Raw genomic sequence first — 65,132 nt, 5'->3', positions numbered from 1 at the left:
TCCCATTGGAGTCAATACACTCCAGGCTGCCTCCAGTCTCCTAAAAAGGTGTGGCCGTGCAGAAACCCACGTAACACTGTGCAAAAACTCTACATCTTTCCAAGAATATTTGTCTTATTTCTTGTCAAAATGTCTCATTTCTAGTCAAAACTAATCTCTTTCCACTTAAAATAAGATTCATCACCTAAAAATGAACTTGTTTTTAGATCATTTTCACTTGTTTCAAACTCATTTTCACTTGCTCCACTATCAGATTTTTCTACTTATTTCAAGTGAAAATCTGCTTGACAGAAGTAAAAAGTGTCTAAAAACAAGCTACTTTTTATGTGATGAGTCTTGTTTTTAGTATAATAAGATTTGTTTTGACTAGAAATAAGACAAATGTTCTTGGTAAGATTCTGAGTTTTTGCAGTGCATGTATACAGGAAGCTGACTCGTCATGGGGCGTCTTGGTTTATAAACCGTCTTTGGTCAAACACCTTCTTCTTCTTCTTTTTTTTTTTTTTGTCGTTTCACCGTCACTTCCTAAACCTCCTCCACAAACCTCCGTCTCTCTCTCGTGTCCATTCACTGGCTTCTCTCCGGCTGATTTTGGGTGACGTTCACAAACGCTACTCTGTCTTTATGTTACTGACGGTTTTAGAGATGTGAGGCGTCACTGCCAGTACTAAACATTTAAAGGGTCAGTCCACTCAATTTCCATTAACACATTTTCCCACTTAGCCAGGCAGACGCTTGAGTCTTTGACGAGGCATTTTATATTCTTTCACTGTAAAAAACATTGACGTTGATCGTGAGTTTAGGCGCCAAAACGTATTTTTTGCTTTTGTTTCTTTTTGTATTGGCTTATTACGTCGTGATGTTGTCGTTGCGTGGATGCATCCTTTCTTTTACCGATGCTGCGCGGTGGCGGGAGTTTTTGGAACAAAGGGAGTAAATTTAGTAGCTCAAATATTTTTTGTCGGACAGTCATCATCGTTATTTGATTTATCATTATTGAAGCACCCCTGGTATTGTTTTGATTTTTTGATTTTTTTTTTTCAATAATAACTTGTTGGCTCTTTTTTGTTTTTTGTTTTGTTACAATAAACACTTTACATATGGACTTTTGGGATAGATAAATGCCACACATATTGAAAATAAATTGTCTGCCTGGCTGAATACAACTAGACAGGAAACTCTCTTTTGCCATTTTTGGTGAAGTGACCCTTTAAAATAAAACCAGAGGTTGTTTTTTTTCCCCCCAACAACTGCTGTTACATTATAACCTCCACTATGTGTTTCGTGACCATTTCCATCACTTAACGAACCGACAGAGTTCTTGGCACAAGGACCGACTGTGTGACAGTAAAATGTATATTAATATTAACACTGTAAATGAGTCGATTATGTTAAAACTATAAACAGAAAGTGTCGTTGTAAAGAATCTGTGGTTTGTCGCAGATTTGACTTCATGTTTACACCTAAAATGTAATTTAAGGGTTTAGAGTCGGATGTTTAATTAAATAGTGACGGTGCATGATCATGATAATTATATGTTACATCACTTTGTTGTTTTTCTTTGTCAACAAGAAAAAAAAGCTACAAAGGAGTTTTTAATATATTTTCTTTTATATATATTTTCACTGTTGTAGTTTTGTTTTTATATATTATTTGTTTTCAGCTCTTATAACGTGTTTACATTGTACTATGGCTGAAAGGGGCCATTATTTGGATACTGTGGTTGTTTGAATGTACTGCCAGTAGCTTTTGACTATGAACTTAACAGTATGTGTTTTTTTTTTAATTCATCCTACATCCTACTGTGAACAGCAGAAACCGTCATTTGAACGTAGTATTTCACAAAACTTGTTCAGACAAACCCAATATTTTCATATTTATAAACTGTAAAGTAACAAAAATCCAAAAATTATCCGCTATAGTTTTTTTTTTTTTTTTTTTTTTTTTTTTTTTAAATCTGTTGAGTTATTTAAGACTTTCAGTTGTTTTCAGGATCAGAAGAGATAGATCAGAGTCTGAACCCAGTGAAATAAGCTGACAGGTAAATTAACCACCTGAAATGTCAAAGTTCACAGAATGAGCCAGTTCAACAGTAGCAGCCACGATGAGTTTGTGTTTGTCAGTTACAGCTCAGAAAACAGAGCAGAGGGTTTTTTTCTTTCTTTTTTTTTTTTTTTTTTTTACACCATCATAAGCAGCATCTTTGAAGTAAGATGTTGGTTTTCCACTTGAGCGAGACACCTAACCTCTAAATATTTCTGTGTATTTGCTCAATAGCCAACAAACCAGGTCTGTGGCTGTTCTGCAACAGTGCACGGCAGTGTGAGCGCTGAGCTGAGAAACACTTTAAATGGACGCTCGATTCCTCCACCCTGAGTAAATAAAGGTAAAATCAGATCAACGGCGACTCTGTCTTTTTTTTTTTTTAATGAATACTGGCTACTACATGCCACAACTCTCACTAACGAGACTATTAAAAGAAAAAGAAAAAGAGGAAACATACATATATTGCATTGAAAGGGTTTAGATTTTTATATATTTTTAAGTCTCTTACACACGAGACCATGTCCTTTCAGTGAAGGCCTAGTAATTAAATACATTTATAAGGATATGAAAGGCTTCACTGTCGCTGTTTGTCTTATATTGTATAGTTGGAGCAACTCACCAGCTAACATCTGAGACTTAAAGGGTTTTGAATCCTCATTTTATGATTTAAATCTTAAGGGTGAAATCTGCTCTACTTTATTGTGGGATTCATATTTCAAATGATTGTTCATAATATTTAAAGTTGCTAAACATACAGAACATAAAACAGGGCTCATTCTGCATGTACAAAAAAGTTAAGGATGATTTTACTATCAGTCCAAATGCTCTCTAGTAACTTACATGATAGATGTTGTTCACAGGATAAAACTATTATAAAAGTGTTAAAGTTCTTTTATTTACTGTATGTGACCACTAAGTGGAGCCAGAGATCAACCATCGCTGCAAGTCAGTTCAGTCTCCTGAGCTTCTTCTCACACACACACACACACACACACACACACACACACACACACACACACACACACACACACACACACACACACACACACATACACACACACACACACACACACAGGCCACAATTGGATTCTCCACGCTTGCCGTTGCCTTCCTACTTCACACTGTTTCCACAGAGGAATAATTGAATTTGGGCCTCTTCTTTTATCCCTGAACACACGTGGGATTATGTAATCCTCTGGGATTAAAACTTCATGATTCAGGAAGCTGCGGATTCTGCTGCTTGTTAGATACTCGCACCAAAACCAGACCAGGCTGCTGCTGCTGCTGCTGCTGCTGCTGAGCATCTAAACTAACATAATGAATATGTAAAGGAGGGATCAGCAACTATATTTAACCATAGTTTTTTCCTGATGTAGGTCATTTTCAGTAAAAAAAAACATGTTTATAATTATAAACTTCATCTAGATATGTATCTCAGGTCAGATCTAATCCGCTCCATTTGCTGGTGATTGCTAAAAGAGGTTTATTTAGATGAATTTACCAAAATACGAACGTTCTGTGTTGCATTATGAAAATTGAAAAGAAATTGACAGACTCTGCCCTTTGTGATATGTTTCATTCATGATTCAACAAAAACAAAACTGTGTTCGTTGCCCGTGCTTTTCAAACTTTTTTTATTATTTTTTTTTTTTACATCAAGGACCCGTAATCTGACACAAATTAGACCACAGACCCCCCAATGGACAACATTTTGAAACAAACACCCGGCAGAAACACACAAATATTTGTTCTGATATTGAATAATGTTACTTTTTTGGGCCAATGGCATGCATTTTTGGAAGGATTTGTAGAAGTAGAAATAGAAATAGAAGAAGGACCCCATTTTGAGAACCACTGCCTTAGAAAACTGCACCCTGGCTGTTAAGAGTCATAAATTACTCATCATATTTGAAGATAACAAGGTCAAAGTAGCTACTGAGATTTACAAGAGTCTGTTATTTATATTGTCGTCTACCAAAAAAAAGAGAAAGAAAAACATTTTATACAAACTATGAAAGAGAAAACTTTTCAGCTTTTGTTCAATTTAAAATACATTTTTAAATGGAGAGCTGGATTCGACCTCCACTGGAGTTCCAACACAGAAATCAATTCACTTCAATATTCGACTGCAGATGTGATGCACGTTAGACATTTTGATAGAAGCATTTACATTTTTTTTTGTACTTCGCTTGGAAAAGCTGCATTTTAACTGAAAAACAAAAAACAAAACAAAAAACCTTTCAGCTCAGGGTTTTTACAACATATTGCAGCAGTAACACAGTGAAGTTTGGTGCTGTGGAACAAATGTGAGTTTGACAAACGACACCTGATGAATACAAGAGTCTTATTTTCACCATGTTGTTATCCAGCTCTGCAGGTGGTTTATTGGGGTTTTATTTGCTGAGGTTTTTGTCTCCAGTATTGTTCTGCTGACATGCTGATACAAGGTTAATGGAATTTAATTTCAGTGTTCAAAGCAGTGAAACAAGATCTCTGCCCAGTAACTGTGTTCCCATTACTGTGAATAATCTAGCGAACACTTGGGGGACAGATTTAACAGGGGAGAAATAAACCTGTTCAGACTGAGTTCAGCCGATGTCTGAGGAAACTCCACATGGTTTCTACCACCAGGAGCTACAGATAAAAGTCGTCACAAAGCAATTTACAGGACTTAAGTGATGAGTAATATCATTGGGAATGAAACATCAGCAAAGAGCAATCATCACTGTAACATCACAAATTAGCATCGCTTCCAAACATTTTTTGGAAGCTTTCAGAGGCCCAAAATGTCAGCTATAGTTTCTGAATGTACAGTTGTTAATCACTTTGTTTATGTAGGAATCCATAAATAAAATGATAACTATTAAGTTTACAGGGCTCTCAGGTTTTGAAGTGAGTTCAGAGTGAGATTTTACCAGCGGCAGCGGGGATTTGGTTGAAGTGGGGATGGATGTCTGACAAATGACTCATAAATTAATTCAAACAATATGATTTATGATTTATGACTGGAATAAGTTAACCAGGGGCGACATGCAACCCAAAAATTGAAGGGGGCACAGTGAATGTGGATGTGCTATCGCGTGCGGAGGATGCCCTCAAATCACTTATTATGGGCACTTATACAGGATTCTACACTAGTATTTGTTAGTTTATTTTTAGAGCACAGCACAATGAAAAATGTTTAAGTAACACGTTATTTAACCTTTAAATAATGTTGAGGGTCCAATGTGACCCATGAACAGTAAAAACACCCTTATTTTCCTCTGACTTTAAGTTGAACTTGTTCCTGACCAACACAATATTTGATAGGCTACATACAGATTAAATGGTCTTTCCTGCCAGGTTATAGCTACAACTTTTTCATCAAAAGGATTAATTAAAAAAAAAATAATGCAATCAGTTTGTTTCATTTATGTATCCAGACATGGAGATATGTTAAGAGAGAAATTATAATTATGATAAATGAGTTAGCTACTGTTATATCATAGCTTGTAAATTGGTTAAAGCAGAAGTAAGCGATCCGGTCGTTTTGGCTAATGCTGCGTTCCAGGCAGGCTTTTGAAACCGTAAATTACAGCTTCAAGTCACGACTTACGACTTTGTAGCGTTCCAGGCAACCCACTCGTGTTTTTCCGACCTGTTTTACCTGTGAAAGTCACTATAACGGCCACTCGTAACTTCCGACCCGTGAACTCGTACCAGATCGAACTGGTACAACTTCACAGGTCGGAAAAACACAAGTTACGAGTTTCCTTGAACGCACCATAACTTCTTGTCAGCCGATGGAGTTAGCAGCCCCCGCCCTCGTCATGGATCTATTGGTCCTCGTCCCTACGTCACCACATTCAGGCGCGTCCCTTGGCTGCACACACAGCCCTTCATGCCGTTCTCTCTCCTCATTGGATAAAACTTGTAGGATACAAGAAAAGTTTTCTCCTCGGCTCAGAGCAGAGCAGAGTGACTGACAGAGCCGTGTTTCGGTCCAAACACTCTATGTAAGTGATTGCTGTCGGAAGATATAACTATTTAAGACTTAGATTAACACAAAAATATCGCTTACTTCTGCTTTAAATGAGAAACACAGATATTAGTGGGCAGTAGTTTTTTTTTGGGGGGGGGGGGGTTCATAAAAGCAGAAAAGAAAGAAACAGATGAAGTGAAAACAAGACCAAACACAATCCCTTTGTAGCAAAACACACACACACACACACACACACACACACACACACACACACACACACACACACACACACACACACACACACACACACACACACACACACACACACACACACACACACACACACACACACACACACACACGCCTCACAGCTTGAATGAACAAGCTCATACATAAATAATGCATTAATTTCTCTCTCACACAGTCGCGCGTTCTTTCATCCCTCACACCTTGAATTAACAAGTTATACCAAAGTATCTCCCTTCTCGCCTTCGCTGTCACACCCTCTCTCTCACTTTCACACACACACTAACAGAAACATAATACAATAGTGTAACCAACAGTGGCGTCTTCACTCTGCTCCCCTCAGGGGTCTGTGGTGGTGGTGGTGGGGGGGGGGTATGAGATGTATGGAGGCGAAGCTGTGAAATTAGGATTCCCTCCCCACCTCCCTGCAGAGCTGCTTTCTGCTGACACCGTCAAAAAACTATAACCATAATTGAGTTTTGTTCTGTGGTCGCACTGACACGAGCCGCAGTTTGCAACTCTTTTACTAGATTAGAAAAAAAACCAACAACACACATACACAGTTTACACAATAGAAAAAAGGCACAGTGTTCCCTGTGTGTGTGTGTGTGTGTGTGTGTGTGTGTGTGTGTGTGTGTGTGTGTGTGTGTGTGTGTGTGAGGTTATATCACCACACAGTGACTTTTTTATTTATTTATTTTTTTCTTCTTTCAGCCAAATCCCAGAGTGTAATTCTGGAGAAAAGAAGCATGACATGTTTTGCAGCGTGTTCAGCTATGTCCCAGTCAGACCAGTCTGACACCAGCTGCATTGAAATAACCACTGACTCATCCACACCTCCCTCCCTCCATCCCTCCATCCTTCACATCCTTCAGGCTGAACTAGGTTTTCTTTAAAGAACACAAAGCCCCCCTCTCTCTCTCTCTCTCTCTCTCTCTCTCTCTCTCTCTCTGTCTTCTTTCCCCCTTTTCACCCTCGGTTCATATTCTCACTATAAGAGCATTAATATTTCACCGCTGTCTGGGTTGCATCACGTCTTTGACTCTCTTTGTCTTCAGAGTTACGGCTAACATCAACGCCGCCTTAAAGGACAATTCCAGGCAAATTCACTATACCCGGGGCTGTATGTTCCTAACATTTTAGGTCTAAAAGAAGCAATCTGAAGGTTTTCAGTTTAATGTCTCCTGTTTTGCGGTAGTTGTGTCTGTCCCCGCATCGCCACGGCAACGATGAATGGGAGCGGAAGTTCTGCTTTTTCTTTCTTTCTTTTCTTTCTTTCTTTATTTCTCACGACCACGCAAGTGGTATGGAGCACAAACAATAAAACAGTACAAATAATCAGACATAGCAAGAGGCAGCGGAGGCTGTACATGCTTTGTACATACATCTCTGACCAGGACAGAGCAAAATCACTTAAACAGAGGAAGAACACATTTCAGAAAAGCACCTAGTTTATAAATAACTTCTCTTTTATCAGACTGTAATAGCAAAATTAGTTTAAAGGGACAACGAGGAGTTTCTATTCGGTTATAAAAAAGTCTCACGTTAATGTGGATGAATCTCCGCTACCCACACTTGTTAATGGGCCCATTTTCGATAAATATATCGTTCTGTCTCTATCGTTATTTTGTTATTATTAGTGGTGGCGGAGATGCTGGTCGAGCCGACCAGCGTTTTTTACTTTCGGTTTCGCAACGAGTCATGAGAATAACGCAGCTGAATCGTCGTTTATGGTCAGAACTACGACTGTATGTGAACCTCTTTGAACCACTGACTTTAATTCTTGATGAATGAAAACATGAGTCTGTCTTGCACCGGGCAAAAGAATTTCACGGTGCGCGGAGGCTCATAAATGTAGTGTGAAAACGCTTCGCTTTTCCAAAACTCCTCGTTGTCCCTTTAAACATAGATGGGCGACAAACATAGTATTTAGGGAGGTATTTTTCTCTTAAGTATACAATACATGTGTTCTTGCATTCAAACAAAACATGGAACTCATCACCAATCTGGCCGTCTTTGCATAGATCACATAACCTCCGACTTCTTTCGAGTCCTTTGTACCTTCCAATAACTTTTGGTATTCTGGTTTTGTTTACTCTAAAGTGGCAGATGGCCTGTCTGTACTTTTGATTTGAACACAATAAATACTTTTCTAACTTAAACTCTTGTTTAAACTCAATATAGATGTCACACGATGTCATACTGCCAAGTTCACTTCTCCATGTCTGCTGCTTAGGCTGTTTCCATCCCTCAAAGCCACAGACAGCGTCAGGTGGAGACTCAAACATGCGCCCAGAAGTTTATTTACTTCAAGCAAGTCAAGAGTTGATATTCCTGTGTTTATGACACAAACGGGAGCTTCTGACTGCACATGAACACACCGAGCGTCAACTTGGGTCTCGCGCGAGACTTTGAATTAGATCTAGTTTTACAAACATGTCGACTTGCTTGATAAACTTCCCGGTGCATGTTTGAGTCGCCATCTGACGCTGTCTGTGGAAAAAAATGTGGCTTTGAGGGATGGAAACAGCCTAAGCAGCAGAACTTCAATCCGCTCCCATTCATCGCTGCCGTGGCGATGCGGGGACAGACACAACTACCGCAAAACAGGAGCGATTAAACTGAAAATCTTCAGATTCCTTCTTTTAGACCTAAACTGTTAGGAAAATACAGCCCCGAGTAAGTTGAATTTGCCTGGAATTGTCCTTTAAGGAGTGTTGTTAGGGGAGAGGAGCTGCTTTCTATACTCCACACAACCAGTTGTAAAGTTTTTAAATTATAACACAAGTGATGCGATGTTTGTTTGATCTATTATCATTTAAATTACTTTGTTTTTTTCTTTCTTTTTTGAGAACGTTGTGTGTATTTGTGTGTGTGTGTGTGTGTGTGTGTGTGTGTGTGTGTGTGTGTGTGTGTGTGTGTGTGTGTGTGTGTGTGTGTGTGTGTGAGGTTATATCACCACACAGTGACTTTTTTATTTATTTATTTTTTTCTTCTTTCAGCCAAATCCCAGAGTGTAATTCTGGAGAAAAGAAGCATGACATGTTTTGCAGCGTGTTCAGCTATGTCCCAGTCAGACCAGTCTGACACCAGCTGCATTGAAATAACCACTGACTCATCCACACCTCCCTCCCTCCATCCTTCCCTTCCTTCAGGCTGAACTAGGTTTTCTTTAAAGAACACAAAGCCCCCCTCTCTCTCTCTCTCTCTCTCTCTCTCTCTCTCTCTCTGTCTTCTTTCCCCCTTTTCACCCTCGGTTCATATTCTCACTATAAGAGCATTAATATTTCACCGCTGTCTGGGTTGCATCACGTCTTTGACTCTCTTTGTCTTCAGAGTTACGGCTAACATCAACGCCGCCTTAAAGGACAATTCCAGGCAAATTCACTATACCCGGGGCTGTATGTTCCTAACATTTTAGGTCTAAAAGAAGCAATCTGAAGGTTTTCAGTTTAATGTCTCCTGTTTTGCGGTAGTTGTGTCTGTCCCCGCATCGCCACGGCAACGATGAATGGGAGCGGAAGTTCTGCTTTTTCTTTCTTTCTTTTCTTTCTTTCTTTATTTCTCACGACCACGCAAGTGGTATGGAGCACAAACAATAAAACAGTACAAATAATCAGACATAGCAAGAGGCAGCGGAGGCTGTACATGCTTTGTACATACATCTCTGACCAGGACAGAGCAAAATCACTTAAACAGAGGAAGAACACATTTCAGAAAAGCACCTAGTTTATAAATAACTTCTCTTTTATCAGACTGTAATAGCAAAATTAGTTTAAAGGGACAACGAGGAGTTTCTATTCGGTTATAAAAAAGTCTCACGTTAATGTGGATGAATCTCCGCTACCCACACTTGTTAATGGGCCCATTTTCGATAAATATATCGTTCTGTCTCTATCGTTATTTTGTTATTATTAGTGGTGGCGGAGATGCTGGTCGAGCCGACCAGCGTTTTTTACTTTCGGTTTCGCAACGAGTCATGAGAATAACGCAGCTGAATCGTCGTTTATGGTCAGAACTACGACGGTATGTGAACCTCTTTGAACCTCTGACTTTAATTCTTGATGAATGAAAACATGAGTCTGTCTTGCACCGGGCAAAAGAATTTCACGGTGCGCGGAGGCTCATAAATGTAGTGTGAAAACGCTTCGCTTTTCCAAAACTCCTCGTTGTCCCTTTAAACATAGATGGGCGACAAACATAGTATTTAGGGAGGTATTTTTCTCTTAAGTATACAATACATGTGTTCTTGCATTCAAACAAAACATGGAACTCATCACCAATCTGGCCGTCTTTGCATAGATCACATAACCTCCGACTTCTTTCGAGTCCTTTGTACCTTCCAATAACTTTTGGTATTCTGGTTTTGTTTACTCTAAAGTGGCAGATGGCCTGTCTGTACTTTTGATTTGAACACAATAAATACTTTTCTAACTTAAACTCTTGTTTAAACTCAATATAGATGTCACACGATGTCATACTGCCAAGTTCACTTCTCCATGTCTGCTGCTTAGGCTGTTTCCATCCCTCAAAGCCACAGACAGCGTCAGGTGGAGACTCAAACATGCGCCCAGAAGTTTATTTACTTCAAGCAAGTCAAGAGTTGATATTCCTGTGTTTATGACACAAACGGGAGCTTCTGACTGCACATGAACACACCGAGCGTCAACTTGGGTCTCGCGCGAGACTTTGAATTAGATCTAGTTTTACAAACATGTCGACTTGCTTGATAAACTTCCCGGTGCATGTTTGAGTCGCCATCTGACGCTGTCTGTGGAAAAAAATGTGGCTTTGAGGGATGGAAACAGCCTAAGCAGCAGAACTTCAATCCGCTCCCATTCATCGCTGCCGTGGCGATGCGGGGACAGACACAACTACCGCAAAACAGGAGCGATTAAACTGAAAATCTTCAGATTCCTTCTTTTAGACCTAAACTGTTAGGAAAATACAGCCCCGAGTAAGTTGAATTTGCCTGGAATTGTCCTTTAAGGAGTGTTGTTAGGGGAGAGGAGCTGCTTTCTATACTCCACACAACCAGTTGTAAAGTTTTTAAATTATAACACAAGTGATGCGATGTTTGTTTGATCTATTATCATTTAAATTACTTTGTTTTTTTCTTTCTTTTTTGAGAACGTTGGGTTCGTATCACTTCATTTCCTGCAGCAGAGGCTCAGATTGCCCCCATGAGTTTTTTTTTTGTCTCATTATCTGACTGAAAGGTTTCATTGTTCTTTGACAGAACAGAACAGAACAGGACAGAACAGAACAGAGTGAGCCGACACGATAGTCGACAATACGCCAGAGCCAGAGCTGGACTTCCTGCCACCTGAGAGACTGGTAGCTACACTTCATTACAAAGTGCTTGTCGGACGGTCGATGCGCCTCAGAAAGATCCAAATTGTACCGCTGGAGTTCACACCAGATGGGATGCATTTCTTTCTGCCAACTTCTGACGATGCGTTCAAAGCATATTGAGATGAATCACGACGTAGCAGCTGATAAGATTACTGATTTAATATACATTTAATTTACATTATGCACTGTCCAGAAGATGCAGGTCGTCATTGTGCTGCAGCAGATGGATGGATACTTCACTGTCACATGAAAAAAACAAAACAAAGAGACACTCTAGGCTACACTCAAAAAAGCAGACTTGCTCTTGAGCCAAAGTGATGAGGCGTTTGCAGACAACCTTGATCGTCCTTATTTTGCCCTCTGAGTCATCAAGGCCTTAGTGCGTCTGCCAGTCAGTCCAACAACATCATCTCCACCGAGCGCGTATCTGCTGTTCATTAGGGCCTCTGCCCGGTAATTGAAAGCAGCGACTACAGACGGAGATATAAAGGTGGCCGGGAGAGATAAAGTCAGTTTACATGCAGGAGCCAAGAGCACAGATAATGAGGCTGCGAGTTTGGAGAGAGAGCATCTTTTGTTGCCCCGGCTCTTTTCAGCTTTTGATTGTGCTCTGTAGAAAATAACTTTGCTCAAAGCAGCAGCAGCAGCAGCAGCAGCGACCGGCATCAATAAAGCTTTCATTTACTACACCGGCAGCAGCAGCAGAGCTTACACAGCAACAATCGACGGTGATGTCAGCGAACGCAACTTTTTCAAAGTCATAGAGGATTTTTTTTTCCTTTGGTAGTTTGGATGTCGACGATGATTTGTTACATCAACTGTTTTTTTCCATTTACTAAACCACATCTGAAGCACCACTTCCACTTTGCATGTGACTCATTCACTGCACCACTCCGCAGGGCTTTTCATGTTCATTTAAGGATTCAGACCTGCTCGTTTTATTCTAATGAGGAATAGTTTTCAGGAAAAATAACTGGAAAATACAAAATATACAAAACACATCGTTATGAAATCCCATGAAAACATGCAATTAATTGTTTGAGGACCTGGTCAAATTCAAAACAGGTCAGATTTTGTTTAAAGCCTGGAATAGGTTGCTACCAATAAACATCCAGAAAATGTTTATGGTCAGAGAAAGCATATATGATTTAAGAGGGAACTGTAACTTTAAACAATCTACCATCCATTCTACCCTGAAAAGTTTTAGCATCTATTTTTGTGGTGTTAAAATGTGGAATAGACTAGATGAGGATATAAAAATGTGCAATAACTTAAAACAATTTAAAAGTAAGTACAAACATACACTCTTGGACAGTTATAAAGAACTGGACTGCTAATTTTACTCTTTTTATTTATAATCATGATCTTATTTCATATTAAAGCAATATGTTTTTAATCTTCTGAATTGTATGGAACTACAGATGACATGAATCACAATGTAAGGGGGGGCTGAACTTGATAAGCTTTGCTTCTTTCAGCCCCTTCTCAAACTTGCACAGTATCATTGTTGTTTTGTTTCTTGTTACATAGATTGTTTGTCTTTTGATGTGCTTGTTTGAGACAAATAAAAATCAAATCAAATCAAATCAAAATCAAACTGATCAGACTGTTTATCTAAATGTGCAGTTGTTCCTACTAAAGACTTAAAAACTGCTTATAATGTTCATGTTTCCCTTTCGTTTGTTTCCTTTACCTTTCCTCAGGAGCACATTGAATGTAGCCGAGTAGTAGCCGATACTGAGACATAACAAAACACCAGTGTTAAGCTTTTATATGTGTACAGCTCCTGTCTTTGCTGCAGGACAAAGAAAGAAGATCCTTATACCTTCAACCTTAAGGCTTTTTTTATTCTTCTGCAAATGCAAACTATTAAAATATTGAAAAGAAGAGCAAACAGCTCAACAAAAAAACAGGAACATCTGGAAGTGACGCATGATGTAGATTTCAATGATAAAAGTGGAAGTTTCAGTTTATTCTGCTTCAGCTGTAGATTCACAATAATTAAGAGCTTTATAGATAAATAAAAACCTAATAAAGTTGTTTTTTCACATCACAAGTGCTGCTGGAGCTCCTTTGAACATTTTCCACTGTAGATAAATAAAAACCCACAGTGCCTGTATATTTATATAAGACGAGATGTTCGGTGTCTGTCAGTGAATGTAAACACTCTTCTCTTTTTCGCTTTTCTTTTGGATGTAAACTTCTCCGGCTTCTCTCACCTCGCTAAAAACATTTTACACTTTTTCTTCTCTTTCTCCTTTTTTTTTTTTTTTGCAGGAACAAGCAATTATACAGACAAAGATCCAAATGTGATCCACTCCCTCTCTCTGTCTCTCTGTGGGAGTCAGACTCGTTTATTTTCCTGCTCTTATCGACTTTCCTCTTTTCCGCCTCTAAAACGCACAATTTACATTTAGATGTCGTCTCTTATCCGACCCAGCCGCTGTTTACCTCGGTGAAGAAGAGCCACAGGTAAACAGGTAAACAGCCTCTGTGTTTGATTCCTGAACGTCTGTTTAATGGAGTTTCATAAAGTTTCCTGTTTTAACCAGGGCCGTTGCTAGGAATTCTGGGCCCCCTTAAAAAATACTAAAGTGGGCCCCTCCCCCTAACTTTTCCTTTTTTTTTCTTAGACTACGTATGTATTATCGTTTTTTATTTAGCCTTCTTTGTTTTGATGCTAATGCAGCATTACACTGCAAAAACTCAAGTATCTTAGCAAGAATATTTGTCTTATTTCTAGTCAAAATGTAATTTCTAGTCAAAACAAATCTCATTATGCTTAAAATAAGACACATCATATTAAAAGCAGCTTGTTTTTAGACACTTTTTACTTCTTTCAAGCAGATTTTCACTTGGAATAAGTAGAAAAAATCTGATAGTGGAGCAAGTTTTTCTTCCTTATTACAAGCACAAAAAACTTACTTTCACTGGCAGATTTTTCTATCTATTGTGAATTTAAGTGAAAATTATCTAAAAACAAGTTAATTTTTAGGTAATGAGTCTTATTTTAAGTGAAAAGAGATTAGTTTTGACTAGAAATGAGACATTTGGACAAGAAATAAGACAAATATTCTTGGAAAGATGTTGAGTTTTTACAGTGTACTATGAGTATTAGTCAGGGTCTTACGCAGAACAATTCAGTCATACAAAGATTAGACTACTGGGGTTTTTTATGGGCCCCACTGGGCGCTGGGCCCCTGGAATTATCACCACCTTTCTCCCCTATACAACGGCCCTGGTTTTAACCTGAATTATCTTGATGTCAGCCACGTCTGCATTTCAAAGGAAACTGAAAGATGTTTGATTACTGAACTTGGAGGTCGTTGGTCATCGACAGAAAGGTCACATGACCTCCGTTTGTCCAGACCAGAAGAGTCAAACTCATTTCAGTTCAGTTCAGTCCAGTAAAACAACCTATAAATAAAGAGAACTCCAAATTCTTCCCTTTGTTTTGGTGCAAAGAAGCACAAGGACATTAATAAGATGTTTACTACAGTTAACAAACGGATTGGACCCGCTGATGTGTCGGTTTTGGCCTGTGGAAGCTTCATATTTTGTAGACAGAAGCATCGATGTGCGTGTAAATATATTTTAATACGACTTCTCCCTGCTGCTTCCCCCCAACTGTGAAAAATATTTGATATTTCTTCTGATACAGTCTCTCCTTTTTACGCTTTTACCTCTCGACTCCTCTCACAGACGGACGACAGAGTGTGAAGAACAAACAAAAAAAATGCACCGACACTACTCGCACAAAAAAAAGTAATGGATATTTGGGCTTTGGGATGAAATTGGTGGAATTTAAAAGTCAAATCTAAATTACAAACTAATGCATTCAGGGAGGAGATAGGCTATAAGGTTCCCTAAACCGGTACAAACACTCATTCGTCCCTCATGAACAAGCAAACTTTGCACAGCTCAGGATAAACCAAGGTTTCTTTGCACATTGTTTTTCCTGTATGTTTTTATTGTGTTTGCACTGATTTTTTTTACACCGTTTCTCATGTTTCATGTGTATTTATTGTCTTGTGGCTGTGTTTCTTTTTGTGTCGTCTATGCAGCAGTAGCTACTCTGCATCCAAATCAAATCTCTCCCAAGGAAGACGAATAAAGAATCTTGACTAGATTTGACTTGACACCTGTAAATAGGTGATGCCACAGAGTGATATTACATCATGAAAGTAGGGCATTTAAAGGGACATTGTGTAACTTCTCCTGTTATTTATACATGAAAATCGATTATTTCATTCAAAAGTCTGTTTTTCATTAAAGCAGAAGTAAGTGATCCGGTCGTTTTGGCTAATGCTGCGTTCCAGGCAGGCTTTTGAAACCGTAAATTACAGCTTCAAGTCACAACTTACGACTTTGTAGCGTTCCAGGCAACCCACTCGTGTTTTTCCGACCTGTTTTACCTGTGAAAGTCACTATAACGGCCACTCGTAACTTCCGACCCGTGAACTCCTACCAGATCGAACTGGTATGACTTCACAGGTCGGAAAAACACGAGTTACGAGTTGCCTTGAACGCACCATAACAGTCCTCGTCCCTACGTCACCACATTCACACGCATCCCTTGGCTGCACACACAGCCCTTCATGCCGTTCTCTCTCCTCATTAGATAAAACTTGTAGGATACGATAAATGTTTTCTCCTCGGCTCAGAGCAGAGCAGAGTGACTGACAGACCCGTGTTTCAGACCAAACACTCTATGTAAGTGATTGCTGTCGGAAGATATAACTATTTAAGACTTATATTAACACAAATATATCACTTACTTCTGCTTTAATCAGTAATCCCCCCATCAACAAAGTGAAGTGTTCCTTTCAGCTCTGAATTAGCCGTTCATATCATTCATATCTACATGGAGCGGGTAAGCTCGGTGCTGGCTGCCATGTGGTGTCTCCATGTTTTTTGTTGAGTTGCTTGCGATATACAACCACAACGCTAGATGGGAGGAATTCCTACACAATGTACCTTTAAGTCTAAAGTATGGGATGGTCATTTCTTCATCTCAAACATTTTATTGAAACAAAATCTAACAACAGTGGTGGGTATACCGCAACAAAACTTGTCAAGAAGTTGTCGTGTCTCTGTCTCGGACTCTCTGAGCTCAGTGGACACTTCCCACTGACAACATCCCATCGTCTGAAGCCTCCACATGGTCCAGGTAACTGCTGATGGGTTGTTAAACAGCAGGATGAAGACGACTGATTCAATACAAACTGACACTGAACCAGAACATTTTATGGTGGATTCATGGATCAGACACTTTGTTAGAGAACAGCATGTTGTGTTATAACTAAGGACTGAAACATTGAACAGTTCGACATAGGTGCTTTCTGAAATAATATCCCTAAACTTTTTGTTTTACTCCTTGGCTTTTAATACAGCATAAAGAGTTGTGTGGTCTCTGTTGGTCTTTTATTGTATTTTTTATATATTTCTCAGTGATTTATCTGATCGTATGTTTTTCTTATAGCTTTTATTTTACTGTATTTTAACTTTCTTTATTTTACAGTTTTGTATCTGTTGTGCAGCACTTTGGTAACCTTGTTGTTTTTAAGATGTGCTATACATATAAAGTGGATTGGATTGGATTGGAGTAGTGTACTGTACGTCCATCTGACCGGAGCTTCGACATGGCGGCCACAGGTTCGCCACTCCTATTGAAAGTAGATAACACTCCCTCTCGTCACTCATTTTATTCTTAAACTGACTTTAAAAAGACAGAAGTTTGTATAATATTCTCCATGAGGTGAACACATGAACTCTTCTAGCAGGTGTAGATCAAAGATAATCAGCTCTCCAATACGTTTTCCACAGGACGAGACTCATGACGATGCCTTAGTCGTTAAATATCAAAATGAGAGCGTTGATTTGCAGCTGTTTTTTTTTTCTTTCTTCCCCCCAGGATTCATGTGATTGTTAAATGATGAAGTTCAGTTTGTGGAGTCGAAGCTGCAGCTGAACCTACGACAGACAAACTGAACCCCACACACACACACACACACGACTGTGCTGCATTCAAGGTCATACACAAAAAAGACGACAAAGAACGAGACGTGCTGGTCAAAAACACATAATGCCCTGGATTTTTATTTCATTTTGTGACAGTTTCAAGAGGATTCTTAGTCTTTCCCATGAGAGTGTGTGTGTGTGTGGATATATATATATGTGTGTATGTGTGTGCATATGTTTTTGAATGTGTGTGTGTGTGGTGGAAGAGACTACAAAAAGAAAACAAAACAAAAACTCATGAATCAACTGGGCCACTGGAATGGGCATTGGGATTGTGGTACAGACAAAGAAAAACTACAAGTAGCCTTGTTCAGTACCAAACTCTTCACAGAAGAGACCGATTTTTTTTTCTTAAACTTGTTTTTTTGTTGTTGTTTTTTTTTAAGGTTTTTTAAATATTTTTTCCCAAATGAAGGCACCCGATAACTTTGTGGTTCATGGCCTTTCAGCCTTCTGGAGAGTTTTTAAAAGTAGAGAAAATGATCTTTATTTCATTGTTTTTTTCTTCTTCTTCTTTTTCTTCAATTAATACATGTTTTCTTCTTATTATGTAGAAGCTGGAATGATAATAAATGTCAGTTACTGCATTTTTTTTTTTTTTGTAAAACTCCCTTATATTTTCTGTGTTTTCTTTTTTTATCTTTAGATCAACAAGTAACAAAAGAATGAAGTCTTTTGTGAGGAAATTTAAAATTAAAAAAGTGGGCGATACAAAAATATTTATTTAAAAAAAAAACAATGATAAGGGGAGGAGGAGGTGGTGGTGGTGGTGGTGTGTTCGGAGGGGGGGGATTATTTATCTTTTTTAGAGAAAACAAAACAAAAAATAAAGGAAATGAAGCCCTCTGGTGTGAAAAACCAGATGGCGAAATCATACAAAAAGCAGCATCAATCAATAAAAAAAACAAAATTATTTAGTGCTTAGATAAGTCAGAAGCAGCAAAGTCTTCTGGGAAAGAGTCGTCATCCCCATTGTTTTGTTACTTGTCTCAGGAATAATAATAATAATAATATACGTATGGAAGAGCTCTGTGGAAACTGATTCACCCACTGACAAACTGATGCTTCCAGAAAACTAATTCACACCTGTCGTCATCATCATCATCATTTGCTTCGTCTTCTACTATTACTGCCCTGCTGCGCCTCAATCTGTATAAAAAAGCATGTCGCCACGGGAACATCCTCCACCGCACGGCCATGTTCACAACCCCCCCCCCCCCGAAAGAAAAGAAATTGAAAATAAAAAAAAATACAGAGTTGTGTTTTTTTTCTTTCTTTTCAATCTAGCTAAACACCGACTACAGCACAGGGAACCGGTGAGGGGTACAGTGTATAAAAAAATAATCATAAATTTTTTTTAAAAATAAAATAATCAGGAACGGGAATAAAAAAAAAAAAAAAAAAAAAAAAAGGAAAAACAAACCCCTTTTGTAAACACGGCACAATAAATAGATCAAACAGCAGGTTCCGCACCATGCATGTGATGACATACATTTTTTTTCTTCTCACACCTCACACTCGCACCAGTTGCAGTTTGTCGTTTTCTCTTTTTAATTTTGATTTTTTTTTTCTCTCGTTTTTTTTTTTTTTCTTCTTCAATATCTCGAGTGCAAAACATCACAAATGAACAATTCTGTATTCAAGTAATGTTATATACAAGAACAGGGAGGGGGGGAAGGGTGGGTGGGGTGGGGTTGGTGTGTAGAGGGGGAGGGGGGGGGAGGGGAGGGGAGGGAGGGAGGGGGAGGTATTACAAATATGCAGTACTGTACATATAATTGCCATATTAAGAATTTACAGACGATCTCTTATTAACAGTAACAAATAGGGGGGAGAAATAGGAAATAGGTGTTTGTGTGTGTGTGTGTCTGTCTGTGTGTGTGTAAGGGTGGGGGGAGGGAAAGGGAGAAAGAGAAAAAAAAAAAGAAAAAGAAAAAAAAAAATTGTACGAGACGAGCATTGCAATTAAGTCCCAAAACAGTTGCCATGGAAACCCAGCCTTGCCATGCTCATTCTGCTGCCACCACTTTGCATTCATGACTAACAAATGATGCATAGCACCTAAAAAAAAAATTATAATTATAAAATAACAACAACAATAACAGTAACAACAACAACAACAACGACAATAGCAACAACAACGGAAACAAAAAACAAAAAACAACCCCCCGACAACAGAAGGAGTCACGTTTCCTGTCCCTCCGCGCTGCGTTCAAGGGGGCTACGTAACCTCCATGGCCACTGTGTTCTCTGATAGACTGTTCAGTGCTGGCTTGTCTTGTTCGTGATTCTCCCTGAGGACGAAGACACAAGAGTCAGACAGAAAGAAAATACAACACAACATACACACAACATAACAACCAGGTTCGTTACCTTTAATTGTCGGTGCAAGATGTTTTTTAGAACGGCGGAGCAGAGCCGTGAGCTGCTCAGAGCTACGCTATACGGAGGCTCATTATGGGATTTCTTGGTTTCCCTCATCATCAAACTCATCAAATACACAATCCAACAACTCCACAACGCTCTGGTGGACAAGTTGTGACCTGCACATTCACCACGCTATGAGATAATAACACAACGTTACCACACAGAGTTGTTTTAGAGGGAAATATAGAGACTGTTGATGAAAAACTGTCCCTGAAGGCAACGTGCATCAGCGGTTTTGCATGAATTTCCCTCTAAAACAACTCTGTGTGGTAACGTTGTGTTATTATCTCATAGCGTGGTGAATGTGCAGGTCACAACTTGTCCACCAGAGCGTTGTGGAGTTGTTGGATTGTGTATTTGATGAGTTTGATGAGGGAAACCAAGAAATCCCACAATGAGCCTCCGTAGCGTAGCTCTGAGCAGCTCACGGCTCTGCTCCGCCGTTCTAAAAACAGCTTGCACCGACAATTAAAGGTAACGAACCTACTGCTATGACTATAGGGGTTATGGCAATGGTCAAATCTGCCAAAATGTTGAACTATCCCTTTAAACTTAAAAAGGGTGTTTGATTTTACGCATGTTTTTGATCGGTCAGTGAAGTCAACAGAAAAAGACTGAGGCTGTGGATGTTTATACAGAGACTGAGGATCTCTACATGATGACTCAAATATAACTTTCTGTTATTTTATACTTTTATTCCACTTTGACTGGTGTCATAAAAAGATTTTACAAAACAAATCAAATCTTATCAGTGCAAACAGGGATGTTTGTGTTACTACGGCATGTCGCACATTTCTTATTTCACTGGTTAAACTTCCCTAGTTTCTTCATTTTCCTCTATTTTGTCATCTTCTCTTCACTGTTTTACTTTATACTGTCTTCTGTTATTTTATAATAACTACAAAAAAAAAAAACCCAAACGTGTATTGAACAAAAAGTCCCCGTCTCTCTGCTCTCTCTCATGTTTCACCTCTTCTTCCTTCCTCTGCACCGTCTGGGGTTGTTTTGCTCAATCCTCCTTTTTTTTTTTTTTTGCCAGATGTTTGTCCTTGTGGTGATGTCATGACACATCTGCTCGACCAGTTGTGATCAGCAACGCAGCCAAAAAAAACCCCAACAGTACAATTTAATTTCATCACGGGACGACGATCAATCGTTAACATCTATTAGAGTGACACCTGTTCTGTTGTTTTAGGTTTTATCAGCCCGTTTCTAACAAACACTCGTGATATTAACTAGTTAAGTGAATGTTTATATAAAACTTTCCTGCGTGTCATTCCCCCTCTCCTGTCTCTCTCGACTGTACTGTCAAATAAAGGCATGAAAAAGCCCAAAAAATAAAAAACTTCTGATAAATCTAAAATATTTATTCATTTTTACATGTAGACTTTTTCTATTTTAGTGTGTTAGTTATTCTTTTTTAGTTTGGTTTTTTTTATTGTACAACTATAGATTTTATACTTGACACTTTTTCATATGGCTGCTATTGTGACTGATTTATTTAGTGAACTTTTTATGTTAATTATTTAATGGGTTGCTGCTGATGAAATGTTTTCTTTCTTTTATATACAAATGCGTTTTTATGTAAACCAAAGACAAATTTCTGCTCGTGCATGCAAAGGTAGACAAAAAAGTATTTCTATTCTAGTACTGAGACCTGAGCACTGCATCTTGTTCCTCATGTTACATGGTGTGAATGACACTTAAAAATCTATCGATTGTTATAAAACGGAAAGGTGAAATCCGGCGATCTGATTGGTTGTCTTGGTTGGCGACAGTTGATGTCTTTACGATGTTAAAAAATGGACTAAAGTAGTTGAATTCACATGTTTAAGGTGAACGTTCACCTCCAGAGGGTTAACAATGGTAGAGGGGACTGAGCAGTGACAGAGGAAAAGACGAGATGCAGAGCTACTTGGAGCTAACGTCTGGAGAGGTGGGACTATTTTCTTCACAGCAGGCTATTTTATTGAGAGGGACCCGTGTGCAGGGCCATTAGCTCAGCTCATCCATACCGGAAGTCACGACCGGAAGTTGCTTTTCTTTGTGTATATTATTTATATGTTATTCTAAGAACCCCCTCTCTCTCTCTGGCCTGTCTAGCCTCTACCTGCTCTTTTTACTTAACTTAACCAACTCCTTTCTTCATTGCCTAAACCCAACCAAAGCACCCACCAAAGACATTTCATTTCTTTTTTCTCTCTCTCTCTCCTGGTCTGCCGTCAGCAGGAGCGGCGTTAGCCATTAGCAGCGTTTTTTAATAACTCAATAACTTAATAAACGATCCATGCAAAAAAATATTTAGTTAGCTCAATCATGTTGTAACTAAGATATCCGCTGGGAAAAAAATATTTTATCATGGACCATTTGAGTTAATGAGTTGTTTTTTTTTATCTGAGAAATGATACACACGAAGAAGAGCAACGTCCGGTCGTGACTTCTGGTATGGATCAGCTGAGCTAATGGCGGCGCTCTTGTCCCTGCATACGGGTACTCTTGATTTTATTGGATAATATGTATTTCTGGTTGACTAAAACTACATGAAATTGATGCGTATCCCTCTTTCATATTGTCATTATTGGTAACCGTTTTATAAAAGCAACATATCACTCCAGGCCGTGGTCTATGCTCATTCTACCACTCTAAGGGGGAAGAACAACGCCCCTTAGCCGTGGTAGAATGAGCATAGACCACGGCCTGTCGTGATATGTTGCTTAAATATATAATACACAGATTTATCTTTATTGATGAGTTTGTTGGAGCTTGGAGCTTATCATCATCGTTATAAATAATAAAATCATCAATATGTCAATAACTGCTGTAACACACACACTCATGTCTCCTCACCTGGGCACGATGTCCAGCGGCGAGGCCGACGCTGCCGTGACCTTGGGCTTCTGACAGTTGGCGGTTGCGTGCGCGAACTTTAAGGCGGATGTGGACATGGTGGCGCTCAGCGTCCGGGGGGCGTGGACGCGCTTGTTGCCGGCGGTAACACCCAGACGGAGGCTGTTGTTGTTGTTGTTGTTTCCCAGCAGGACCTGAGTGGTGGCGGTGTTGTTGGCGTTGGCGTTGGCGGGGTGGGCGGTGCCGTTGTTGTTACTGGTGGAGCCGGGGTGGAGCGAGGCCGGGGGCGGGGCCGGGGCGGCGGGGGAGGGGGACGCTGTGCTCGAGAGGTGCAAGCCCTTATAAACACCTGGGGGGTGAGGAGGGGTGAGGGGGGTCGAGATACGTACTCATTAATGATCTGATGTTTGAATAAAAACTTTTAAAGGGATAGTTCAACATGTTGGCAAATTGGCCCATTGCCATAATCCCTATAGTCATAGCAGTAGGTCCGTTATCTTTAATTGTCGGTGCAGGCTATTTTTAGAACGGTGGAGCAGAGCTGTGAGCTGCTCAGAGCTACGCTACGGAGGCTCATTATGGGATTTCTTGGTTTCCCTCATCAAACTCATCAAATACACAATCCAACAACTCCACAACGCTCTGGTGGACAAGTTGTGACCTGCACATTCACCACGCTATGAGATAATAACACAACGTTACCACACAGAGTTGTTTTAGAGGGAAATGCAGAGACTGCTTGATGAAAAACTGTCCCTGAAGGCAACACGCATCAGCTGTTTTGCATGAATTTCCCTCTAAAACAACTCTGTCTGGTAACGTTGTGTTATTATCTCATAGCGTGGTGAATGTGCAGGTCACAACTTGTCCACCAGAGCGTTGTGGAGTTGTTGGATTGTGTATTTGATGAGTTTGATGAGGGAAACCAAGAAATCCCATAATGAGCCTCCGTAGCGTAGCTCCGCCATTCTAAAAATAGCTTGCACCGACAATTAAAGGTAACGAACCTACTGCTATGGCTATAGGGATTATGGCAATGGGCCAATTTGCCAACATGTTGAACTATTCCTTTAAAAATACTGTTCAATTCAGTTTGATCTTTGATTCTTTTATAAACCAAAACAAACAAACAAACTTTTTCTTCAGCTTTAAAACTGGTGTTGAACCAACTCTCTGCAGGAGGTCGTTTAACCCAGAGAACAAAAACACTCTTTTAGCTTTCTGCACTTTCATCTGTTTGCATCTGCAGAATAATCTCAAATTAAATCCCATCCAGTCACTTTTCCCTCTCAGTTTATCTCCTGCCTCCCTGCAGTGACATCAGCCGTTGGTGCTGCTGCAGGTTTTTGTTCTTTCTCTTTCTCTTTCTGCTTTTGTGCTGTTATCTGCTCTCTTGGGTGCACTGCATTATGGGTAATTACCTTACCGTCATCGTTCGTTCGCTTTGTCTGTTTTTTTTTTAAGTGTCAGCGTGTTGTGTTGCTAACACTTATGGGGTGAAGTGCACTCCAAAATTGCCGAGAGCTTTTGGTTTTTCTATCACTTTCACTCTGCTGCTGGATTCGTTTTAGTTTTCACAACTATAACTGACTAACAATCAGAGGGGGAAAATAAAAAAGTATAAATATAAACTAAATAATTAATAGTGTGTTGTGTGTGTGTGTGTGTGTGTCGTACCTGAGGGGGAGAGGACGCCATTGACTCCGCCTCCCAGGGCTTGCTCCTCCTTGGTTTTCAGACACAGCAGTTGGTCGGCGGTGACGAGGGCCGAGGCGGCGAACTGAGCGCTGGCCTGATCCAACGTGTTCGCCAGGCTCTGGAGGCGGAGAGGAGGAGAGAGAGGAGAGGAGTGAGTGATGAAGTAGGAGAGAGGAGAGTAGGGCTGGGAATCTTTTACTATCTCACGATTCGATTCAGATTTTTGGGGCTACGATTCGATTCAAAATCGATTTTCGATTCAAAGCGATTTGATTCATAATGATTTCTGCTTCAGTCTATCGGTGGATAAAGGATCCTCATGATCTACTCCAGTCTGCTCTGCAAGACAGAACGACTAAAGTGTCTTTTTCACATGTATTGAGTTTTAAACATTTATCCATGCTTAGATGGAAATGTTGAAACTGTTGCATAAAAGCAATATCACATATTGCTTAAGTAACAAAATTAAAAATGCCTCTTTATTAAAAAAAAAACAGTGCAGTTAAACATGCTGCCTTTTAAATTCTAAGGAAATGGAGGCCGACAGCCAGCAGATTTGTTTCATATTTTTAAATCAATTTCGGGACATTTTATATCGATTCTGAATCGTATTAAATGAGAACTGCGACTCTTTATGTGAATGGATTTTTTGGCACAGCCCTAGAGGAGAGCGGACAGATGCAGCTGCAGGATACTGACCACTGTGCTGTTGGCAGTGGTGGTGCTGTTGGCTTGCTGTTGCAGCTGGATCTGCTCCAGCTGCTGTTTCTGCATCAGGGCCAGCTGCTCCTGATGCTGCTGGTACTGTTCGGCTGTGAGAGCTGACAGGGACAGAGAGAGAGAGACAGAGAGACAGAAAGGTGTGTTACAAAATCTGGAAACTGATTCACACGCACACACACACACACACACACACACACATTCAAAAACATGAGGAAGACACACGTGCAGAAACATCTTCATCTACAGCAGAGATATGAAGATTAAGTTCGCAAACACAAATCTCATCACTGTGATGCACAGAGCTCAAACCCACTCAGCCATTCATCAACCAACACATCATGTAATTATATGAATCATATGAAATTAGGGATGCATGATAACTATCGTGCAGAGAATTATCGGCCACAAATTATGAGCAAAAACACAGATTTGACTTGATTTCGCTCATTTTCAGTCCGTTTGCTCAACTAAGTTGATTTGAAACAACAATAAATGTGGATTTTTGAAGAGTGATAACTGTTTTTGTTATGTTATATTTTTGTATTTTTGTTTTTTTAATCTTTACTCGCTACGTCTTAGACTTTCTTAACCCCAGGTGTGGATATAAACTATTAAAACATGTTATTGGTTTGACATCATTGGTTTATATGATTGTGTATTTTTTGTTAACTTACACAACAACTTTAGAGGAAATTTATTTGTATTGTATAGAAGAGGGTTACAGAGTTTGCCTGTAGTTACCTTTTCTCCTTGATAAACCACTTGTACGCAGTTGGATGTGCTGAGAAGTTTTGTTTAAACAGTAATTGAGGGGTGGGAGGTTCTGCAAGCACAATTTCCGTTTAATCTAGGCAACGTGTGTATTGTTGTCAGTCAAGTATGAATATGGGTTGGTCAAATAACTTTATTTGAACTAGAAATGACAGGGCCAGCTGTATGAATGTTTACCCTGCTATGAGAAGCAGGAAGTGATCAGTTATTGTAATTAATTAAGTAATTGAATTGCCCGTTTGAACTATTGTAATTGTGCAGGTAAACATCCTGCAGAAGGCTGAATGAAGCTGGTAGTTGACTGACGACGAGGAGAAGTACCGATTACTTCACTTGGATTTCCTCCTGCACTTCAACTGAGCTGTAACTTGGTTTAAAGGACCAATTTGATTTCTCCACATTGCGTTTATGTGTCTTTAACCTCTTCTCACTGTGCCTTCATTTGCATCCCGACCGTTAAAACAGTGAATAACGAGCTCTTCCTACGTCTTCTATTGACCAGTGTAACGCTGCCTCAGTGTCATATTGATCTGTTTATTCCCTGTGGGTCACACTGTGGTTTTTTTTTTCCCTCTTCATTATGAACAGTCGCAGCTCGTCCTCTGGCTCCGCCTCCACCCGGACGTCACTCGACGACCACGACTCATTTAATCTAAACACTGAATCTATTCATTAGAAAACCTCCATCGCTGCTGCTCTTCTCTTCTCTCCTCTCTGCTCCTCCTCCTCCTCTTTCATGCAGGCTAATCCATTTTTACAAGAGCAAATCAATACACACTCATGCACATCAATACACACACACACACACACACAGCTCTTGTAAAGGGCTTGTTGTGACATCAAGACATCCTCACACACACACCGACACCACAGGGACCTGTAGCATTCATTTTATATTCAACGCTCTATACACACACACTTTGATTAACTCTGTGCATCTCATGAATTAATTTATCAAACATTGTTTTAATTGACACCTTGTGGACTGGGAGGGGGGGGGGGGGGAGATGCTGTGTGAATGCTGTGTGAATGCTGTGTGAATGCTAACATGGAAAAAGGAAAAATAAAGTAAGGATGCAGCCGTAGGACGGAGCAGAGACCAGTTAATGAAATCCCAATGAACAAGTGGAAATGATCACAACAGACTGGGTGTAACCCTTTATAATAAGTAAACACTATTAAACATTAATAAATACTGAATTCTTCATTTATAACACATGAATACTCATTAGTATGTCGTTTATAAACACAGTTAGTGCTTATCAATGATGAGTAAAACATTTTTAACTGTGTTTATAAACTACATACACATTGTAATAACTCATTCTAAGGTATCAGAAAGCTTTCATTTGTATGCGGGTGTGATTCACCTTCAGGGAAATACGGATTTATGAAAGACAGATTTGACTTTTGCTAATAAAAAGCCAAATAAGTTACATACTTGGGCTTTAAATACTGAATTCATCATTTGTAACACATGAATACTCATTAGTATGTAGTTTATAAACACATTTAAAAATGTTTTACTCATCATTGATAAGCACTAACTGTGTTTATAAATGACATACTAATGAGTATTCATGCGTTACAAATGATGAATTCAGTATTTAAAGCCCCAGTGTGTAACTTATTTGGCTTTTTATTAGCAAAAGTCAAATATTCTTTCATGAATACGTATTTCACTGAAGGTGAATCACAGCTGCATACAAATGAAAGCTTTCTCGTACCGAGTTACAAGTCGTTACAAATACATAAGTGGGCGACGCACCGAACCGAGGCGGCCATGTTGCATCGTGACCGTAGGTAACGATGAGCGGAAACTCAGCGGAGCTGTGGGCTCGGCCTGTTAAAACTGTCACCACTGTGTAGTGTGAGGAAGGACGGAGGCACTGGTGTTGCATTCAGGTGCAGTCAGGCAGACAGCCGTCGGCAAACCAACAGGATGTCATTTTACTCCACCAGAGAAAGACGGTAAAACAATACCACATCACCATGACAACATATTGTCATGGTGATGTGGTATTGTTTTGCCTCGTGCTGGCGGACCACTTGTTTACATAGACGCTTGTTTATCCTGTTACATGCAGCGTCTGTTGTCTGTCTGACATCTGCCTGATTTCACCTGAATGCAACATCAAGAATACGTTCAGATATGCAACCGCACCGCTAGATGGGGGGAATTCCTACGTACTATACCTTTAACAATATTGTTTAAATAGCTCGTAATCGAAGCAGAGAGTCTGATGAACCAGTGAAACCAGCCGAGTCTGAGAGCATCGTCAGTGTGACATGGCGACGCAAGACCCTTGGTATATGAAAGAATAATTATAAGGCTACAAAAACTAAACAGATTTTATTTTATAGTGATTATACACTTATACAAATATATTCATTGGTAGTATATTCAGATTTTGCCACTAAACCTTGACAAATATTACACACTGGACCTTTAAACTACTGGAAATGGACTTTCCCATGATATTCTAGTTGATCGAGAAGTCTGTTTTTTTCGTATACGTGTGTTTTTCTAATCCGTCCAGTGGTGGTGTGAGGGTGATAACAAAATTATAAAACAGGAAGTAAACAGGAAGTGGACCGACCTGCCGCCTCGTCAATTTCACGTGAATTCAACATCAAGAATATGTTCCGATATGCAACCGCACCGCTAGATGGGCGGAATACCTACATATTATAGACCGAATCTCCTTGTTGTTTACATTCTACTTCTGGGTAGAAAACCAGCACATAATTTGAATGAGATCAATAGTAACGAACGACAGTTTAACTATACATCATATTTTTCACGCCCTATCACCGTTTAGACAAATCTGAAATGATTGAAGAAACATTACTATTTCTGTGTGTGTGTTTTGTGTTGCTACGTGTTGTATTTATTCAGTTTGGGGGAATCACGGTGTCTAGAAAGCATCAGTGGCTGCAGCTAACAGGGACAGCTAACGGTAGCTAAGCTAACGGCAGCTAAGCTAACGGCGGTAGCTAAACTAACAGCAGGACGTCAGCTGTTTAAACCCTCCCGTTGTCGGACACGACATGAAACTACTCCAGTTAGCTCAGTCATGTTGTAACTCAGATATCCGCTGGAGAAAATATTTTTTCATGGACTGTTTATTGAGTCACTGAGTTATTGAAGTTAAACAGGTAGCTAACCGTTAGCCCGGCTAATCTCTGATAACCATGACTAATTACAAAAATGTGCACACGTAAATAGTAATGTTTGTCCAATCATTGGTTTTATAGACTTTACAAACATCAGATTAGTCTAAACGGTGATATAGTGACTAATGAAAAATTTGATATAGCGAAACTCTCGTCCGTCACTATTGTTCTGATGCTGGTTTTCTACCAGGAAGTAGTTGTAAACAACAAGGAGATTCGTCCTATACCTTCAACAGTACTGTTTAAATAGCTCGTAATCGAAGCAGAGAGTCTGATGAACCAGTGAAACCAGCCGAGTCTGAGAGCATCGTCAGTGTGTGGCGGCGGCGGCGGCGTCTTACCAGCGATGGGCGAGGGCGCCGGGACGACCCTCCCCGGGCGTTGATGCTGCCCCGCGGCCGCCGAGGCCGAGGCCGGGCGCTTCAGGCAGCGACTCAACCTCCTGAATAGCGGGTGGGCGTTATCCAGCTCGTGTAGTGGTAGTGTCCGTGGTCTAAAGTGCCTCCACCGGCACGACTTTATATTCAACAGTATCTGACTGAGGTCCGTGGAAGAGGGAGATGACGACGAGGAGGAAAGAGAGGAGGAGGAGAAGGAGGAACTTCTGTCCGAGGTATTTGTTTCTGAGGTACTGGCAAACTTGTCGATGGCCGGCGAGCGTGAAGTAGCTGTGGGTGGAGGAGCGGGAAGCGGCGGAGGAGCAGGCGGAGGAGGAGGAGGAGAGGAGGGAAGAGGCAGGTCGAGCGTCTCTGCATCCAGTCGGTGGAAAACGTTGTCATAGTCCGTGTGAGCCCGGTCCAGCAGCACCCTGACGACGGAGAGAGAAACAGAGAGGAGGGGGTCAGAAAATAGTTTCTATCTGAGGCTGACTTACAGCTAATAAACCAGATTATCATGGAAAAGTTTATTTTTGTCAGTAATTCAATTCAGAAAGTGAAACTATTACTATTACATTATTAATCTATTACACACAGAATGAAACGTTTCATGTCTTTATTTATTTACTTTCTTTTATTATAATGATTATGACCTACATTTAATGAAAACTTTAAAAATTCAGTTTCTCAAAAAATTAGCATATTACAAAAGACCAATTTTTTGTATGTAAATGTTGGCCTTCTGAACAGCATGTCCATCTATATTATGCACGCAATACCTGGTTCGGGCTGTTTGACTTAAAGGTCCAGTGTGTAAAATGAGGGGAAAACAGTGACATCTAGCTTTCTGATTCTATTATTTATCTATTAAATAATTCTATTGTTTATATATAAATAAATAAATGTGAAACTCTTGAAACGCGCTCTCTGGTTGGCTGGATTTTCCACTCCGTACAAACATGGCGGCGCAAGATGGCGACACTCTATAAACCAAGACCCTTGCTATAGGTGTATATAAAAGAAGAATTATAAGGCTGCAAAAACCAAACAGATTTTATTTTATAGTGATTATACACTTGTACAAATATATTCATTGGTAGTAGATTAAGATTTTGCCACTAAACATTGACAAATATTACACACTGGACCTTTAAAATACTGGATATTGGACTTTCCCATGACATTCTAGTTTATCGAGAAGTCTGTTTTTTCGTGTTTTTCTAATACATCCAGCGGTGTGTGTGAGGGTGATAACAAAATTATAAAACAGGAAGTAAACAGGAAGTGGACCGACCTGCCGCCTCGTCCCACGCGTCGTCGGGCCATGCCCAGGCAGCGCCGCGGCAACGTGAGCGTGGTGAGACTGTAGCGAAAGCGAGCTTCTGCCAAACCGCCGTCCCAGGGACCGCACCAGGGCCAGCTGCACACACGGTCCTGATGAGCCTGCAGCAAGAAACACAGAGAGGTGGAGGATGTCAATCATTTCATTCATTCCTACATTTAGTCTAGTTTTTATTTGATTATACTGTTTTCTCTCTTTTTCCAGTACTTTATTTTATTTCTTGCTTTTAATTGTATGTTTAACGTTTCCAATTTTTACTATTTTGCGTTTTCTTTTTTCTCCCGTTTCCAGTTCTTACAAGTCAGGTTTCCATCCAAATCTATCGAAACTTTTGAGTGAATTTTGTGAAAATGCACAAAAAGAAAATGCAAATTTATGCCCGTTTTCATTCGCAGACAGTTACTTTCTCGCATGAAAAATATTAAAACTTAATGAAGTGACGTAATAACAACAACAGCAGCGCTACAGCGGGAAATAAAACAGCTTTTCGCCTGTTTTACAGCTGTAGCCTATATGCCACTGCATTCTGGGAAACTTGTTTACTGTATACTGCGGTGTGAATGGCGTCGGTCGCTGTTTATTCGCAAAACCTGTTTCCATAGCAAAAAGTCGCATTTTCCCTGACAAATTCACCCCCTCCAAGAGTAAAAACTTTGAATTTCTTGCGTTTTCATTCAAGTTTTTTTTTCCTGCAAATTTTGAAAATACGAATAAGAATAATTAATATGTAATTTTTATGTAAAGCACATTGAGCTGCCCCTTGGTATGAAATGTGCTGTATAAATTAAGCTGCCTTGCCTTTCCTTCCTGTGATACCTGCAGCAGGTGATTGGCTGCTTCTGATCCAGGTAAAAACATATTTGTTTTAGTTTGTTAAAAGATGGTAACTATTATCGATCATTCCTCCCATAACTCCGCCCCTGATTTACATAATTAACCTCTGACCACTTACAGCGTAGTACTGGCAGCCGGCCTTCCTGCGAAAGGCGTAGGCACCGTCCGGGTCGTTCTCCTCCTCTGCTTCTGATGAGCCTGAGTGCAGCTGTGGACACGACAAGGAAGAGGAGGAGCACAATGAAAAACACAGGACTGGGTGGGAAACGTTGTTGTTTTAAAACTGTAACCTCTGGTTTCTGAGTGGATTTATTATAAAAGCTGAAGGTTAAAGGACGATGTGGAGAAGGTTTGGTGAAGTTGCAGAAATGTAAAAGAAATATAATCCGACTTTCTATCCAACATGTTGCTGTGCACCGTCGCTGTTCTGTAAAAACTGGACATTTTCTACCTGAAGCTTCACAATTTAAGACAAAAACACCTTTCACAGCTCCATCACATTCTTGTCCCTGAGTGATCTTAAGATGTAAGAGCCAACGACATGGTTGCTTTTATCAGTTTCTCTGCAATTACATCTGTCTGTTCACAATCTCAGTGATCAATTAATTAGTTTTTCTCAAATTCTTTGAGCTTAAAAATCAGTGAATCTGTTAAAAACATTGTTTACTAGAGTTAATGGAAAAGATAAAGCACAAAAAAAATGCTAATATATTATAATAGCAGCAAAATCAATTAATAATAACAATAAACCGTCTCTGTCTCTGCAGTAGCGTGTGTGTGTGTGTGTGTGTGTGTGTGTGTGTGTGTGTGTGTGTGTGTGTGTACCTGGGAGAAGGGCTCGTCGTCCGAGCTGGGGAAGTCGTACTGGTTCAGGTCCTTGGGGTTGAAGACGACGGGACCCGGGTGGTGCGGAGCGCCCGACGACAGAGGCAGCACCTTCTGCTTCTTCTCGTACTTCCTCTTCGTCCGGGGAACTTCCATCTTCTCGGGCTGCAGCAGGAGGAGGAGGAGGAGGAGGAGGAGGAGGAGGAGGAGGAGGAGGAGGAGGAGGAGGAGGAGGAGGAGGAGGTAAGTAAGGAGACTTGAGAGCAGGTTGGAAACACACCTGTAGATACGACTCCAGTTTGATGTTTCAGAGTCTCCTACGACTCCTGTGACCTGATCAGTGACCTGCTGTTGATCAGAGTCGAGCATCGTTTGAAAATTAACGATTCCGGTTTCTAACGATTTTCAATTCTGATTCTTTTAAGGACGAGGGTTAAAGAAGTCCCTTTAAAGGCCCCATGGCATGAAAAATGTGATTTTGGTTATTTTTTGGTGCTTGGGGAGGTCTCTGGGCCGCGTATATACTGTCCCATGCATCAAACTGGTCATAAACGGAGAAACACATACCGCCCATTTGTAGGAACTGTCTCTTTAAGACGAGCAGATAGCACTTCCTCCTTTCTGTGATGTCACACACAAGGTAACTCCGCCCACCGTGATCAGTTGTTTTTTTTTCAATTTTTATGAATGCAGATTAGGTTTCAGTTGCTTGCCTGTGATTGGCCCGACCACACGCCACTCAAAAACAGTCAGCCAATCAGAGGAGAGGTTCTCATTCTCTTCTGATTGGCCAAATGACCTGTGCCTGCTAGAGCTCCAGAAAGAGGCAACAGAAAGGGGCAGTAGAAACGATATTAAGCAAATCACAGGTACTCAAACCCAATGATACATCTTGTTGGGGATATCAGCAGGTAAATAAACCCAGAGAAAAGTGCACAGCATGGGGCCTTTAAAAAGGGTTAGTTCAGTTGTATGAGGTACAAATGGCCACTTAGGACTGTATAATATCTGCGCTGCACCGAGACACAGGCAGTACGTTGTTGTGAATGAGGGAGGATTAATCAGCATATTGTCGCCGCCTACGAGAAGTCCCGTCTCAAAATAACACACCAGTTGAAGTGTAGCTATGGTCTAAAGTAAAAAATGTACAAAGCATCAGCTGGTCGGAAAAAGTTAGTTTATCTGGAACTAACCAGCTCACTCAGTACTCCTACGCGCTGGATCAATTCACCTAGACCCAAACAGCTAATAGGCAAATTTATCCAGAGCGTTGCGAACCGGGAGAATAAATAGGATGCAAGGCAAGATTTTCTAAGATTAGTTAATAAAATATCATAAATAAATAAATAAATAAATAAATAAATAAATAAATAAATAAATAAATAAATAAATATGCTGAGAATCTATGCTTTTAAAGTGCAAGTAAAAATAGCAGTAAAAAGGCCAAAGTGCTTCACAGAGTCATTTCAGTGGTCGTCTATTTCCCAGAGTTCAGGAGCCTGACCTGAAAATAAGTTTGTATTTGTGGCGTTGGCAGACGGGGGTTGGGGAGGTTTGTGTCTTAAATGTATTAGGCTATATATATATATATATATATATATTATATTATATTATATTATATTAAGTAAATATTCCATTTACTTCAAAGACTTCACAATAACAACATTTACAGGCTACACTTTCAGCCTGGTCGACTTGTAGCAACGTTTTTCCATTCATCTTTCATGTGTGAATCGTTGAAGAATCTTTTAGGGAAACGAAATTTAAAACTTCCTGACGACTCAGTTTGCTGCTCTATTCCTGGTGTTGATGGGAGCCGTGTCCTCCCGTCCTCACCTTGACCTTGTAGTCCTTGAGGTCCATGTGGTCCTGGTGTCGGTACTGGTTGGTGAGGGGAACCAGAGGGATGATCTGCGGCCTCACCAGCGCTCGCTCAGCCAGAACCTCCGCCATCACCTCGCCACCGAAGTCGGACATGACGTTTCTGCAGAACAAAGAAACAACAACAACAATTTAGATTTTAGCCAATCGGAGCCTCCGGTTTGATCCCGAGACACAACGTCATGTTTCCACATCAAAACTACAGCAACAAAGGAGCTTTTTTTTCTCTTTTCTTTTCTTTTGGAAGCTGAGCCAAGAAAAAAAAACATATCAAGACGATAGAAATAGAAAAAAGAAGCTTCAACTGCTCTTTTATCTCGGTTTCACACTCTGAGCAGAGGTCTGACCTCGCTGTCAAACTGTGTTTTGTTGTTTTTCCTGCACTGATGTGTGTATGTGTGTGTGTGAAGCCCCCGCAGGCGGCTCACCTCTTCTCAAAGATCTCCAGCGTGAGGTGCAGCAGCTCTCTCTTGCTCTTCTCCCTCCTCTTGATCATCTCCAGGATGGTGACGGCTCGGCTCAGATCCCGGCGCAGCTTCAGCATCTTCTCGTAGGACGCCTCGTCATTCTTACGGTTCTGTGGGAAAATGTGGAAAACAAAGAAGAAGAAAAAAACACAAGCGTGAGAAAAAGCAACACAGACAACTAAGTCAATAGATAAAATATATAAATAAACCTTATGTTGGTTTTACACCGAGACAATAAAGTTTCAGAATTAAAACAGTAATTACAGGTTGATTTCTGTTGCTCCAGTTCAGAAACATGATTCATTACTGCACTTTGAATATTTACAACAGCGAACAGGTTGTCAAGATGGTTTTAAGTGCATGAGGTTAAGTTCTTTTGACGACCACTTGGTGGCAGGTTCATCCTTCACAAGACGCTTCAGAGGAAACTACACTCACATTGTGTGTTTGGTTGCTTTCATCAGTTTGATCAAGTTTTCACATCAGTGGATTTGTGTTTCATGTGTTTTCTGAGGTTTATGCATAGAAAAATCTTTTATTTAGATCAGATCGGGAACTGCTGTCTCTTTCTACATGAACAATAATGATTAAAAACAAACACAGCAGCTCGGCTCATGTTTATCTTTGGGTCAAACACAGCATTAATAAAGTTTGTGCTGTGTTTTCGGAGCCTCACACACTCTCCTGTCAGTCAGAATCCATCACAACTACGACACAGGATCAATACTTTACAATAAAACAAACCAGATCCGGTTAATCAGGTCCGGCTTCGTCTTAAATTCTGTTTGTCTAACGTGATGAAATATTTCCTCTAAGAGATAACGATGCACTGAAGTCATACTTCCACAGAATCAGCTAATGATTGTTTGTGTTACTATTAAAAGGAAATGCATCGTCATCTGTGGCAAAGGGCAAAACATTGGCTTAAAAAAAAAGAAAAAAAAGAAGGTAGTTTTAGTTTTGAACAAGAGGAATCGATCAGGAGCAGATGAGGAGGAAACATTTCTTTAAGATAATCTCAAGCAACTTAAAGGTACATTGTGTAGGAATTACTCCCATCTAGCGTTGTGGTTGTAGACCGCAAGCAACTCGATCGTATTTTTCATGCTGCATTCACGTGAAATTGGGCAGACGGCAACCGCAAACAAGCCTCTATGTAAACAAGTGGTCCGTCAGCACGAGGCAAAACAATACACGTGACAATATGTTGTCATGGCGATGTGGTATTGTTTTACCGGCTTTCTCTGGACTTCTGTGACTAAAATGACATCTGGTTTGTTAGCGACGACTTTTGAATGAAATAATCGATTTTCGTTACACAATGTCCCTTTACAGGGTTCCTACAGCTTAAGCCAAGTTAAATTTAAGACTTTTTAAGACTTTTTTAAAGCCACTTGAAATAAAATTTAAGACCGACTTCATAATAAACACAAATGCAGAAAAAAAAAGAAAAACACCACATCAATTACATAAGGTTAGGGACAATTTACCCACTTTCCTATGTGATCCAAGGTAAAGTGACTGCTACATGAACATTGGATTGTGTCTCTTTCCAGCTGTCCTTTCAAAATAATTTTGATTCCATAATGGTCCAGTGTTGCCTCAAGGCAACATTGCAATTTTCTATAATGGTACGTTGTTGCTTTCGGGCAACAGGTGCATTTTAACAAGTTTCCATTATTTAATAAGTAAATACATTGCATGGAACTATTAAAAATTAAACTTTACTAATCTATTAGTTTATATATTTTTTTTTTCCAGATGAAAAAGGGCCAGGAAGTTATGTTTTCAGACCGTTTTAGTGGAGCAAAATGGCAAACCTGTTTCCTTTGAAAAAGTCTGCAAAAAAGGGTTTCAGTATGGCTTCTTGAAAGTCATGTGATAAATTAAAGCATTGTTATTGGTTCTCTAAGGTCTCTTCTCTTTTTTAAAGTATTACAGCATTAAATGGGATGAATTGTGGAGATGTGACAGGCCAAAAAGTGGTATGTTGCCTGAGGGCAACATGGTACCATAGAGGGTTAAGACATTTTAATGCCAATTAAGGCCTTGTTTTTAGATTAATGAATTCAATTTTTTCAACTTTTAAGACTTTTTAAGGATCCGTAAGAACCCTGCTTTAAAACAAGTGAGGCTTCCACAGAAAAAAAAAAAAAAAACGAAAGTCCGACCGACCTTCCTGGTTTGCATCTTCTCTGTGCGCCGTCGAAAGGCCACGTAGGGGTCACTGGTGCTGGAGCCGTCGCGCTTCTCCTGCTTCACGTTGGGGATGAGCGAGTTGGCCTTGCTGTTTTTCCTCTTCCGGCTCCAGTAGTCGAAAACCTCCTTGATGAGCTCGTCGTCCTCCTTCAGCAGCAGTTTGGCCTCGGGGAGACTCACCAGCTGAGAGACACACAGGAAGAGGAGGAGGAAGAGGAGGATCAATGACATGTTTGGTAGCTGTGAGGTTAAATAAAAAGGGACTTCCTGCAGACGAAGACGCCGACCTGCTGCCCGCTGCCTTTCTCCAGCCTGTCGATCATCTCCTCGAACTGCAGGAAGCTGATCTCCATCTTCTTTTTCAGCTTGATGACGAACGCCTCGTCGTCCGCGTCCAGGTCGTAGTCGGGCTGCTCCGTGTCCAAGCTGAAAGCTGCACACAGGAAACACACACCAAACACACACTTTATTAGACACACAGTGGCTTCAGAGTTTCTATAAATATCCTTCAACATTTTAGTTTAATTTTAGGGAGGTTTTATTTTATCTCTTGCACATATTTAATGCATGGTTTGTCTGTTTCCAATCCTCATCCCTTTTACAAACAGTGCTTGTTTCTCTTCTTCATTAGCACTTTTTGTCTCTGTTTTCTTCTGATATCCATAGATATACCTGTCACATTACCATAGTTGGTATTACATCTGCCACTGTTGCCACTTTCATGTTTTACTTATTACCACTTTATTTATTACTATCAATACTGTGAATAACAATGCTGCTATGAGCACTTTTGCACTTCGTCAACTACACAGCTACTGTACTGATATGTCCACCACACATAGTGTATGACGGTCAACATCCTGCTGCTATGGGCACCTTGCACTTTGCCTACTATTTCTTTTTTGGTGTTCTGTGTTCCTCTATTCTGAATGAGGAGATGTATGTCTGTGTTTTCAATGTTGTCCCCCTGTTGTCCATGTGGCTACTGGGCGGCGGTGTGTGTGTTGCCTCTGTGCGTCCATGTGTCGTTCTATGTCTTGGGTTTCTCCTGTATTTTACTGTGATCTGTATTTTTCTGTAAACTGTATTTTATTGTGATTGTATTGTGTATTTTGAGTTTTATGTTGGGACTACAGATGGAAATTAGCCCTAGTGGCTAAATCTGGTACAACCATCTCTTCTCTGTTCTGGATTAATGGTATTGTACATTGTCCCGTAATAATAAACTTAACTAAACTAAACTAAACTTCCTCCATGTCAGATTGCACCTTTATCCAAATAAGTGAGTTAAAAAGAGGAGAAAATCAGTGAATTATTCCTAATGGCAACAGTGGGAAGCACCAGGACTGTTCATGTCTGGGCTTCACTGGTCAGACCTTTTCCAATTTTATAAAAATCTCCTTTTTTGAAAGTTGTTTTAAGTGCGTAAATGGGCCGGCCCCACAAGCGATGTCTGTCTCAGATCTTTAATAAGACAGACAACTGTAAGACAATGGCACGGAGCATAACCAAGCAAAACTGTAAAGCTCGAAGATGCAGGACAACATTTGGCCAATCATCCCAAACAGAACTAAAGCGGATTAATGTAAAAATGAAACATTGGCTCAAGCAGCAGCAGAAATGTGAAGTGAACATTAACTTCTCTTAAGTCATTGTCAACACAGAACTTTACTAATGTTTAATGTTAAATTTAACTTGTGTTTTAATCTGCAGCTGTGTTTATTTATTCATGGTATTATCCACTGTATTTGTATCATTGCATTTATTGTATTCAGTATAGTTTATCCTATTCTAAAGCCTGACCAGGGACAGAGACTGCAAATTAGCTGAAGCTAGACGTCTTATATGCATCACAATTTCCCATTTTTTGTGGCAATGTTGTATGTATCGTCCCTGTTAAATAAACATTAAAATAAAATAAATACATTTTGGAGTTTATTTGAGACAAAACTTCAAACTGATCAGGTGAGATCGAGCCTCGCTGCAGACTCACTGCTGAAAAAGTTAAAAAACTAAAACTAAAAATCAGATTTATTGATCTGTGACTATCAGACAGCAGCTCTGCACGCAGCGTTGCAACGCTTTATCGAGTCGTTTACCTGCTGAGATCGTTCAACCTCGCCGCTGCTGTGGCAGCAAGTTGGATTAAAAATAAAAAACCCAGGTTCCTCTTTGTGCCAGTGGTGTTTTATGTTTTAATTCTGCTGCTTAGCAACGCGTCGGTCCAAGTCTGTCGGCCTGTTGCAGCTCAGGTGCAAAGTTTAATTAAGTCATATAATCATTAAATTAAACACTTTCTGTTTCACTGTCCATGTGCACACTACACGTGACACATTCACACTGTACAGAGTTGTGTTTCTACAGCAGAGTCTCACAGACCGACAACTACACAACACTAGACTTATAAAACACATGGTTTAACCAGCAGGTGTTTTAATAACCTGGTTTCAGCAGCTCAGTCGACTGAGATCAAAATCCACTCAGATGCATGAAGAGGAAACTACACATTATAGAAAAACATGAAATACACATTAATGTCTTTACACATCACCTTGATTCCAGCTTTAATTGTAAACACTGACTGAACCATTTTTAATATGACCACAAGGTTTACACTGGGTACAGGCTGGTCAGCTTACAATGTGATGAAAAGGTTAAAAAAAACAAAAAGAAACCAGAAGCAGCTACTCTGTATTCACCACTGAGAGTCATTCACACATTCAGACACACACATCCTGAGGACGGTGCAGAGGTACGAAGGGACGACTGTAGACAAACCACCTAAATTAAAGTCGATGTCCTCAAGTGACGATGAAGTGATGAGTCTTTATAATAAATGTATCTGTTCTGCATTTGGACCGAACCTCAATTAAATCCAATTCAACTTTATTTATCCCAAAGGGAAAGTCAGTTTGCAGCTACAAGTCCATTAACACATCTAATCAGTTTTTATAAATTATTAATTACTTAAATTCAGGGAACTGTATCAAGATAGTATAGATTAAAAAATCAAACAACTTAAAGTGACCACTGTCCAGGTTTAATAACCTAAGGAGACAGAGGATAAAAGACTTGGAGAGTCGTCATCATCATCCACCTCCTGATATTCAACAGTTTCCCTGCAGATCTCAAGAACAACGGAGCAAATAACAACACGTACACACACACACACTTTTTACTGCATGACAACACAATCATAAAAGATTTAAGAAAGAAAGATAAAAGAAAGTAAACAGCAGCGGGGGGTTTGGACGGGACGAGCACCGAGTTCGGTACGTTTATGGTACCGACTGAATTCCCACAGAGTTTCCCATTCACGTAAAATCAAACGGTGCCACATTTTGGTTCCTCAACGCACCCTCGAGTCATGAGATAGAAGAGGAGAGTCTGTTCATCTGTCAAATATACACATGACTCGGGCTTCCAACCGAGAGGATTAAAGCTCTTGAGTTGGTCCACGTCGTGTCTGGGCTTCGTGGGTTTGGGTTTTCATTTTCAGGCCTATTGAGAACTCTACTGTCTGAACAGCTGCTGCTCTTCCTGCACACTGAAGTTTTACACAGAGATCCTGCTATTGTCGTTAAGAAAGACCCCTAATTTTGCCGGCTTTGCTTGTTCACATTGAACCGTAACAATAGATATATTAAAAATGAAGAAGTTTTGACTGATTCTTTTATAAACAAAATAACTCTGATTGCCACATACACACAAAAAAGTACCAAAAACAGGTTCCAGGTTCCAGACTGGTACCTGTTCCCAGGAGTGAATGTGAAAGGTATTCATGCCTAGCGGGGCGGTTCACAATGGCAGAGCAGCAACAGAAGAAGAAATCACTGCTCTTCAAAGAAGCACACAAAGTCTGAGTTTTTACCAAACCACTGTGGAGGCAGCTCCATTAAAGGGCAACTTCGGTTTTTTTCAACCTGGGCCCTGTTTTCATATGTTTTTCTGTATATGTGAGTGATGTAGGGGTGGGTATTGCCAAGGACCGCACGATACGATACGCATCACGATACTTGCGTCACGATATGATACAATATTGCGATATATTGCAATATTCTACGATATTCTACATAGTTCACTGAAAAATGTAAAAGGCATTATGCATCTTAAAATCCGAGTTGTATGTACATCAGACCATAGTGATAATTCATGGGACAAACTGAGTCAAAACAATGTAATTCAAATTTTCCATGCCATTTTATACAAGTGCAAGTTACAACAACATATTTGCATGTACAATACACTGTCTGAGGCACTAAAGGTAGAGACATACGTTCATTTCTCCTTTCTAGTATGTTGTGGGACACTCATTGTAACTATCTGAGCCCGTCAGTGTGTGAACTTTGAAGGGAGCCACTTGCCCGGTTGAAGAGCGTTAGCTGGGCTGCAGGCTGCCTGCCCGGCTCAATACTGCAGCCACCTCAATAAAAGTATCATCCATCACTCACATATACAGAAAAACATATGAAAACAGGGCCCAGGTTGAAAAAAACCGAAGTTGCCCTTTAAAAGTCGGAGTAAAATGTACAAACTTCTTTAACCTCTTAATGCACGCCCCTATTTTTCATGTTTTTTGCCATAATGCCATGCCCAAGTTGTGAGCAGCACAGATCCCACATAGATTAAGATTCAGAGATGTGCCTGGTATCATTGTAAAGGTAACACTCTCAGGATTACTGTTAAGGTGTTTTTTTGATTCTGTGACTTTACTGACAAAAAATGGCAAAGGTTAGAATGATTAAATTGTTTCCCCGCCCATAGGTTTGCCTATAGAATGACATGGGTACAGACATTCAGGGACCTCTCAGCAGGCTATAGACACAATTAGGCCACAGCCACAGGTCTTGGCTTCCTGCAGTCCAAATTTCAAGTCAAAAGACCAAAAGAAACAAAAAAAATACAACCGCTAAACTCCTGGCGCGCAGTAGAGGGCGCACCCCTAAAAGCAGTGGATTATAGAACTATACGCCTATCTGCATTGTGTATTTCTCTGCGGCGGAGCGGGTGGCGCGCACGTCGGATACACGGGGGTTTGTTTATCAGCAACCAAACGTGATGGCGTAGTGTCATACACCGTTGGAAACCTCAGACTATTGGCTAAAAGGTTATCGGCTTCATTTCAGGGACAATTTCTATTGGCTCAAGCAGCTGTCAATCAAAGTCACGTTGTCAGTCTCATCGTCACGTGTCCTCATTGGCTTTCGAGACATGTCCCGGCTCATCCTCGCCACCGATTGGCTACTGAGTGGTGTCGTTTGAAGCAGGAAGACCTCAAGGATGTAAACATTCAGTCACATGTAGTCACAGATCGCCGTGCAACTCGTAAAATGCGATAACGGGGCCGGTTTTTGTTTTGATCCGCGTGTATTACGTTACGCATTGGACTATTGAGGAAAATACTTCGGTTAGAAGGAAACGGATTTCATATTTCACAAGCATGGGTACTTGGCAAGCTGTACAAACGGTCTTGTGTCATAAGATGGTCGCTGTAGATCAGCTGTGGATTAAGGGAAGACTTGAAAGGTATGTACGCATCATACGTTAGCTTAGCGGCTAGCCGACCTAACTGCTAATCCTGTTAGGGCTGTGAGCAACCAAAAAAACCGTGGGTGGTCTTGAATTGATCGGGGCGATCTAAGCTTTCTAACAATGTATAACATGAATATATTTGCTTAAGGGCTGCTGTTAAAAATGTTCGGGAGTAATTGATGCTAGCGCCACCTTCTGGAGCCGTACCGTGGGCGGTACGGGCGTGCGTTAACTTAACACATCATCAAACTGTTTTTTTTTAATGTTTTCTTATAAAAATGCAGAAGAGGCCTTATGTGTTGTGCAACTCTTAAAATGAGAAGCTGTGGCTTTGTGAGTCCAGTTACAGTGAATTCTTGGTTGTGTTCATTTGAAAAACTTCTAGTAATTTAAATACGGTTGGAAATACAGTCTGGGTCTGTTTCTCTTTTCTACCTCGACACTCAGTCCGGTTGGTTGGTGACTGGGCAGCAGCTACAGCGTCCAGACAAAAAAAAAACACACACATTGTTTGGAAACCATAAAAATCAATAAAATTCAAACACCTGCATGAGACGAGGCGACATCGGAGAGTTTTGGAAACGGTTTGCGTTTCTAAAGCTGCATCAACAACACAGAGATAAAATATTCAGACAACAGAGCTCTGCCACTTTTAGAGCAGGAGCTGCTTCATGTGTTTATGTCCAACATGTTGAGATTTCATGCTTCATTTATTTAAAAAAGAATCGTAACCTCTGGCTGTTAAGACAAAAATAGTTTAATATGTTGGTTGCACAGAGAATCAATTTATTGATTTAAAGGGATAGTTCAATATTTTGGCAAATTGGCCCATTGCCATAATCCCTATAGTCATAGCAGTAGGTTCGTTAATTGTCGGTGCAAGCTATTTTTAGAACGGCGGAGCAGAGCCGTGAGCTGCTCAGAGCTACGCTACGGAGGCTCATGGGATTTCTTGGTTTCCCTCATCAAACTCATCAAATACACAATCCAACAACTCCACAACGCTCTGGTGGACAAGTTGTGAGCTGCACATTCACCACACTATGAGATAATAACACAACGTTATAATACGAAATACAGAGACTGCTTGATGAAAAACTGAAAAACTAAGCCTAACCCCAACCGAGAGGGAAAAGAGAAAAGAAAAAAAGGGGCAGAGAGGAAAATAAAAGCTCATCATCATCATCAAACTTTTTCCAGACTTGAACTCTCAGTGACCAGTGAGACTCAGAGTCGAACCACAGACGGTTCACACACCAACACACTCCACAACACTGCAGCAACACCAGCAGCACACACACAGACACACACAAATAAAGCTTGTATCGTCAACCCTGAAATGCACTGGATTAACAACAATAAATCAAAACTTTTGTTTGCCTGACGTATCTGCTGAGACCAAATTAACCCTGAACTAGAAGTAAACAAAGCTCAGGCTGCAGCGTCACAGCAACAAAAACCCTCAATTCACATTTAATTACAGCAAAACCTGGGACGTGATTCATGGTTTTCATCTTCTGCTTTTCTTATTCTTCTGATATTTCCTCAGACACAACAAACTGTACATGAGCAGAAAGGGGGGGGGGGGGGGGGGGGGGCACTGTGGTGTGAGCCACTGGTGACACAGACACAGTGACTGAACGTACCAATGTTGGAAAAACTCATTTTCTTTTGATGCCATTAGCGACGGACTGGCCGATCTCTCGCTTTGACAAACAGACGACAACTCAGCAGGAAGCTCGTTAAAAACTCGCCTGCTGCCGTTAAAAACACTAAACTAGACCCACGACCATCAACGCTTTATACGTCTTAAACGCAGCCAACTTTGCCAAGAAACTCTTCATGTTCCACTTTAAGGTTACAGGTTACATCTACAGAAACACAGGTCTGAAACTGCTTCACCAAAAGTTGAACATTGCTGTTACTGAATCACTTTGGTCAACAACAACCAGGCGACATGAAACATCCACCATAGATCGAGGAAAAACAACATCACAGCCAAATTAAAACTAAACTTGTTAAATAGCAGCCTGGGCTTTTATTTTGCTTTGCTATGGGACAGGCTTTTATTTCATTTTGAACAAATCTGATGCTCAGAACAAACGATGAAAATCCTCTCAGATGGTTCTGTTGTTACTGTTCACTGAGTCAGAATAAAAGGAAGGAGTCTGATCCAGATCAGCTTCATTTACAACTTTAATCAGCACTGATTTAACTTCCTCTAAATAAGACCGTATACAGGCTTGGGTCAGTTGGAGTTCCTTAACGGACCGGGTCGGCCCAAATAACACAACTAGATGTGCCGGGTTCGGGTTGAAAACATATAAATAACTCAGTCCGAGCAGAGAACTAATTCTCGTGAGTTGCACAACCTGCAGATTGACCCGAGTTGCGTTTTTAAATTTTCAGGCCCGTTGAGAACTTTATCATGAATTAAACAGCAAGACGCTGAGTCGACCAGGCGATCGTGGGCTTTGAGAGGTTTTGTACGTTCACAAGAACTAGCAGAAAATAGAAACAGACTCCCTTTTCCTGTTTCACTCTCAACTATGCTTTTGATTAAAAAGGCGAAAAAGCCCCAAAATATACTTTATAAATAAATAAATAAAAAGAAATAGAAACAGACCCGGCTGCTAAATGAAACTCTGCGTGTATTTTACACAGTATTAGAGAGTTCCCACTCACGCTGTATGTGAATTAGCTGCTTTGGCATCTTGTAGTCCCCAGGGTAGAGGGAGTCGTAGTAGGTGATGTTGCTCTCCGCCTCGGGGACCGGGATGACCATGTTGTCCCGCTTCTCGCCATAAACCTGCTGCGCCGAGATGGCCCGCTGGAGATGGTGTTCCTGCACAGACACACACAGCGAGGTTACACACATGATGGGAACCAATGAGGATGAGAGTTTCCTCTCTCTTCAGGTAATACAGATCATACAAACTCTCACATTTCTTGCAACAGTCGAAAAACCTAAATTTAAAAACTCGTATTAAAGCAAAAAAGACTTAAAAACACAGTTGTTATAACCGGCACCGTTATAAAACTCATAAAAGACGTTCACAAATAGACAAAAAATCCAAGCAGCTGCAGCACAAATCAATTTGGTAAAAAAAATAAACAAAACTATCCCGTGTGAAAATTTAGGGTCGGCTAATTTCAAAAATATTCAACTTTTTCAACAATTTGTCAGTAAGAAAACACCAGCAAAGTTTATTTCCCGACTGTAAAATGTTTATTTTTCCACATAATATAAAATTAGCATTGAGACAGTTGGTTTATATGGAGGAAAACATCCAGTGTTGGTCGAGCTACGGGGTGAAAAAGCATAAAGATGAGGTTACTCATCCACCACACAGCTGTGAATGAGACGGACTCATTTTTCAATCATTCATTTAATCAAACAGAGAAACAGTGACTGAACGAGCACCGTCATCCTCACACACACACACACACACAAAGTTAAGGTTTGCCAGAAACTTTCTTTGCTCGTCCGGAAACAAACAGAACTAAAGAACTTTCTAACACAAAATAAAGAGAAAGAAAACTCTAAATCGACCTCTGCAGATTTCATTTTGCTGCCACAAACTAAACAAACTCCCAGTGTGAAGGCCAAAATCTGGGAAAAAAAACAAAACATCAACATCTGAGACGGTGTTATTATTATTATTATTATTATTCTGAGGCGGAAACGACTCAGTGACTCATGTCGATACCAGGTGAGTGTGTGTGTGTGTGTCTGTGTACACCTGCAGAGAGAGCTGCAGGAGGAAACTGATGATTACCCAGTTAAACAATGAGTAACATTTGGCCTCCAGACATAAAAAAATAAAACACACATACACAGCACAGGAACAAACAACAGAGTCATATTAAAACATCTGTTGCTCGGCCGCCGTAACGTCTGAATCCTCACAGAGGAAACAAAGAAACGACTCGATTTAATTTAAGAAGAGAACAGAGACGAGTCCAAAACACAGAGGGGGAAACTTGACACTGGTTTTCTTATCTGCCCCGACACGAGAGCTGCCGCCGCCGCCGCCGCTGCAGGGCCGACTGACTGGTTTGCTGGCAGCGCTGCTCAACTGTCTGCACGGCCCCAGTCAGTCGTAGTAGTAGTAGTAAAAAAGCCTTTTGGCCCCCGAGCTGGGCATCGAGCCACCGATCGACGGGGCCGACGGGCAGTCTGTCAACACGACGGCGTGCTGCTGGGCTCGTTCAACAGAGAGGAAGAGGGTGTGTTCACTGCTCACCGACGGTGTGTTTACCTGAGGGAAGGCGAGTCGGACGGAAAAAACAAAACAAGTTGGTGTGAAACCTGAACGAGGAGGAAGCGCGACGCGTCCGTTAGCGCACGTTTGCATGATGAGGAGCAACTGAAGTTACCTGCAGCCATCACTACCGGTTCTCCTTTCTTTTCTTTTATCCGATTATCTGTGAGTTGAATCAGCTCATGATAACAATCATTTTTTTGATTGAACACATTACAGACGGTGAACGTTGGAAAAGCGCCACACACTTGCATTAAACAGGAACTATACAAGTCTGGTCTGGTCTCTTCCTCTTAGGGCTGGGACGATATGTTTTTCTCCCGATTCGATTCTTCTACGATTTTTTGGATGGCGATTCGATTTAAATTGCGATTCTACGATATTGCCGATTCTCTCGATTTTTTGTCGCATTTTTAACATTTATCTGCACACAAATACTGTAGGAGCCTAGAAATTAACATACTCCATTATAAAGTGAACTTAAACCCTTTTCAAAGCCTGTACTCTCTGTATGTAAAAGAGGCTAACAAATACACATTGCACAATATTAAAAAAATTTCAAAAGAAGAAAAAAAAAAAAAAAATTTCAAAAAAAAAAAAATCGATTTTTGAAAAAAAATTCGATTTAAAAATCGTCAAAAAAGATATCGCGATATCTATGTGAATCGATTTTTTCTCCCACCCCTACTTCCTCTGTGTCTCTAACCCTCCTCTCCTCCACGTGCATTTGTTTACAACGAAGCCGGTGAGAAATCAATCAATAGAGCGGTGGATAACGTTATTATAAAAGGCCCATGTGTAATTAAACAGTCAAAAGCAGCAAAATCTTCAGCAAAAATATATCAGCAAAATTAAAAATTAACTGTTTGCTCATTTGGTGAATCTTTAAATAATTTCATCTAAATGTAGACGTTTTTATCTTCTATAGATTAAAATTGGCTGCTCGTTTTTTTTTTTTTAATGGTCTTAAAACTTGAGATGGACAGTTTTTCATAGACTTAAAGAGGAACTATGAAAGTCTGGTTTCTCTAACCCTCCTCTCCTCTGTGTGCATTTGTTTACAACGAAGCCAGTGAGAAATCAATCAATAGAGCGCTTGTTAACGTTATTGATCATATATCATGTTACCATGTGTATATCTGTGTAGTCTTATCTGTCATAAACAAGAGATTACGGGTTACGGGGCGTTTGTGTGGCGGTGCTGCAGAGACGAGAGCTGGGACACCGGGTCGGAGGCTCTGATCTTACAAGGTTGGTTTTCAGCCAAGAGACGCTAGGTGGAAGGCAGAGAGCCTCCATTCTCCCTCCAACTAGTTACAAGTCATTGATTTAACCAGCACTAGGACTCTGGAGCTGCTTCATTAAGGTAAAAAATGTTGCATAGTTCCTCTTTAATACTTCATGATCCTTTAATTACACCTTCTGTTGATATTTGTAGCCGATGTAGCAGGTGCAGCAGTTTCAGATAGGAGATATTTGATCGATATATATAAAAAAGCAGATTTTAAAGACTCCATTTGCAGCTGAAAACAAGATAATAAACCACAATTTATCGCAGCATATTGCAATATTTTCAACATCACAACAATATCGTATGGAGACAAGTATCGTGATAATATCATATCGCAGGGTCGACCCCCAGTAGGAGAGCCCTGACGTCTAGGTCCTGTTGATGTTTGTCTAATTAGCTATGATTACTTATGTATTTGTTGATTTTGATCCTGATCCTATCTGCTGGTGTTTAAACGCTGAGGATCCTCTTTGTGCATCTCAATGGATTCATCCTCTAATTCAAAACAGTTCTCTCCACCGATCACATATTCACACCATGTGGTAACGGCTGCGTGATGCATGTGCGAGACTCGAGGTGGAAATAAGAGTTTAATTTAACTTCCTCCCAGACGGATCAGGAGGAATGTGACTCTGCTGCTGCTGCAGCTCCAGCAAACTCAATTAAGTCACTGCTTCTTATTCACAGGTCATTTGAGCCGAACCGACTCTGCATCTCGTCTCCACTGCAACCATCCAGCCTCGATTCATACACATACACGTTTATGCATAGTGTTAAAGGGATAGTTCAACATTTTGGCAAACTGGCCCATTGCCATAATCCCTATAGTCATAGCAGTAGGTTCGTTACCTTTAATTGTCAGTGCAAGCTGTTTTTAGAACGGCGGAGAAGAGCCGTGAGCTGCTCAGAGCTACGCTACGGAGGCTCCTTATGGGATTTCTTGGTTTCCCTCATCAAACTCATCAAATACACAATCCAACAACTCCACAACGCTCTGGTGGACAAGTTGTGAGCTGCACATTCACCACGCTATGAGATAACACAACGTTACCACACAGAGTTGTTTTAAAAGGGAAATACAGAGACTGTTGATGAAAAACTGTCCCTGAAGGTAACGCGCATCAGCGGTTTTGCATGAATTTACCTTTGCTCCGCCGTTCTAAAAATAGCTTGCACTGACAATTAAAGGTAACGAACCCACTGCTATGACTATAGGGATTATGGCAATATGGCAACTATCCCTTTAAATGATCTGTCTCACAGGAGGTTTTATTTGTGTTGTGTGTGTGAGTTCATGTCATGATATCGACTGTATGACGGCTTGTTTTCTTTCAATTGCCAGACAACTCCTCCGCAGATAAAACTCATGGAAATGTTGCGTCTAGATTTCCTGGATTCCCGGCATCTGTTAAACATCTAACACAACAAAACAAAAAAACACAAACTCTGACTGTCCTTTTGTCTTATTACATCACCACTTGCAGTCCAAACACAATCCAGCCCATTTCTATTCAACTGCACATCTGTAAACCACTGTATTTTTCCAAGTCTCCTCTTACAGGTTTATGTCTGCAGGTATTTTTCATGCATCAGCGACAAAAACTAAATAAATATATGCACATCATAACGACAAGACCACAGCAGTTTTGGACTTAACAGAGAAGCTTTACTGAGGCAACATCAACACATACAGGACGGTCTTTGGGAGGAACCCGACTATGATCAATATGTTATCTATTATAGCATTTTTCTAAAAAGTTCTTCTGGGTTTTGTTTTACTATGAGCTGAATGTGACACCACAGCAGAGATGAGGACGACTGCTAACAGGAGCAGGAGCAAGGGGGACGACATATCAGTTTTCACTGGGTGCAAAAACCAAGCGAGTGTGTGCAGCTTGATAAAACAAGACCTCCGGCAAAACACTGATCAATTAGTGTCTCTTTAAAAAACATAAATAAGAGATACAGGCCCCGACAGGCAGGCTTCATTTCATCACAGCTACGGGGGTTTTTCAGCAGATGGCTGAGACCTTGAAGACACAAAGCTCTGCTACTGAATCTGATCTGTGTATCTGTTTGTCTTCTAATATAACCGAGCCGTTTTCTGACAGCGTGGACAAACACAACAACGTCTTTGGATCACATGTTTTTCTTGCCTTTTCAGATGAGCAACTACATAACTACAGTCTCATTTTATCAGTTATTGATGATAACTTAAGGCCCTTTCACTCACACTGCGGACGTTAACGAATAAACGACACAAAATTGCGAAATATTCGGCGGCGAATATTTCACATTAAAACCATTCACACCGGCGGTGACACGAATATGCGACAATTATATTCCAAAGTTTCGCTTTGCGACGGGTGGTTCTTCGCCTCCACGTCATGTCTTCAATCTGTTAATTATCCCTCACGTATTCGCTAACGTTATGCCACTGTCGTCTTGTTACCAACTTTACTCAACACAGCAGCTCACTGTCTGATCACTGATGATTAAAGCAGATATCAGTGGAATGTTTTTGTTAATATAAGTCCTAAATAGTCCTATTTTCCGTCAGCAATCACTTACATGAAGTATTTCAGCCTAAACACGAGTCTCTCCGTCACTCTGCTCTGCTGTAACCCGAGGAGAAAATTTTCCTTGTGGGATACAAGTGTTATCCAATGAGGAGAGAGAACGGCATGAAGGGCTGTGTGTGCAGCCAAGGGATGCGCGTGAATGTGGTGACGTAGCACGAGGACCAATTGATGCCTGACAAGGGCGGGGGCTGCTAACTCATGGTGCGTTCAAAGAAACTCGTACTTTGTGTTTTTCCTTCCTGTGAAGTCATACCAGTTCGATCTGGTACGAGTTCACGGGTCGGAAGTTACGAGTGGCCGTTATAGGGAACTTTCACAGACAACAGGATGGTAAAAACACGAGCTACGGGTTACCTGGAACGCTACCAAGTCGTAGTTGTGACTTGAAGCTGTAACTTACGGTTTCAAAAGCCTGCCTTGAACGCAGCATTAGCCGAAACGGCCGTGAAGCTGATATCTGCTTTAATATCTGATCACTGTCCTGACAGTATGAACACACTCTATTGCTATTTCTCCTCCTCTCTCCTCCGAGACACAGGTTATTTACATTGTTTACATTACATTATCCTGTGAGAGACTGCTGCGGGCCCGAGTCTGTCTCGTTGAACAGCTGTCATGAGGCGTGTTTCCATTGCAGGAACTTGGGGGTAACTTTACGGGGCCGGCCCCGTTGGTGCGTGTTTCCACTGCAGGAACCTCCCCCACAGGGCCGTTTACAGGAACTTTTACGGGGGCCAACGGAGTACCTACTCCAGGGTAGGTACTCCGTTCGGCCCTGAAAAGCTCCTGGGTGGGGCTCGAGGTTAACCCGGCGCTGATTGGCTAAAGCTAGAGCAGGCTCTGACGCTACCAGAAAGCACCAAAACAACCAACCGGCATTTTTAAAAGGGGGAGCAGAAGGGGAGCATTAGCCTAGCAGACACCGCTGTAAACAACAAGAAAACAGCAGGAAGATGTACGACAAATGGACCGACGATGAGGTGCAGACATTGATTGCAGTCTACGGCACCGAGGAGATTCAGAGGGGGTTTGAGTCATCGCGGCGAAATGAAAATATCAGCGCACCTCGACACACTGGGGATCCATCACGCCGCAAAACAATGCTGTGAAAAGTAAAAAAATAAAATAAAATATAAACTCAAGCAGGATTACAATCAGCCACCATGTGCACAAACACACAAACCAGAAACGCGGCTACTGCCTCAGCTCCTTCCATCCTTCTCCGTTGTTGTTATGATTTTTGTGCATGTGCTTGTGACCTGCCTGGGTGACGCCACGGTCGAAACTGTCGCACAACGTTTAAGCTGCGATCGAAACTCGTGACGTCGCCGCGGGGTCCGACTCTGCAGTGGAGACACGGCCACTGAGAGGGCCGAGTGAGAGGACGGTTCCTGTAGAAGTTCCTACCCCCTCCCTTTACCAGGAACTCCTGCAGTGGAAACACGGCTGTGGTGTTCTGACGTGCGGGTTGTGACGTGCCCCCTTTTCACGCTACATGATTGGTTGATGCGTTTATTCGCCAGGCGAAAGCTCAGAAAGATCGACCTCGCTCACCTCATCTTCAGATGACCTGAAGAAGACCCATAGGTGGTCGAAACGTTGCTGTTTATTTAGCAGTGTGCGGACATTTTTCCTTTCCTTTCACTACTTTTTTGGTCCTGCACCTGCCTGCTAGTCGGATGTGCGTGCATTTTCCTCCTTGGCTTCAGTGTAAGAATACAAGCCTGTCTGTCACAATCATGAAAGTTTAGTTGACGATTAATTCCCAAACAAATAACTGTGATTAACGATTTAATTGTCTTTTTCTGATCATTTTATGCCACTATTATAGTCAAACATAGTTTAATAATACACATACGCCTTATGAAGAAGAAAAACAAGAACCATTTCTTGGTTTTGCAGCTAAATCCATGATGCTAATGTCAAACAGATGCTCAATGGTCGTCGAATATTAGAAGTGAAGCTCCTCGAGATAAACAGACTCATGTGCCGTTATACTATAGCAGAAGAAGAAGGGGGCGCAACGTGATGATGTCATCCATGGAGGACCAGTCAAAGCTCATGAGGAAACACCTGTTCTTACTACAGACGAATGCAAACCACTTGAGCGATTATGCAAAAGAACTGCGGTCAGATCAGATAATTGCGGTCGGGCGGTTGTGTAACAACCGTGACAGGTTTATAACTGGAAGAAGTGAAAAGTAGCTGCTGGTCTCAGGTCAGTATCATCACGCTGCATTAAATCTGATTTACTTCTTCATCCCAGAGCCGCGTGTCCATCACCACCGTCACTTTAGGAGGTTTTAGTAACATCCTGCACAGAGGCATGTGTGTGTTTGTCTGCAGCATCTCTATAGAAGCTGCTGAGGTCGAGCATTTCACTTTTACTCTCCGAGCTTCCCCCGAGGCGTCTGCGTGCACACAACTCCAAACTCTCGACCCGTCTGTAGCAGCGCTTTTTTTTTGTTTTTTGTTGCAGTAACCCCCTCCCTGCCCTCTGTGCATGTGCACGCTTGCATAACCTTCACGTTCCTATCTGATTTCCCCCTCCGGCTGCTTCTTCTTCTCCTCCACCATGAGGGACGAAACTCATAAATTAAAAACGGCCTTGAGCTATAAAAAAAAAAAAAATCACTTCGGCTGCCAAATCTAATCAAGCAGCGTGTGTTTGTTTACTTTCCGCTGCCGTGGCTGTTTGCCTGAGAATAAACAGACTCAGATGGAGGTGAACAGTCAGAATACAGAGCGTTTGGCCAGTGCCCTCACGTACACACACACTTTCTCACTCACACACACACACACACACCAGGAGTCCAGAAATAGCCGTCTGAAATGACCCGATCGATCACTGTCAGGTCTGGTCTGGTCTCCGACAGCAGCTACTGTCCCAGACACTGTAAATGCCACTTAACATGATGGACAGCTGCAGGGGACCGGGCCGAAGAGCTGTCCAAGGGGAGGTGGGGGGCGTATCTACAGTACAGAGCGGGTTTATACATGCTGCTGTGTGGGAGGAGGGGGAATAAACGGCAGCCAACTCCAACTCTGCAGAGCAGTTTGTTAAAGTACCAGAGACCTGAACTGAAAACTTTCCATTTCATAAATTAACGTGGTAAACAGGGATGTTACGTTAATCACTTCGTTACACACGCAAATGATACCCTAGTCAAAGTCATACACTGGATGGTTTTCAAGGTACGGCCAGTTGAATTATGGCCTTCCACTCTCTTTTTCCAATTGGTTTAAAGCCTTCCGTGACTCTGGCGTCTGTTCCTGTACCACGTGATTACACGCATCCTATACGGTCCCTTGTTGTCATAGAGATGCCATTCAATGACCCTCGGAAAGCAGAGAATCTAATGATTCAGATGCAGTTCACAGTTCGTCTCTATCATAAACGGTTCAGAAGTTATTTCATGTTTTGTAAAACATCTGCAAGCGTTGCATCGATGCTACGCTCGGTTTAGCATCGATGCTACGCTCAGTTTAGCGTTCCCATACTACTACTACTACTACTACTACTACTACTACTACTACTACTACGTGATTACACGGACAATCTCGGACCCAAAACGCCCAGACTCACGAGCATTAGCCTAATTCTCAACCCGACCGCGGGCAAAAAAAAAAGGAAAAAGAAAGCCAGCGGCAACACTGGTTTTGAGACAGTTAACCGTTAACATTAATCAAGTTCACAGCTGTTTGCAGAGCGATCTGGCTGTGTGATGGGGGGTTGATTAGTCGACTAATCGACATAAATGACGACTACTGGTCGACCAAGAAAATCTTTGGTCGGGGGCAGCCTTGGCACAGTCACAGTGCTGTGAAATCAATTAATGCACAATAATCTGTGATTATTTGTCTGACAATAATCGTACCAAGGAAATCTATAATCCCTAGTGGTGAAAAAAGTGGTGAGAGCGAGGCAGGTTGTGTAATAACGCAGTGAAACCAATTAATCACAAAAAAAAACAAACCAAAACAAAGCAGCCCGTGTGTACATGTAGTAATCTTCCATTCATGGGTCAGTGACTGGAGGTTTCCAGCTGGCAGACTCACTCGTCTGTGTTGTGGAGCTACGGTTTTAAGAAGCTGCCCTCCTCCCTCCCTCCCTCCCTCCCTCCCTCCCTCCCTCTCTCTCTGAGGCGAGCGTTCATTTCCCACGCTGCCCACAGACACAGTCAGAGCACAAACTGTCAACACTGAGAAAAAAAAAGAAGAAAAAAAGAAGAAAAGAGGGAAACAAGCTGACGAAGCCAACTTTCAATTTCACGGCACGGACGGAGGCTGCTCAGACTTTGGACAGGTGACATGCCCCAAATTCCCACCCAGCAAGGTCACACAGCGAGGAGCGGACCGTCTGCCAGGACCTGTGTGTGTGTGTGTGTGTGTGTGTTTATGTGTGTCTGTGTGTGAAAGAGAGAGTACAAGAGCGGTGTCTGGCAAAGAGGCAAACACAACAGATGCCTGTGGGTTCCCACCGGGGCCGCCGCCGCTCACACTGACCTCACTTTCACCCAAATGTAAACACAAGACAAAAGTGTCTGGTCCAAAACAAACAAGCCGCACGTGCTGAGGGAATTTCTTTCTGCGATGTCTGTGCTCTTCAAGTCCAACCACACACACACAAAAACACACACACACACTGTAAAATTACAAAACCACATGCTGGACCGAGATATGGTTTCCTCAAAAGTCCAGCAGCAACAAGAGAGAGAGAGAAAAGGCGAAAAGGGCCCGTGTACACTGCAAAAACTCAATTATATTTGTCCTTTTTCTTGTCAAAATGTCTCATTTCTAGTCAAAACTAATCTCTTTCCACTTAAAATAAGACTCATCACCTAGAAATGTACTGAAATTTCCACTTGTTTCAAACAAATATTCACTTGAAATAAGTAGAAAAATCTGCCAGTGAAAGCAAGTTTTTTGTGCTTGTAATAAGGAAGAAAAACATTTCAAGTGAAAATTTGCTTGAAAGAAGTAAAAAGTGTCTAGAAACAAGTTACTTTTCATGTGATGTTTCTTATTTTAGGTATAATGAGATTTGTTTTGACTAGAAATGACATTTTGACTAGAAATAAGACACGATATTTGAGTTTTTGCAGTGTAGAAAGCGCTGCTCTGTCTGTGGTGAGAGTTCAACAGCTCACTGGTCTGTTAGCGCAACACGCCACACGTTCACCGCCACAGACCACCGAGCACCGAGCGGGTTGTGTCGCTAGTAGTCGAGCGGTTGTGGTGGTGGCGACGACTCAGACACATGCAGAGCTGCAACAAAGCTCAGCAACTGCCTCCTTGTGTGGATCAATCAGAGCAGAGCAGCAGAACCACTGGAGCAACAATGCAAAAAAACTGCAACAATTAATCGATTAATTGAACAATAATCGATCATTAAATTAATCGTCAACTATTTTGATAATCGAATAATCGGTTTGAGTAGTTTTTGAAGAAAAAAAAAAGTCAAAAGTCTCTGATTTCAGCTTCTTAAATGAAAATATTTCTGGTTTCTTTGTTCCTTTAAGACAATATAGTGAGTATCTCTTTGGTTTGTGGACAAAACAAGACATTAGAGGACGTCATTTTGTGGTTTGGGAAACACTGATTGATATTTTTCAACATTTTATTGACCAAACAACTAATCAATTAATCGTTTAAATAATCGACAGATTAATCGATTGATGAAAATGATCGTTAGTTGCAGCCCTAAGAACCATAATAATAAATATGAATAAAAACACATGCATTTGCTGAGGCATCAATGATTCAAACTCAACTGTGACGTCAAAAAATTCAACGCACGCCGGCCCATCTCTTCTGATAATACGACTGTTACATAACCAAACCGCTCCAGCTGAGCAGAGCACAGACTTTGAAGTGACAGCAAACCCCCCTGCACTCCTCATTTCTTCCCCCCCCCTCCTCCTCCTCCTCCTGCTGCTGCCCTGATCTCCTCCTGTGCGCCACGTGCCTCCGGTCTGCCACCAGCCTGCTGTGCCATCTGACACACTGAACCCCTGACACCGAGGCTGGGCTCCCACAGCAGCAGCAGCAGCAGCATCAGTCCGTCCATCGCAGGCGCCTGTAGTGATACTCTCATACTCATACTCTCATATTTAAACATCAGTCAGGCAGCTGAGTCAGCTACAGAGTACAAACCCCTCAGAGAAACTGAATATATCACTGAGAATAGAAAAGATAAATAAAAACAGGCCTCGCTTTGCCACCACGCTGTTGCTGCTGCTGCTGTCTGATGAATGAATGGCATCAATACAACAGAGGAACAGGTGAAAAAAAGGAGGAGGGGGGCATCTAGTTTACAAACAAAACAAACCAACCCACTGCCTGACTGATAACTAAAAACAACTCCATGTGGGACTGACAGAGCCCAGACTGTTTATCTACCTGCCTCTGAAGCTGGTGCAGCATCAACAGCTACAATATATAGCCTAATGTTATAATAATAACAATAAAAGTACAACAATAATAATAAAACTAAATAATAATCATCTCAAATCTTAAATATCTTATTACTTCTCTTTCCTGCAAGGACAGTGACTTATTATTATTAATAAAAGCATGTGCATACGTGTGCCAATGTGACAAATCAGATGTCAACACTGTGAAGACGACAGCCTCCTCATCCTACTACTGAACAGAAATACAATCAGCAGCTTTTAACTTAAATGGATTAAATAATTCTCCAGCCTGACAGCTACACAAACAAACAACACGCCGCATGCATCTACAATAAACACACAGTGTAAAAATCCCAACTTCCACAACAGTTAACTACACACAACACATCACAGAACAGTGCACTAATGAAGAACATGTCAACACACACACATAAGCATATAAATATCAATACACACACACACAGAGAGAGGTTAGGTTAAGTGTTTCCAAATCAGAGCTCCAGACTAACTTTTTTTGTTTTTTAATTAAAATCTTAAAACTTTAGGAGTGCAAATGCAGAAAATGTAGCAGTTGTACACTGTAAATCGACTTTCAAACCAAATATTCACATTACATTTCCTTTGCACACATTGAGCTGCTGTCTGTCACCTGTAATGACAGATTCCACCAGATACTTTCAGTGTTAAAAACACACAAACAAACAAAAAAAACAGTAAATTGCCTGGATGCACATGTGCAACTAGATGCAACATTTACATGCACCGTCCTTGATTTTAGGAGCAAAATGCCCCCTCCATCACCATTTAGGAGGCAGCCTGGAGCCCTGCAGATGCATGGCAGCACTGTTGACATCCCTGTCTGCTCGTGGTGCTGCCGGTGGTGGCTGCACAGATGCCACATAATGTAATATAATATAATATGAAATCACTATAGCTCCCCCTTGCCCCGGTCCTTCGCAATTACGCCAACAACAAGGCCCCCATCCCTGACAGTCAGTCAGACAAGACAAAATGTCGGAATTGCCGAAGTCACATGACTCCTTTGTACTCAGAAAAACCACCTCACGCACAAATAAAGCCGCCCAAAACCTGCACTTTTCACCCAACAACGACACAATGTTCATACCAACAACGACACAGTGTTACCCAGGCTCGGCTCGCCGCCTGCAACAGAATTCTATCGTGTTTCTTCTCAGAAAATCGGCCGCCATTTTGTGTCAAAGCTTGCGCAGAGAGAAAAAAAAAGAGGGACGTCGCCTCTGATCGTGTTGAAAAAAAAAGAAAAAAAAGAACCAAAAATAAAATAAAATAATTAAAAATAACCATACCGATTCCTCTTCTTTCTCCATCCCCGTAGGCATCTGCGGCACAGCCCGGTTAATGGAGGCATATTCGTGTAGGTCGGGTAAATCCTCACAACGGAAGACGGGTAGTGGCTTGGAAGCGTCCAGCGCCCGCGCCCGAAACGACAATTTACTCATTTTTTTTTTCACAATATGAATCTATCCGATCTCCTAACAATAATAATAATCTTCACCACGGTGCCGAGTGGAGCTTTCATGGATGTTTCTGGTGCGGTCAGTCTCTAGTCTAAGTTGTTGTGGCTCTGAGGCTGTCTGTAAATATAAAGGGCGTCGCCAGCGGAGGAAGGAGGAGGAAGGCCCGGATCTCGGTCGCTCTCTCTCGGACTGTTTTTCTCCGACGCTCCGCTGCCTATCGCTGGTTCAGTGCGCCATGGACCAACATGGCGGACATTTAAAACTCTTTTGCGCTTGTTTCGCTCGCAGCGGTCCAACCCCCCAGTCCGCCGACCGACCATTCCCACACGGTCCCGGGCGCGTGCGCGTTGCGGGGGTGGAGAGGTGGAGGTGGTGGTGGTGGAGTGGGGTGGGGGGGGCATTGGGGCATTTCTTCTACTTCTTCTTAGCAAACTAAACTCCTCTGCACACATTATGCACATAAATAAATAATTGAAATATAACCATTATGCATGGCCGAAATACATACCATAATAAAAAAAGAAATAAGTAAATAAGAGATGTGTGAAGCGTCTAAATAAATTAAAGGGAAATTACAAATAAAATAAAATAAAAAGTTAAAAATCCTAAAAAAAATAAAAATAAAAAAAAAAGGGAAAGGAAATGACTTATATTATTACTTTACACCTAATGATTGAATTATAACATTTCAAGACAAAATTGAAAAATGAAATTACAAAATGGAGGTAATTAATATGATTCATGTGTAATTAAAGGGAAATTACAAATACATAAAAATAAAAAAAAAGTTAAAATCCTTTTAAAAAAAAGGGGGGGGGGTGACTTTATATTATTGCTTTACACCTAATAATTGAACAATAACACTTTAAGACAAAATTGAAAAATGAAATTATAAAATGGAGGTAATTAATATGATTCATGTGTATTTAACACACACACAAAAAAGATTAATGTCACAAAATGTGATAAAGTTTAACAATCTTACTCCAATTTTTTATTGTTTAATGCTAATTCTGACCATATGATAAATCAATCAACACATTTTACTTCCTACCTACACCTCTCTAATCAATATAAATCAAATCTCATCAATCCAAGTTTATTTTGCCATAACTTTCTTTTAGGAATGCATTGATAAAATGGGTGTTGCCTAGTTCAATAAAACAGGCTTCGCCTGAGAAACACAGTATAATTGCCCTGAAATATTTTGAGGAAAACTATCAATTATTCATTATTTGAGAGATTCTATATTAGTTTTTATCAAAATTTTTTGTGATGAAAGCTATTATAACTAACAAGTAAAGTTAAATCAAATAATACTATACTTTAGATACAATTCTTTTCTGCTTTTTGCGTTTATACTTCAGAGCAAAACTGGAGAAAAACAACCCCTCATTCACTCCAAGCCAACGCCTAAAACCCACAGAATTAACTGCTCCTGCAAACTGACCTGAGATAACAGATCCACTGAACCTTATCTACCAGCCCTGATTCTACTGCAGCCGGCAACACAGAGAGAAAAATGTTTGTACCAGGTGAAACACTTCATGGCATTACGTTCAATCTGTGAACAATGTCGCCCTCTCCTGGTCTGACAGGCTGAGGAGGCTGATTTTCAGGATAAGATCACACACACACACACACACACCATTTAGAGAATATTTAGATCCAACATACTATGCAGCTCCATGAGAGTACATAATGTTCAAAATGTGAGACTCCAGCTGTGTCAAAGCCTTAAAGGGACAACGAGGAGTTTTGGAAAAGCGAAGTGTTTTCACACTACATTTATGAGACAGACAGACTCATGTTTTCATTCATCAATAATTAAAGTCAGAGGTTCAAAGAGGTTCACATCCGTCGTAGTCCCGACCATAAACGGCAATTCGGCGGCGTTATTCTCATGACTCGCCACGAAACCAAAAGTAAAGAAACGCTGGTCGGCTCACCCAGCATTTCCACCACCACTAATAATAACAAAATAACCATAGAGACAAAACCATATATTTATCTAAAATGGGCCCATTAACAAGTGCTAACGTAGATTCATCCACATTAACGTGATTCTTTTAAATAACCAAATAGAAACTCCTCGTTGTCCCTTTAATCATGACTGTGGGCATAATTTATCGGGGGGTTATAACCGGAGCAAAAATCAAATCCAACCAATATCGCACCATAAATAATCAAATAATAGCAGTGATCGGAAAACTGATTGTTTTTTCTCTCAAGCACGATTTGGTCTTTTTGGTCTTTCTGTTGTATAGACAGTGATCAATCAATAAAAACAAATTCCACATGTCTATTTATCCCACCAGGACGCCTGTTACGTAAAGCAGCTTTGTGACCATGAGAACATTAAAACCACAATATACAAATGTGAATTTGAATATTATTGACCTGCTGGGTAAACATCAGCTGCTTGCAATATCTTTTTTTTTTAAGTATATTTTTTGGCTTTATTTGATAGTGAGTGAGATAGACAGGAAAGGGGGAGGCAGAGAGAGGGGGAATGACATGCAGGAAAGGTCTGCCCGACGTGGGATTCGAACCGGGGACGCCTGGACTGTAGGCTCTACATGGGGTGGCCGCCTTAGCCACTGCACCACGCACCGCCCCAGCTGCTTGCAATATCTTACCAATACGATCAGCAATACTGTGATTGGCCTGTCACCGTAATGACAGATTCCACTTTATGTCGCCCCTTTGGTCTTTACATTGTATTAAAGGGGAATTGCCCTTTTTTTCCCTTTACAATCTGGACCTTATTTCTAGCATAAAATACAATGATTTCCTCACCCAGATAACTTTGGTGTCATTACAAGTGGTTGTGATGAAATGAGCTCCAGCCGAGAGGCGCGTATATCCGTATAATGGAGTCTACAGGGCAGCAGAATGCAGCCTCTAAATAACACATTATCTGCAGAGAAACTCCTTCATTTCACCAATATTTAGTTCTGATAGGCTAGTGCTATTCCCCTCTGAGTCCAGGGTTAGCTGTTATCAACATCCGGGGTCTGTAGGTTGACCTACTGACCTCTGACCTGGATGATGTCATCTCTGAGCGCCGCCCGGCTCATTCTGATAATAATCATTCTGCTTCGGCATTCGGGTCACGCGGGAAACACGCAGTTAACGAACCATAGCATTAGCAGTAGCAACTTTAAGGTAAACCAGGTCTGAGGTCAGCAGGTCAACCTACAGACCCCGGATGTTGATAACAGCTAGCCCCGGACTCAGAGGGGAATAGCACTAGCCTATCAGAACTAAATATTGGTGAAATGAACGAGTTTCGCGGCAGATAATGTGTTGCACTGCCCCGTGTACTCGCATTATACGGATATACGCGGCTCTCGGCTGGATCTAATTTCGCCGGAATGACTTGTAATGACACCAAAGTTATAATGATCGTATTTTATGCTAGAAATAGGGTCCAGAATGTAAAAAAACGGCAATTCCCCTTTAATGACATGCCGTGTACATGCTACAGAACCAGAGCCAAAGCCATCCATATGTCTTACGATACAATTTTACAATCAATAGAAAAGCAGCACCTTACCTGTTGATGACATGGTGTTTATCCAGGGTCCACCCAGGCGAACAGGTGAGCTCTTCTTATCATTGTTAAATCCACTGAGAGCATCATGAGGCCCTGAGAGAAAATCCACAAGAGAAAAGGGAACATTAAGTTAAAAGTCTGTGATGGACATAGATAGAAAACCTGTGATGAAAGTCATTAATATAATAACTCAGTTCCAGGGGGAAAATAAATAAAACCAAGTGGCATAAAAAGAGAAAAGAACCCAAAGTCTTTATTTTATTGATTCAAAAACAGGTGTGGATGGAAGAAGGAAGCTGACTGGGTGGAGAATCGCCGCTTGCTCCGGCCCTGCAGCGACCACACCTGGCTGCAAATCCCTCCTGATCACATTTATTGATCTTTGATCTTTGTATAATGCAGTGTTACAGTTTATAACATTTACTACAAGAAGTTTTGTGATCCTTAAAACCTTACCTCCAGCGCTACGATGATGATGACGACATAAATAACTTATTGTAGAGATAATTAAGGTGAAAAAGGTCAGAGGATCGACATTTGGTGTTTCCATTTTAAGCACCAAACAGGTTAGAGCTTAAAGGGATAGTTCAACATTTTGGCAAATTCTCCTATTGCCATAATCCCTATAGTCATAGCAGTAGGTTCATTACCTTTAATAATTATCGGTGCATGTTGTTTTGAGATCGGCGGGGCAGAGACGTGAGCTGCTCAGCGAACTCAATGGAGGTGAACGGTACAGGTCCCCTGTCCCTCAACAAACTCATCAAATACACAATCCAACAACTCCACAACGCTCTGGTGGACAAGTTGTGACCTGCACATTCACCACGCTATGAGATAATCATGTAACATTACGAGACAGAGTTGTTTTCGAGGCAAATGCAGCCGGAACTACATTCCAGACACGGCTGCTGGGCGGAGGGATTTCAAAAGCACAAGTAGTTCTGAGTATTTGCTTCATGTGTCGTAATAGGGCTGCAACGAGTGGCATATTTTACTATCCAAATGTTCGGGGTCACTATTTGAGTAGTACTTGAGTACTCGTTTGTCGATGGGGGCCCCCCATGATTACATGATTATCTCATAGCGTGGTGAATGTGCAGGTCACAACTTGTCCACCAGAGCGTTGTGGAGTTGTTGGATTGTGTATTTGATGAGTTTGATGAGGGACAGGGCAGGGGACCTGTACCGTTCACCTCCATTGTGTTCACTGAGCAGCTCACATCTCTGCCCCGCGGATCTCAAAACAACATGCACCGATAATTATTAAAGGTATTGAACCTACCCCATAGAGACCATAGGGATGGTGGCTATAGTCAAATTTGCCAAAATGTTGAACTATCCCTTTAAGCCCAAAATCTGGGTACAATGACTCTCGCACCCTCCAAACATTTGAGTCCTTTAACATCTGATCTCTTTTCACTGGGTGTTCACCAGCGTTAGCTTCAGCAGCACGGGCCGACGGCCTTAAGAGGTTAATGTTACTGGTGTTTATCTTTTATGTCTCATGTTACTACTGGGTGAGAAGGGGTCGTATTTTAGTGACAAACTCTGCCCCTGAAAACCACTAGAGATCCGAATCTGAGGTTAAAGTTAAAGCAGAAGTAAGCTATCTGGTCGTTTTGGCTAATGCTGCGTTCCAGGTAGGCTTTTGAAACCGTAAATTACAGCTTCAAGTCACAACTTACGACTTTGTAGCGTTTCAGGCAACCCACTCGTGTTTTTCCGACCTGTTTTACCGGTGAAAGTCACTATAACGGCCACTCGTAACTTCTGACCCCTGAACTCGTACCAGATTGAACTGGTACGACTTCACAGGTCGGAAAAACACGAGTTACGGGTTGCCTTGAACGCACCATAACAGTCCTCGTCCCTACGTCACCACATTCACGGCGTCCCTTGGCTGCGCACACAGCCCTGCATGCCGTTCTCTCTCCTCATTGGATAAAAACTGTAGGATACGAGAAAAGTTTTCTCCTCGGCTCAGAGCAGAGCAGAGTGACTGACAGACCCGTGTTTTGGTCCAAACACTCTATGTAAGTGATTGCTGTCGGAAGATATAACTATTTAAGACTTATATTAACACAAATATATCACTTACTTCTGCTTTAAACCTGAGAACCTGCAGAAATATATTTAACTGTTGTTAACCCATTTCCTTGTCACTACTACAGTAACCCATCCTGTTAGCCTGTCCATTACGCAAAGCAGCTTTGTGACCACGAGCACACTAAAACCGCAACATATTTATGTGCATTTGAATATTATCGACCTGCTGGATAAACATCAGCTGCTGGGTCCATTTAAGATTAAAAAACAAAACAAACCCAATGACATTTATCAATAGTTCTGTCCCTATGCATCGATTCCTACTTGCGATATCTTACCAATATGATCAACAATACTGTGATGCAGATGCATATGATATAAGATATGTTTATGCATTTGACCTGTTCTGTTACTCGTCTGTATTGAAGTTATGTCTGTTTTAAAACAGGTCAGATAGTGGGACACTGGCCTGTTTATATGTATACGTATTCACTCTTTATGATGCAATATTGAAATCATTGACATAATTACCCATCCATTTCAAATGCATGTTTTCTTTCCGAGGTGAATCTCTTTAAAATATTCTTCAGTGTATTCCAGTTCGAGGTCACACAAGGCCTCGGTGTCCAGCAGTGTGATGATTATTATGCAAAAATTAAAAATTAAAAATTAAAAGAAAAGGCCAGGGTGAAAGAGTTTAGTCCCTCCAAGTTAATATCTGTGACCTTTACTGCTGAGCTTC

The 65,132-nt window shown here is 41.0% G+C and overlaps 1 protein-coding gene across 2 annotated transcripts; it reads right to left on the bottom strand.

Moving 5' to 3' along the window:
• Window positions 1-18,942: 18,942 nt before the first annotated feature.
• On the bottom strand, window positions 18,943-62,427 carry LOC311000282 (enhancer of polycomb homolog 1-like). Of its 2 annotated transcripts, none has more exons than XM_083990957.1 (14): window positions 58,612-59,091; window positions 45,415-45,574; window positions 37,485-37,630; window positions 37,174-37,380; window positions 34,960-35,108; window positions 34,487-34,634; window positions 32,651-32,815; window positions 31,944-32,033; window positions 30,944-31,092; window positions 29,614-30,080; window positions 25,301-25,422; window positions 24,581-24,719; window positions 22,904-23,252; window positions 18,943-19,923 (listed from the first exon to the last, which is right to left on the bottom strand). In XM_083990957.1, the coding sequence occupies exons 1-14, from the start codon at window positions 58,762-58,764 to the stop codon at window positions 19,851-19,853; spliced, it is 2,517 nt and encodes an 838-aa protein (XP_083847083.1). In that variant the 5' UTR covers window positions 58,765-59,091; the 3' UTR covers window positions 18,943-19,850. The 2 variants fall into 2 exon arrangements, with proteins under 2 accessions (XP_083847083.1, XP_083847084.1); XM_083990958.1 differs by lacking the exon at window positions 58,612-59,091 and adding an exon at window positions 62,342-62,427 and having other exon boundaries at window positions 18,944-19,923.
• Between the last annotated feature and the right edge of the window lie 2,705 nt (window positions 62,428-65,132).

Source organism: Trachurus trachurus (genome assembly GCF_905171665.1).
Source record: "Trachurus trachurus genome assembly, chromosome: 17".
Lineage (NCBI taxonomy): Eukaryota > Metazoa > Chordata > Actinopteri > Carangiformes > Carangidae > Trachurus > Trachurus trachurus.
Note: the sequence above shows the minus strand (reverse complement) of the source record. Positions and strands in the feature narration are given on the sequence as shown.

Excerpts from the sequence above, each read along its gene's own strand:
- LOC311000282 (XM_083990957.1), bottom strand. The coding sequence starts at position 58,764 with ATGAGTAAATTGTCGTTTCGGGCGCGGGCGCTGGACGCTTCCAAGCCA. Across the intron at positions 32,816-34,486 it reads TCAAGGACTACAAGGTCAAG|CCCGAGAAGATGGAAGTTCC; the intron begins GTGAGGACGGGA and ends CTCCTGCTGCAG. Across the intron at positions 25,423-29,613 it reads GGCGCCCTCGCCCATCGCTG|CTCTCACAGCCGAACAGTAC; the intron begins GTAAGACGCCGC and ends TGTCCCTGTCAG.